The following is a 72,089-nucleotide window of genomic DNA, read 5'->3' on the forward strand; positions in this document are numbered from 1 at the left end:
ATATTAGGTGGTTCCGACTTGTAGGTGACTTACGATACTTCGCATAGCCTTCACGTGATCGTAGCACTTGAGCGTATTTATTTACACCCAGCATGTCTTACAGACCACTATAGGTGGTTCCGACTCGTGTGCAGGGTTATGTGATGAGCTATGGGTTCAGTCGTACAGGTCACTATAGGTGACTCTGACTTATATGCTAGCCATGATTGATGAGATATGTGATGAGAGATGAATAAGTCGTACATGTCACTATAGGTGACTCCGACTAATATGCTAGCCATGATTGATGAGATATGTGATGAGATATGAATAAGTCGTACAGGTCGCTATAGGTGATTCCAGCTTGTGTGCTAATATGGTTTATTAAGCACATGATTATTTATATTGCTAATGAGATGCTGAGTAGTATTATACTTCTGAGTTTCCTATTAGTATACTTTTGATCTCATACTTCTACGTAGTATGATTTGCTGGAAAATATTCGAGTTTTACGGTGAGGGTTACTACTTTTGATAATGGAAATGATTTTGAAAATCTTTGTTTCGACCACTCACACTTTCTATTTTTACACCCCTCTAGGTTCTAGTAGCATGGTTCCGTATCGACGTGGATATGTGGCACTCCTAGTTCTGGTGGCATATATTGATGGTATAATTATTATCTTTGTTCATTGTACTTGTTTTATGCTCTGTATCATGTGTGAAATGGATCCATACCCGTTCACCGCGTAGTTGTGTATATAGGCACTTTTAAGTTTAAATTTATTCACACTTTACACATCATCACATTCTATGGCTTCGTCACCTTCTAGGTGTTGGCCAGCACAGCTCAATTCGAAGTCTTATTGGACTTTCTGGGTCGGGGTGTGTCAGTTTGGTATTAGAGCATAAGTTGGGGCAGTATTGTGTTTATCACACGAGTGATGTGAGCATTCGTGGTTCTTGTGTTTAACGTTCGAATCATGCCACCTCGTCGAATATGGAAAAATATGCTAACTTTTCTTACGTTTTGGATAGTTATGTTGTCTTCATGACATTTTAGATGATCATTTTGGCAATGTCCTTAGAATTATAACGAAGATTTCCCTTGAGGGGGAAAGGTGTAGATTTGAGGCAAGTTGATGGCCTAAGTTAATGTATTGATAATCGTGTATCACTAGAGATTTTACCAAATAATTCCATCATCATTCTTCCGTTGTTAGAATTGATCCTTTTGAGATTGGAAATCTCAGCTAGTTTTGATTTCTTGGTAGTATTGTTAGAATATCACTTAATAGAAATCTTGCGAAGTCCCCTTTTTGTTAGGACTTTGGAAATGTCTCCTGTAGCAATGTGGTGCTAAAGTGGTAACTCTCGACAAAAGAACAGGTTGGGAAATTTCTTTTGGTCACTGGTAGCTCAATATTTTGTGACGTTACTTTTCAATCATCAAGAAATCTTGTTAGATTATTCTTAAATTTTACCTCTCTATTTTTGGCCTGGGACAAAGTTGGAATTGTTCAGTTTTTTTTCATAATTCATCACTTTTGAAATCGTTCGACTTTTTAATATTAATCTGCATCAGCTTTGTTCGTACCTTTAACTTCACCTCCTAGTATTAAAGGCAATTGGGTTGATTTAGAGTCACCGGCCTATTTCCCATATCAATTGGATATGGATAAACTGTTCAGGAGGATCACTTAGACATTGAAATTGTATATTTAATCAGGATATCTTGTACTCTAGATTTCATGAACTTATTTTGACCCTCAAATTCTTGAATTTTCTTTTAACCTTTTTGACATGGTTTCACGCTCGGTTAGTGAGGAATTCATGACAGATCGATTTGGTGCGTGTATGCGCCACTTTCACATTGATGTTAGTAAGAACCATTTGGAATGAGCTATTTTATCCATGCCTTGAAGTTAATATTTATCATTTTTGCTTAGAAATCAAATGATATTTCTCGGTGGAGAACGTGTCCGAAATCTTTATCAACCTTAGAACTTCTTATATACGCTCAATTTTTTTTGAAACAGACTAAGTTTTTTATAGTGGTAGTAGAAGAATTTAATCAGCAATTATGAGTATCGATATGGAGTTACCTTTAACCTATCAAGAAATGGTTCGAATGATTATAATCTTTTTGTTATATGAGTGGAAGTTGGGAAGTATCATTATTCATTATCAATTCGAGATATTTTGTATGTGTAGAGAATGTGAAAGTCAATAATTTTGATGCTGAACCAAGGTTACGCTCATGTGGTATTTCGATTGGTGGTAGTTTTACTTAAGTAGAAAACAATATTCTTCTAGCTTTAAAACTTAAAGTATTGGCAATAGTTATTTCCTTAAAATGGGTGTTGAAATTTCAACAACAAGACACTTGTGAAGACAACTAAGATAGAAGTGGGATGTAGTCAACTTCTTCGAGTAATGTGATCTAGAAGTTCTCTTTGTGACATGATCAAATGTGGAGGTAGGAAAGGAATAAAATCGAGGCTCCCTTTGATGTGTTTTAAATGAACCCTCACTTTAGATGCACCTCGCTTTTGAATAATGTTGGGGGGATATTGAGGATATAGAGTTCAAACTTCGTGGACAACTACAGTTTTCTAATTGCGTCCAGAGGATGAGAACTTTTTGAGAAAACTGCTCCTAGACTTTTATACAAATTCAGGCAAACAGAAACCCGACAAGATTATCATCATGGTGTATTTATATTTTATTGTGTTACATGTTTCACTTCCAAGCCTTTGGAAGTCTGTATGAGGGTTTTGAGTATTAGAAGTTGTTCAGTATTGTATTTCTACCCCTAGACTAACGAATAGTCTGAAATGAGTTACTCAGACCTTAGTGGACGAGTTGCATCTTATTCGTCCCACCATTAGCATGGTTGCAGTATATCCTTATCTCTATTTTAGTCAATTGTAACCATTGTTACACTTTTGGGTTTACTATGGTATCATTGGAGTTGGCGTATAGAGATTTTATGCACAATGCATATTTATTAAACGCTTACTTTTGTTAGAATTATGGGTAACTATGGTTACATTACTGTTTATGAGTATGGTATCATTTTAAACATAATATAAATATTGTATGTGCAGCTTGTGATTTACAGAAGAATATTGCGAACAAATATTTGATTGACTGAGATTGTGATGTAGAAAATTTATGTTATTGACAATGTTACCTAAGAAGGTAGCAAATGAGCATGATCGAAGGGTGTATGTGTATTTCCCAATGAGGGGCAAGATGGTACTATTGCACTCTTGGGAATAGTCACTTACTTATCGGGACAACAGTGAATTGTCAATATTGTGGACTGTAGACCGTAATATTAATAATTTATTCGTTGGGTTCGTTAAGCAGGTAAACAAGTAAGTCATTCTACATTAGTATTTGTATTTACTTATTTAATTAGTGATTTGTTGTTTGGGCTTGACCCAAAGATATTACATACTTATTTTCGAAGTACGTTATACTATGAGTGTGTCTGTGAATAATATTATATTTTGGCATGATACTGATGAAGAGGGAAAGTTTGAGCTTGGAGGCATAAAAGAGGAATCACTGCACTTCGATCGCTACAGAATTACATTCTCTTTTATGCAACCGCTCTAGTTTGATTTCTTCCTTATGTGTACATTTCTTACAAAAATTTTTCGGAGTATTTTATGTATAATTAATGATCCCAAATTTTGAGGACGAAATTTTTTAAGGTGGGTAGATTGTAACAGCCCGTCCCTAAAAATGATGATTTAATAATTTTAATATGTGATTCTACGAAAATACCCTTAGAGGTGAGGGTGTTTGAGTTCTGTTGACCATTCGAAGTCACAATTAATGTTTCTGATTAGATTTTGAAGCTACGGACGCATAGGCGAAATCCGTTTGTGAGTCCGGATTATAATGGTATAACAACGGACATTAGAAATTGTTTCACTAAACTTTAGATTTAAAAGAAAATTAAATCCCACCATGTGGGAAGTGTAGCCAATTAGAAAATTAGGGAGGAAGGAGTGGACAAATCAGACAAAAAGGGGAAATGACCAATTAGGAGAAAGGGGTGGACATCCAATCAGGAGAGGGGATTTCCCTCTTCCCGTTAGCCACACCCATACCCACGACCAAAACCGGTTTCGACCCGGTTCTAATTTTGGGTGATTTCCACCAAGTAATCCGACAAAATTCACCCATTCTCCACCTGGAAATCATCCCTTGACCTCCCTTCTTCCATTTTCACCCAAGATTAGGAGGAATTTTATGGTAAATTGTTCTAAAAACCGGTGGTGGGTGCCATGAGACATTACTCGAGATTCATTAATTGTGAATCAATCTCCTTCAATTATCACTACCACAACATTTCCTTGGAACCCAGGAACAAACCCTAGATAGTGGTGAAGGCGTCAGAGCAAGTTTGGAGGTCGAATCGAACACACCCAAGTATAGGGTTTCCGATGGGTTTTAACAAAATTGAAGCTCTTTTTGGCCTAACTGGCCTTGGCCACATGCGACATTGGTTTGTGATGTCTCAATATGCGTGCAAGGGAGTCATAGCCCAGAGCTCAGGTGAGTGGGTCTTTTCCTTTCTATCGTGTGTGTGTGTGTGTGTGTGTGTGTATATGATTGATTATTCCACAAACGTTTATAAATCGATTGTTGTTTATGATTACTGTGAATGCTTTGAAGTAATTATTGTGAACTACGAATGGCTTGGTCCCTGTTTAGGATACGTAGGCAGTCTAACGAGACGTTAGATGCAACCATACAATAAGTGAGATTAAATAATCGAGACAAAAGTTTTGTTTGGAAAAATGAGCAATGCGAAGGAATTTGGTGAAAAACATGAGATTTAACCTTATGTCTTGGTGGTTAAATGTTGGTTATAAATCAATGTATGAAGAATCAAGAAATTGAAGTAAGGAGACGTAAGTAGTGATAGTTAATTAAACTAGTGTCTAGTTGAGCTTATCACCGATAATTATTCCCAAAACTAAGTTGTTTGGAAGTGGGGCGTTGCAGATTATGCATTTCACACTATGTTTATTATATATATTTGGAAACACTATGAAATGTTTTGGTTTAGATTGTATCATGACATATTCATATGTATATTACCTGAATCTAATTATTGTGAACGCTTTGAAGTGCCAAATGACGCTGCGGACGCTCAGGTGAGATTTAGGTAAGTACACTTTGATGATAATGATGGTAGTGAGTACGATTGTGCTGAGATATATTAGAGCTCATAAACCTGCACCCCGGTGTTACTGCTCCCGCTTGTGGCCAGGGCCTAGCCTTCATGTGATCGTTCACTTCCTGCACCACACGCTCACCTTGAATCCAAGGTAGGTGCCAGCCTGTCGTACATACCACATTAGGTGGTTCCAACTCGTAGGTAAGTTGCGATACTTTGCACAGCCTTCACGTGATCGTAGCACTTGAGCGTATTTATTTACACCCAGCATGTCATACAGACCACTATAGGTGGTTCCGACTCGTGTGCAGGGATATGTGATGAACTATGGGTTCAACCGTACAAGCCACAAAAGGTGGATCCGGCTGACATATTACTGAGATATGAATAAGTCGTACAAGTCACTATAGGTGACTCCGACTTATATGCTAGCCATGATTGATGAGATATGAATAAGTCGTACATGTCACTATAGGTGACTCCGACTTATATGCTAGCCATGATTGATGAGATATGAATAAGTCGTACAGGTCACTATAGGTGACTTCATCTTGGGTGCTAATATGGTTTATTAAGCACATGATTATTTATATTGCTAATGAGATGCTGAGTAGTATTATACTTCTGAGTTTACTATTAGTATACTTTTGATCTCATACTTCTACGTAGTATGATTTGCTGGAAAATTTTCGAGTTTTACGGCGAGAGGTTACTAACTTTGATAATGGAAATGATTTTAAAAATCTTTGTTTTGACCACTCACACTTTCTATTTTTACACCCCTCCAGGTTCTAGTAGCATGGTTCTATATCGACGAGGACATGTGGCATTCCCAGTTCCAGTGGCATATATTGATGGTATAATTATTATCTTTGTTAACTGTACTTGTTTTATGCTCTGTATCATGTGTGAAATGGGTCCATACCCGCTCACCGCGTAGTTGTGTATATAGGCACTTTTATGTTTAAATTTATTCACACTTTACACATCATCACATTCTATGGCTTCGTCACCTTCCAGGTGTCGGCTAGCACAACTCGATTCAGAGTCCTTGTGGACTTTCCGGGTCAGGGTGTGTCAATTCTTCAATAGTTCCCTACATGAACATCATAATAGAAATACAATCAAATGTCATTAAGCTTTGTGAAAATCATAAGCATTGACAAGGCATTTGTAACTATGAACTGCATGATACTTCTGCCATGGATTTACTTAACGCAATTGTGACTAGCAACCTCCACTACTTATAAATATAAGTTCATAACGATTAGGTGAAATTCCCTTATATTTTAGCATCAAATTCATGCATGCAAACTAAGTGGACCTCCTTAATCAATATACAAGAATAAGTTATCAATCAAATAGATATGTAAATCGCATTCATGATTCAAGAAACAATAACTGGAGGAAATCAATTCATATCAGATATATGTTCATGGCTTTGAATTCACCTCTAACTAAATAGAAATTAGTTCCTCATCTTCGCAATTAAACAAAGACAATTAAATTTAAACATTGAAAACTAAGATAGAATACACCTAGAAACACTCCAACAATCCAACGTCTTGAATGGCAAGCACGGCTCCAGGTGGTTCCTCCTTCCTTCCTTGCTGCGACACAATGGGGATTTTCTGAATTTAGGCTCTTGAGGTGCGGTGGATGGTGTGGTGATTTAATGGTAGAGGGTGGTGCTTGATTTATGCGGCAAAATGTAGTATTTATAGGGCTAAAACACATTAAGAATTAAACACTCCAAATCCACAAGAAAAGGGCCATCTAGAAATCAGAAACCAAAGAGAATAGGGATAAGGGACACACGGCTTCTAGAAGAAAAACTAAAGGGACCATGCGACATAGATTTAGGCTTCTAGAAAGGGATAGGTGCGGCACCAATGTAGGAGAAGGATAGGGCTTCTAGAAACTTGATATTTAGGTGTTCTAGTGTCATTTGGATGTCCCCCTTGCAGCAGGAATTAAGGTAGCAAAAGATTAGGATAGGATAAGATAAGATAAGATTGGATAAGGTTTGGATAAGATAAGGCTGTTTGGATAATGTTCCTTCTTTGTAGCTAATTCCTTATCTTCAATGCTTCCAAATTTGTTTCTCCAGATATTAAACACATAACTAGCCTCTCTTGATCTTCAAATTCGTCCATCCACCTTACTCTATGCATGTGCAATCCATTCCAAGCCCAAGATTGCTCTAAAATGCTCCAAATTGCACTTTCTTGCCTACTTTGTCAATTGAACCTACAAACACACGAAAATAGCTTAAATCACTATAATAAATAGAAACTAACTATGTAAATGCAAGAAAACAGGCTAACTAAGTCGCATAAATATGCTCTTATCAGAAGCTCAAATGCATAAAGAGGATCAGTCTCGCTTTACTACATGTAAGGTCATCTCTAATGGAGAAGGCTAAAGACTAAAAGTCAAAAAATGATCTGATTTGTCAAAAAACTCATATCCAACCTATGGCTATGCTATAATTCTATGGAGCCTACCAGACTATTATTTGGCAAAAGGAGCATCAGTTGGCCAAGGGACGATAATGCTAGCCAAATGTAGCCCCCTCTTAGTCTTTTTCGGAACCCAACTCATTAGTTGCAATAATTGATTCAAATTCAATGACTTGATTTGAACAAATTCAACAATAATTTAACTAAATTAACCAATAAATTTAACGTAAACTTAAAACTAATAAATTATTGAGGGGGCTATTATAGCCCATTTGGTTGGAGATAGTATATTAGTATGGCCTAACATTGTTCATTTAAAAATAATTTGTTAGGGGGCTATAATTTTAGATAGGACTCTATTTAGCTCTTTTGGTTGGAGGTGACCTAACATGATACGAATATTGCCTTAAGTCATATCACATGTAAGATAGAGCTTAAAATGAAAAGGTCAACCACACAAGAAAAACTATATATATCGTTAATTTATGTAGAACCTCTTGACTTTATCAAGCCACTTAAGATTACAGGTATACAAAATGTTTGTTATATGAAGGGTTTTGATTGTAAGTTTATATATGTTGTGGTCTAAAATGTTTATTTAATTTTTAATATATTAGCCACGTTACACTTATGTAATTATGTTTTAGGATCATTTATGCTTTGTATTCAAGGGCATGAATTGGCATAAAAGAGTGGCACACATGAATTAAAATTTAATTTAGGATTTGAATTGTTCAATTACTTGTATAGGAAATTCAATTACTTATATAGGAAATTGTATGAATTTACATACAAGCTAAAGGTAAATATTTATGTACAATTCTTTGGTATGATTAATTTTTTATATTAAGAATATTGATTGCTTTATGATGCATGCGTACGAGAACGACAAACGGTGAGCAAAAATTGTGGTATTGCATGTGCAGAACGAAACAGTTAAACTGTTAAAGATGATTAAAGCAGCATAAAAAATAGCCAACAACTTATAACATAACATATTATGTTATACTCTCCAAAGGAACAATGCTTCTCAAAATTTCAAATGGGGAGTTGGAATAGAATTGATTTTTTAGAGATTTTGGATGCGGTTTTTAGCTATTAATATTCTTTGATCGAAATCTTATTATTTTTCAATTTTTGATCAAATTCTTTTAACTTTGTACATTTCAGCCTATTAGTATCAATCCATGTCAATTTTTTTTATTTGTTAAAATAAAAAAAATTCAAGATAATTATTTTTCTCACTCAATTGCCAAAAGTAATTGCCTGAATTCAAAATTCTTATCTTCATCATCTATATTCAAAGAAAACCAAATTGTAAACAAATAAGGTTTTTTCGTTCAACTAATTTGAAATTCTTGATCATTGAGTAGATAAGGAATGGACCCATAAGCAAAACAATATGTACACATTGCGTACAAATGTGCCCATTTGAATACGCTCCTCGATCATGATTGAATGTACCCACTGGCTGCAGGCTATGCTCATAAATTGAGAAAAGTTTGCTGTTGTAAGCATGTTTTATACTAATTTACCAAATAATCTTTTCTTTTGTCAAAATTTTGCTGGAAAATGCATCATTAATCAATTATAACACACAAAAGAAAAATGTACCTGTGACGACCTATCCCAAATTAAAAAAATATTTTATCCTTGAATACGTGGAAATGACGATTTTACCCTCGTGATCGTTGTGATGTGAATGTATTTATATGGTTTAAATTATTGCCCCGTTGACAAAAAAATTATTGATATTAGAGGTTACGAGGGTCTCGATGTGAATTAGTGGCTGAGTTGGATTCATAGTGGAAATATTAGTAAGGAAGAGAGGAAATTGGGTTGGACCCAAATTGCATGAGCTTGGCCATGCAGCCCAATTAAGACTTAGGACAATTTAAAATGCCCAATTCTATTGGACACACATACACACATGTGCAACCTTCTTCCCTTCTCTCTCTTTTTCTTGAAAATTCTTTTTGTCCGTACAACCGAGCCTTCAACCTTCAAACACCATCAAAACACCACAGATCGAACTTCTAAGGACCACCTTTGGATTCCTTGCAAGCCTAAGAACCTAATCATACTAGTTGTTCAAAGAAAAGACGTCGGGAACTCGAGAACTTGCGAGCTCCGGCGGGGTACCCTGTTACTCCAACATGATCGTGGATCTTTCACAGTATTTTAAAGCTCAAAAAGGGTCCTAAACGTTTCTACTAGGATCCTAGGCTAGTTTTGGAGTGGTTAGAACGTCGAAACGCTTGGGTCTGTCGAGTTTCAGGTTTGGTCGGTTGTGTCGAGCTATTTTTGGACCGTTTTCAATTGCTGTTAGGACTTCAAAGTGGTAAGATCATGTTATACTCGTCCAGGGCTTCAATTTGATATAAATTTTATGAAATTTTGTTGAAAAATGGCGAAGATATTAAAGTTTAAAGTTTTTCCAGAAACCGGCGAATGTAGTAGTGGCCGACGCCTGAATCTGGCGAACCATCGGAAAAGACAAGGAATATTCCATCAACTTTGACGGAATATACTAACGGCGTAAGGTAACACCGTTAGTTTTTAGACAGTATATGCTGATATTTAACGAAATATTCCCTAACGTCGTTAGGGAATCCGTCCATGTGCCAGGCACGTGCCCGCGCATGGCCGATGCATTGGCCAACTCGTGGGGGCACGTGGGACGTCGGTAAATTATTCTAAAAATTTAGGGATGCTCGGGGTGTTGAGTAAGTCATGATAGTATATTCAAACACCCCAATGAGCAACGTATGAGAAGTTATTTCATAGTGATGGTTATGTGCTTAAAAATAACATTAAAATAGTTGTTTCACATATAGGTGAGAAGTTTCCAGAGGACGAGCGCAGCCAGGTGAGACTTGGGGGTTACGACCCGACTTCATACCAGTGAGTAGGCCTTTGAGTTATATATATATGCCTTATGTTTCCCATAAACTATTTAATTGGTTTTTAAGCTTTAAATGCCATGTCGTATGCATTACATATTAGAATATACTTTATTATAGTTGTGCATATTATTGCTCGACGCTGTGGATGCTCAGGTAAGCTTTAGGTGAGTATATAGTGATGGTTGTGATGGTAGTGTGTATGATTATGATGAGTTTCTTTCAATGATTTATATCCTGCACCCCGGTGTTAGTGCTCCACCCTACACGTGATCATTCACCTCTCACACCATACACTCACCTTGGATCCAAGGCAGGAGCCAGCCTGTTGTACAGACCACAATAGGTGACTTGCGATACTTCGCACAACCTTCACGTGAGTTGAGCGTACTTATTTACACCTAGCCTATCGTACAGACCACATATGTGGTTCTGACTTGTGTGTAGGATTTGATTTGATTGTTGAGTTATAAATTCAGACGTACAGGTCACATTAGGTGACTTCGGCTGATATGTCACTTTATATTAGTGCAATTCACCTGACTTACTTATTCATGGTTGAGATGATTGTCATGGCATACACATGGTTTGGTTAATTTCAAGTATAGTTTTCATATATGTTTATAGTATTATTTTCTGGAAAACTTATACGGGTTTTACAGTGAGGGGTTATTACATTTGAAAAGATAAATGGTTTTGAAAGTTTTGTTTTTGCCTACTCACACTTTCTGTTTTATGCCCCTCCAGGTTCTAGATAGAAGTTTGTGTCGGTGACTCACGAGGACTTCACGGCGGTTTTGACAGACATCCACCAGTGTAGGGTTTCTTTTATGATCTGTATAATTATTACTTAGTCTTCTGGACTGCACTTCGATATCTATGCTTTGGTTGTGTATGTCTTTACTCTAATCACTTTCACTCGTATTTATAGGCTAGTCTAAGGTAAGATAACTAGTGATTTTTATTTATTCGCATTTTCATATCATTACCACTTCCGCACAGCGCACATGGTTACGTTACCCTCACGTGACAGCCAGCATGCCTCGATTGAGGTCGGGGTGTGTAAGTACCCATGTACTCCAACACACAAACCCAATTGCAAAATGAATGGGAAACAAATTGCAGTACATTTTGCAGTAGAAATATACCCATCTGACCAAAAAATACATTCAACTCATAAAAATATACATAAACAAGACAAAATAATTAAACGAAGAATATAAACATGGGTACACTATTGCACAAAAGAGTGACATTAGATTTTAAATGGACTTTCTGATTTTAACTTAATCATAATTTAATTTGTCTAAAATATAGATTAGATCCCAATTCATGATATGAAAATTCAGAAATTAATATGCATAAATGAGTCAATATAATAGTACGTTTGATGTGTTGTTTAAGTTAACAACTAATTAAAAAAAAAATTAAGCAAAATGGTGACATGTAATGTTTTAAATGCAAAAGTGCTGATGTGGATACAGTTAAGGGACTTAGATAAAAAATTAAAAAGCAACAAGGTTTCAATAAAATAATGTTGTGAACAAAGGATGAGATCCTAATTCTCTACATAAAATTAAACTCATACAATGCTAATATGATGATGAGCAAATCTATTCTTAAAAACATTGAGTGGTTTTGAGGAATTTCCTTTTTTTTTATTACATTAAGAGAATGTTATAAGTACGATTTTTTGTTGTCGTTATAATTGAAAAATTGTTGGGTTTTTATATACGTTTTTTGGGTTCAAAACCCAGATTCTTAAATTATGTAATAATTTCGAATCTTTTTTCCTTCATTTAATAATAATAAAAAAAAAATTATGGCTAAATCGTGATTTAATGGTTTAGATTTGGCTTGAATGATCACAAATCCTTCATGAAAAAATTGAGATTCCACTATAAAATTACTTATAATCACGTTCAAGGTCTATTCTTTCTCTGATGTAAGATTAATATTTCTCTAATGTACGATTGATACTCTCATCATGTCTCCTCTTACGTGGTGATTTAGTCTAGACCCCCTTAGAATATCATTGTATATACCATTCAACTTGATGTCTGATTGATACCCACTTTCTCAATGTCACTAGCATAAAAATTAAAATAAACCACAAACAAAAAATCCACTGCAGGTATATTGCATATTGCCTACACCTGCGCAATCGTTTGTTCAGTTTAACTAATGAAGCTAGAGTAGAACTCATATCATTTGCAAGTTGTTAGAAACTAATTCACATAAAAAGAGGAAATCTCACTGCATCCATATAGCAGTATTTTGGCTGTTGTGGGAGTTTGAATGGACGACGTTGTAAAAGTGGTTAGGTCCCCCTAATCGCTTTGTGCAAAAGGGAGGGTAGGTTGCTTTAGTAGTTCGATGACTTGGTCCCAGTGTGTAGCTCTTGATTCTCGCCTAATGCTCTATTGCCCTTGCCATTGCACTTAAAAAAACAAAAAAAAATATTCTCAGCTTTAGAAAATCCTTGTAAGGTGTTTTGCATTCACAATTAATTTCAATGTAAAATGATGGTTAAGATCATTTTGAAGTTTGAAGACACATCAATGGTTTTATGTAATCGCATTCACTACCATAAAATACTATTTACCCGACCAAATATTGCCCGATGAACTATAGTTTGTCGGGTCAAGAGATTTTACCCAACGACAATATACGTTTGTCAGGCAAAGTTGGTCAACATTTAGGGTTTTGTCAAAAATTTTGTGCACTGTTCTAAAAATGCCCCACCTGGCACCGCCTAGGCGCTAAGTGGTTGACCACTGTCCTAATTAATGCCTACGTGTTTGAAAATCAAGAAACAACGCCTAGACCTTCTTAGGCGTCCGCTTAGCCCGTCTAAACCCGCCTAGGCACCCGCTAGGTCGTGACTCTCACTTAGGCATAGAATTGAGAACTTTCATTTTGCATTTAATATTTGTTCAATAAATTATAAGAGACTTGTTGGATACTGGGATGAACACTCATTATATGCTTGTTTTCCATATTTTCAATTGTTATAATAGTTTAATCTATATGTCATTTTATTTTTCAAGTTATGTTTCCCAATACAATTATATATATTTTAAGTATAAATAGACACCTATTTATAAGATACATAAGAAATTTTACTTAAATCCACATAATCCGCCTAGGCGCTAGGCCTTAACCCACCACTTGACTGGTGCCTAGCCCCTTTTAGAACCTTGATTTTGAGCGATGAAAATATTTCGCACGGCAAGATATAATTTGTTAGGCAAAATTTTGGCACCAAGAAAAAAAATGACACATATTATGTAAAGGTTTGCTTGACGAAAATTATGTTTGTCGATTTAATTAGTTTTTGGCCGACAATATATTTCATCCGGTCATGTCTATATACCATTGGGTAAAGTTCCACAGTGACCTGTCAAAAAATACCACTGGAAAACCTATTATCCTCTTCTTCCCGCTCGCTCGACGTTGTACTCTTCTTCAAAAAAAAAATCTCTCGCTCTCCCTTTCCCTCGCTCCCCCACTCACAACCATATCTTCCCCATCTTTTCCACTCCCAATTGATTTAAGGTTAATTTTTTTTATTTGTTAAATGGTTTTTTTTGTTTAATTGTTTGATTAATGAGTTTTGTTTGTTGTAAGTTTGTAATTGTATTGCAATAAAATTAAAGGAAGGGTATGTATTTGTCTCTTAATTTATGCTTTTTTAGTAAGTTTTAATATATTTAATTGTGATACATATATGTATTTTGCAATTGTAGGTTGTGTGAAATTTTGAGTTTGTGTTAGTGAAACATATATAGCTTAGGTCAGTTTAAACGCGGTGTGAAATTGTTTAAAATTTCATAACCGTTTATATGAAGTAAATTCTGTTGAATAACTTTGTATTATAAATTCGAAAAACCTGTTTGAGAGTGTTGGATGTGCATTTAGAACAGTTTTAGACTAAAACAGTGAGCAAAAGAATTCAAGTGTTTAGATTGCGTTACCAGAGATGAACCCTAGACAGGTGTATTTATACTGTGGGGAGAGAGACTTTTTAGGATAGAATTCTTCTTCTAAGCCGGAAGAATCTTAAAGGATATTTAGAAGTAGACATTGCATGACACATCCCAACCCGGATTGTCCACTAGGACTCCGAATCGAGTCGTGTTGGCCGACACCTGGAAGGTGACGAAGCCATAAAGTGTAATGATGTGGAAAATGTGAATGAATTTAAACCTAAAAGTGCCTAAATACAAGAGTGCGCTGTGAGCGGGAATAAACCCATTTCACACGTGACGGCAGAGTATAAGTAAAGTATAGTAGAGTGGATTGAGAATCATACCATCGAAGGTAATCTCCAATACCAAGATTTGCCATGAATTCTCGTCGATAAGAAAGCTCAGCTATTAAAACCTGGAAGGGCGAAAAAAGGGTGAGTGGACCTAAAAATAAAGTTTAGATAAAAACCTTTTGAAGACGTTGTAACCCATCGCTGTAAAACCTGTATAGTTTCCAGAAAATTATACTGAAATCAAGTGCAAATCAATAGTAAATCCAAAAATATTCCAAATCACTAAATATCAGTAGCAGCATAATAAAATCAGGTGCTCGTCAATCTATGCTAACACATGAGAATGAGTTGCCTAAGGCAACCTGTATGACTCATAGGCAACCTGTACGACAGTGTTGGAGTTGCCTATCACAACCTGTACGACAATGTTAGAGTTGCCTACTATTGCAACCTGTATGACAGTGTTGGAGTTGCCTACTATTGTAACTTGTACGACAGTGTCGGAGTTGCCTGTTATTGCAACCTGTACGACAATGTCGGAGTTGCCTAAAACATAAATATAGTCATGCCATAACTTAATCATTTCAAATAACACCATAAACTCACCTGAACTTACCTGCACGTCCCGCGTTCACCTTAGCACTTCCAAGCATTCACAACAATTATATTCAGGTAATATGCATATGGATATGCCATGATGCAATCTAAAACTCAACCATATCATAGTATTTAAAATATATATATATATATATGACATGGCATAAAATGCATAAATCAATTTAAAAGCATTTGTGGAACTATCAATCATATATATACTATAAAAAGGAAAAGACCCACTTACCTAAGGTCCGCACTACAACTCCCTAGCATGAACATCGAGGCGTCACGAACAATCGGCTCCTGGAACAATTATCAAATCACATCTCAAAATTCTTATTGATAAGACACGTACCTTACATAAAAGAAATCTCCAAGGACGTTCTAAAATGATTTGAAACCTATTGACCAAAAGTCAAAGGTCGACGGCAGGGTCCATAACCTTACGTAACTTGACCTAGAAGATCCGCACTTCAGATATCTGATCTGTAACTTCCAAAGATCCACATTATGCTTCTAAAACATCATACTAAAGTTTTATTACTATCCAAATGTTGGATCTCCGCCAATTGCAATTTCAAGTGGCGGTCAACGTTTTATTTTACGAACTTACAAATCCAATTCGGGAAGATCTGTACGTCGGATCCTGATCCAGAAGTGTCAAAGTTCCTCAAATATTATGAATGATAACCTACTAAAGTTTGGTGACGATCCAACGGTTGGATCGTCGATTCAATAATGACCAAGTGGCGGACCTTAGCGAAATTGCACCCAAACCATGAAATTTTGTTAATCGGATTTCACATATGGAATTAGGGCATCCAAATTAGTCAATGATGGGTAGGTGGGGTCTCGATCCATACGCGTCGCACCACACTGTGGTTGGTCGCCCCCGACTCGCCGGAAAAATCAATTATTTCTAAAAATTCTCAAATTTCATAGAAATGAAGATCTCAATGAGTAGAGCAAGTTTTATACCTGTGGTCAAGTCCAATTTGGCCGGGAAAAGCCCCAGTTTAGCTCGAACCCACCAGAAACCTTAAGGTGGGTGTTCTTCGATTCTCCTTCCTCGGTGTTCCAACGCCTCGACCACTTGTTAGGTCTTGTTCCTGGGTCTAAGGGAAGTTGATTAAGGGTGGTGGTGGGTGGTACAACTCACCAGAATGGAGGAATCGCCGTCGAGCACCTCCGGTTCTCCAGTGAAGTTCCTCGCGGGTTAGGACCTAAAACCGTCAAATTAGGAGGAGATGGTAGAGGGGAGGTGGTGGAGTAGGTTGCAGGTGATGGATGTGTTAATTTCAACTGAAAAATGGTGGAGATTGGCCGGAATTTTGGCCGGATCGAAATTGGGTTCATGGCATGCACGGGTTGAAAGGGAGACAACCATTTCTCTCTCCTCTTCTAATTGGTCCCTTAACCTTTTTATTTGATTGGTCACTAATTTACCTTCTCATTGGTTCCCTTAACTTTCCTTTGTGATTAGGCTGAATTCCCACCTGGTGGGAATTCATTTAAATAAAGGATTAAGATAAAAAAAAATAAGGAAAAACAACTTCGAACGTCCATAACTATACCGTTATGATCCAAACTCGCAAACGGCTTTCGCTTATGCGTTCGTACCAACGAGTGCTACTCAAATACGCTGAAAGAATAAGTCATATGTTTCTTTAGACGATGGTCAACGAAAGTCAAAGTACTTGCCTCTAGGGCATTTTCGTCAATTCCTCAATTAAAATAAATAAAAACATAAATTTAGGGACGGGTTGTCATATTGCACCCTCTTAGGAGTTATGACTACTTGTGCACGCCAATTCTTTGAGTGTAGGAACTCCAAGACTTAAGAGATATGATTGTGTCCACATCTGGATCAGATCACGTATCTTGCGGAACAAGCATGGTCATCTAGCAAAGTCACTAGGACACCGCCTACTGCCCTATAATATAGTGATGGTGCACCATTACTCCGTCTGATCCAGCTTTGCCTGAAGCCGGTGAGTCCATGACCGGACTTTTGAGGTAACTATATTCGGATCAGCGTTACTCTAACCCTAGAAAATCATGGTCCTACACCCTCCATTAGTTAAGTATAAGGCAAACATTGAGCAAAAGCTATGTTGTTGAGTGTACCCTTTATTTTGTCCTGTTACTTTATCTTTGAAGTTTTTTTTTTGGGTATTTTTTGTGTAGGAAATCTTGAATTATATGCAAATATGTTTGACAGTTAGATTGCCCAAACTAGTTTCGTAGAATGCATGTCCCTTTATAGAGCATCGATTCCAAAACACTAAGTGTTTTTTTTTTATTTATAATTCCACTAAGTGTTTGTTTTTTCAATTGAAAACTTAAATAACTTAAAAATGCAAGAATGATAAAGATAAATGATAGGTTGATTCAGGAATAATGAAAATGGAACTAGGGATACCGATTTCACCGTTACAAGCCAATTCCATGAAAATTAAGTCAAAACTTATTCAACTCTCCAATCTGCAACTAGGGTTCGTTTTACTCATTTATGATCATCTATTTGATGTGTGGTTGTGATCAAGTACTCCTAATCTGCAACCTAGTTGTGATGTTCAACTTAGATTACCAAATAAGAATCCATTAAGAACTAGAAAACTTCCAAGAACCAAAGAAATCAAATGGCAGGATGTATGCATAGCAATTTCTTCATTCATTCACATGTCTACCAAGATTAAGCATGATGTGTACTATAACCTTGATCAAATAATCTGTAAGAAACCATAATGGTGATCAAACATTAAGATAAACAAACAAATTGAACTATAAAAATCAGTGAATGAAACAAGAAAACAGATTGATGAATCGAATACTTTAACTTAATAACATGGAATAGTTTTGCAAGGCTACATCGAAATCCCCAACTATGAACTTAATTACACAACATGATTACAAAATATATAAATATCAAGAACAACCTGAGTGAAACTAAAGTTCATAGAAGAAACCCCCTTGAAGCAATTCTGATGTTGAAATCCTTCAAGAACAGTGCACCTGCGTGATTTCTTCGGTGGCAATGGATGGTTAAGGGAAATAGGGTTTTGTTTCTGGTAGAAAGGCTAAAGAAAGAGAAGAGAGAGAGAGCTCTAGGTGACCCCCAAGGGGGGCTTGTGAAAAAGTGATCTGAAACCCTAGTATTTATAGGCTAAATGGGGTTGTAGCTGATTGCAAGGTGATCCCAACCATTAAGCCAAAGTTTTGAACGTTTTTCCTTATTTGGCTCCTCCAAATTAGGCTAGATATTCCAATTCCTTTCCCATTCTGCTCCTGGTCTTCTAACAAGCCAGATTTGTCTTGGATTCTTTATTTGGGCTTCAAAACAGGCCACTAAACTTCTTTCCACATTTGAATAAGGGTCAACCCCAAAAATGGCATGTTTTCACTTCTTTTGCCTTCAAAATTGATCCTAAAGTACATGTAACTGCACACTAACACAAAATAAGGTAAAATGCAACCAGTTTAACTCAAAAACATCACAAAAAGATTAGAAAATGATGGTATAAATGCATGAAATATATGAGTTATCACAGTGATGCAAGATAAATTTACATGATATTAGTCAATGTTGTGATACAAGACAAATCTAATTTTGTAATGCCTAATGCATTTGTTAGGGATTACAAAACACTTAAAGTTTATTCTAACTTAAGTACAATGAAAAAAGGCTAAGCCATAGGATTTAGAGCTTTAAAAAAAGGCTTAGTCATAGCGTTTAGAGTTTTGGCCATTACGGTGGTTTCCACTCCATGTTCTTTTGCATGCCAGACATTCGAGTAACTTTTCGTTACTACCTTCTTCGACATTACAGTGGTATCCTCACCATGTTCTTTCACATTATGGTGATATCCTCTTCATGTACTCCCTAGACCTCCATAATTGAAGGTGCACCTCCTTCCCCTAGCTAGCCGTGTCAGCCTAGGTACCATCATAACTCTAATTATGGACTCTAGCCACCACAGTCATGCCTTTGCTGCTGGTGTTTTTCGTGACATACTTGGGGACCTTTGTGCAAAGTGGTGAAATGGTAGGGTTTGGGTAGTGGGAGAAGGGGGTATTGAAGCAAAGAAGAAGGGGAGAAGGGAGAAAGATGAAGAGGAAGGCATGAAGTAGAAAGAAGGTATTGAGGATAAAAAGGAAGAGGAAGGCACATACTTATAAATTGATGAATAGGGGTTTGCTCAATGAATCATTTTGTCATGTAAGTAATAGGTAAGTGTCGAGCAAATCCTCTACTATTGAGCGCCATTTTTTTCCATATTCTCGCGAAAAGTTTGTCTGACAAATATTACTTGCTCTATGACATCCTCTGTTGCATAAAGGTTTTGAGTAAACCATAAATATTGACCATTGTCGCCCTACCAACTGAAATATCCATTGGGTAAAGATATTTTACCCTATGAAAGTTGTTGTGTCGCGCAAATGTTCGTAGAGCAAGCCCTATTTTTTTAGTAGTGGCAACAAATGGAGCCTTGGAAAATTTGGTTAAATACAATACAACTCTATCTCACAATTCCATTTCACTAAATAATGTTACAAAAAGAATAATTTAGTGTGAACAAAATTGAATTCAATTCAGTGAGGAGGAGCTATATACTCATGCTCGATTGTTGGCGTTGTTCGAGTACCCGATGCGGTAGGAGCCCTTACATGTCCAACCATTGATACCTGTAAGGCTTCCTCTTCATAAGCCCTTCTCTCCATCTCCACCATCCTCGACTGCTTCTTCACCTTCACAAGCATTGCCACCAGAAGCAGCCCCAAAAGAAAAGCACCCAATGCAGATCCAACCGAGCTTCCAACCGCGACTTTCCACTGGCTCACTCTCTTCCTCAACTGCACCGGAATAGGTTTGTTGATGACCAACCCAAAATGTCCATGCCTTTTGGCAGCACAAATGTAAGGTTTAGTTTCCCTTGCCAATGTCAGTTTGCCATCACCTTCAAAACTTGCACATAATGGCCTCGTACCCAATTCGTTGCTCATCCTTGTGATGTTTTTGAAGTCAATGCTGATGGGTTTTCCTCCGGCTTCAATGCCAAGCTCAAAAGGGTTGCTGAAGTTCACATCAGTACCGGCATTATATGCTAAGAGGCCTAAAATTGGAGAAACAAGCTGATATCCAGATAGGTTATAGTTGGCATAATATATTGAAGACCAATTATATCCCAAGTATTGTCTAACTACCATAACCCTCTCAGCACACGGATGCACAGATACACCAGTGCATAGACGAAATTCTTTTATCTGCGCACCGTACCTTCTCAGACTTCCACATCTGAACCTTGCTGTATCAACAAATATGCCAGAGAAGTTTGCCGGTAAATTTACAGTGTGTAGTGTTCCTGTCTTGATGCGTGTGTCATACGCCTTGAAGGTGATGTCTCGAATGAGAAGGTCGAGAAGACGGGCTGATTGGATCTTCTGAGCTTCAGTTTTTGTTAACACTGCACATATGAATGAAAGAACAACCAATGTGAGATAGAAGAGAGAGCCCATATGTGAGAACAAATAAAAAAATCTACAATGGTTTTGGTTGATTTTCTCGGAAACTTGTACCCTAAAAGAATATGGCTTTGGCTTATCAAATTCTATGAAAAACTAGATCTAAACAGGTACAGGGTTGCAAAGAGTTCGGCTTAAACTGTTTGAGGACTTTATAACTCAGAAAAAGCAATGGTGGATTAATTAAGGGTAAGCAAATAAAAAGGAAAAAGAAAGTTCTTACTTTGTTTCTCCCCTTATATAGGTCTTGGAGAGAATATATGTTAGGTGGTTTTGACATTTTCTGATCCTAAACAAAATCAAGTCTCTACAACACCAAAATATATATGCCTGCTTGTTTCATGAGAAAATGGAAAATTGGGTTTCTGAAAAAGAAAGTAAAATATTGGGTTGGCAAAGGAGAGTAGTCATATAGGACCATCATATGATAAGGTTTGAAGAAATGATGTTGGAGCCTTTGTGATGATGGCAAAAGGAAGTGGAAAAGGGAGGCTTAGCGTGCTTAGGGCAATGCAATGAGAGGGCATGGCTCTCTTTTGGGAGGGAATAAGAGATAATACTCCTAATTGTGTTTGATAACATGTTCCCCACTTTAACCACTTGAAGTGTGGGGCTCACGTTTATAGCAAGCATGTCATTTCATTTGATTCCTCTCTATATGGCCCACAATTCACATGGATGAAATAGTATACAAAAATGCAAACAACATGGTGGCAATGACCATTGTCTTCAATGTCTTGTGGGTGTTTTGGACAAAATATTGCGTTTTCGGTTATCTATTGAAGCTGTGTACGTGTCTATTTTAGTTGTCATTTACAATCTAATTTTAATTTATACGAGCGATATTAGAAAAGAAGAGAGTGAAACGTACGACTTTGACTGCATGAGTATATTCTTTTAACCAACCGAAACGCTTAGCATTTTAATATAAGAGGGCGAACATAAAATACTCCTCTTATTTTTTATGATCACTTCCCAATTTGGGATTGACAGTCTAAGAGTGCATTATTATGTGTTTGTGAAGTGGTGTTAGATCACCATTGACTAAAAGCGCTGTTTGATCAATGAAAGGGATCCTTCCGGATCCCTTCTACTAAATCTTTTCCATTAATCAATTGAGACCCTTGAAATTTGATACAATGGCTAAAGTTATTATAATTTTTAAAATGAGCTCTTGTTTTTAGCCATTGGATTAAATTTCAAGGGTCCGAATTAGTTGATGGGAAGGATTTGGTGGAAGGGATCCGGAGGATCCCTTTCCTTTGATCACAAGGTCTTTTTCATGCTTTTGATGCTATTTGCTGACAAGGCTGATGATGATGATCATATTGGTACTTTACAGGTAACATAAGTGTCTTCTAAATTAAATTTGTTATGGCTCTAAATGTTACAAATATTATTGGGACAAAAGCATTTTTCAAATTCATACAAGAGTGGAAATGTATGATATGAAAGATGATAACAACTTTTACTAGTAAGATGATATTTGCATTTTGTTTATGTATTACAAGCTATAAGCTAAGAGTGATTAAACCTAAAATGCAGTAAGTTGAAGAGAAATGATCCATCTACTAAGACAATCTACCAATTGCATTGCAAAACACTTCGTTTCAACCAAATAATACTGGAAACAAGTTGTCCACTCTCATTGTGGTCAGTCAAAATCCCTTTAGCAAAGGATATATCAGATGCAAATTAACAAAGGAAAAATTTGCCAAGCCAAAGCTACTGATAAAGGCCTTGGGGCAAATGAAGAATTTTATTTTTAGTATATCGACATTTTTACATTAGGGGAGGGAGAGTTCAGCTAAGTCACACAATGGGCAACCTAATTTGGTATCAAATTTGCCATCCACGAGATTCGAACCTAAGACCTCTCACTTCTAAGTGAAGAGGAATACTATTAGACCGTAATACTGAGTGGCGGGAAAAAAGAAGAAAATTAAGAAAACAAAAAAGTGTGGTAAATAGGTATATTAATTAATCTCATAATCTCTGCATATTTGCGTGCTTCTTGTGCATCAATGGAAGTTCGCATTTGATTTGTAGGTCAAACCCACATTCCAGTTTGAAGGAGCAACATTCCACGCAAATATAGTCTCTTTGCTTGTGCAGGAAGTTAGCCTGAAAGAGAGAGCTTGACCTTTCAAGGTTGCAAATGCCTGGTACGAGGCTCCCCAGTTATGGCTCATTTTTATCCACCCTGATCTGGTTCCCTTCACCCACATGCTTGCAATGTCACCTCCTCCTGCTGCATTCATCACATATACCAGCAACCAGTACCTGTTTCCTTGGAAAGAGAATCGAAGCCCGCCTGACCTCATGCACGGAACTCTGCAAGAAAATCACATAGAAGGTTTGCAGTCCAATTGTGAAAATGTGATCTTACGCAATCAACTATTTAGTTAAGGCCAAATCATAATTTTGGTTGCTATAGTTTAAGCGAAGTTTCATTTTAGTCTCTGTAGTCTACCAGTTTACTAAGTTTTGCAATTCAGTAAACCAACCATAATGTCTCCTAAAATTTTTATGGCGTACCTGCGGTACATGATGGGAACAATGCCGGCCTTCCACTGAGCAATTTTCATGAAGGCAGGTTTGGCCATGTCGAAGTGTGTGCGAGGAGGGTTGCACCAGCCTCCGGCATTGGAGTCCTTGGACCAGTTTGGCGGACAAAGGTTGGTGGCAGTGACAGTGGTGAATTTCTAAAGCTGCACTTGCCCCGTAACATTTTATCTGGTAACAAGTTCCGCAAGCTTATCCATTGTCGAATAGGGTTGAGCTCAGTGCTACTGTATCTGTACCATACACGTGGAGCCAAAAATAATTAAGAGGCGACACGTGGATTTTTGGGTAAAAAAGATAAAATTACCTTTAAGGAACATCGGAATTCCTACTCGCGAGCAGTGGGCAAACATCCCACAATCAAGTCAAAAGTGCCCAAAATAGGTATTTATTCAAAACCTATTTCATCCATCTTCTCCACAAGGTAACCCCAAAACATTCCTTTTAAATTATGTTAATTGGTTAATTAGTGAATTTATTACCTAATTAATCTATTAATGGCCAATTAAACTACCAATTACACCAAAAAAACAAACAAGAGGCCGGTCACCTTCTCTCCCAAGGGAACCGGCCATGCCTTATATATTCTACCTCATTTTTTCTAAAAGGCTAAGTTTTCACTCTTGCTAAACACTCAAAAATTCTCCAAACACTTTTCCCTCAAAATTCTAATTTTTGCATCAGAGGTTCTTCGGCCAAAGTCCCTCCCCCCCCGGCTGCCGCCCTGCCCCCAAAATTCATCGTGGGCGCATGAGACTTTCGGCGTGTTATTTGTTTTGTAGGTGCAATTTTGTCCAAGAACAAGGAAGAAGAAATTTGCATCCACAAATTTGTGCTTTCATTGAGAGTTGAGTCCCACACTTGTGGAAGACTCTCGCATCCAAGATTTTTCTATTTTCTTGTCCATTTGTAGATTTTTTGTACGTTTTTATTAGTAGAATTTTTTATTTTAAAAAATTCTTTGATAAAATGTAAAAGAGAAGTACAATGGCTAGAAATTTAGAGAATTCAACAAGTGAAAATTCCAATATTCAAGAGATAGGACCGCGGCGATCCACGAGGCTAGATGTGACAATAAATGGAGCGGCACCACCACCATGAGTTTCCACCATGGGATCCACCATGAGTTTCCACCACGGGAACCACCACGATGGCCACCACGGTAGCCACCCATGGCTAGGTCCATGGTGTCACCACCACGGCACGAGCCGTGCCATCCAAGGCTTACGGTACTAAGGGCACAGCCCAAACCATGTCATTCCATGCCCAACGTGAGCCAACACGTTGCCAAGCCGAGCCCAAGCCTCGCACTCGCGTGCATCACATGCCGAGCAGCCTGCTTTCGCGGCCCAGCTTGTTCCCGCCTCCTAGCCTGCTTCCATGGTTTCACAAACAACCCAAGTCGGCCCGAGAATATCTCAACCATCAGGACCAACCATAAAGCTGGGGGCATTTTCACCACATTTCTCCGCGGATTTGACATTTCCCAACTCAAATCTCGCGCCTGGAGTCTACCACCCTTCCACTGCTCAAGGAGGCATATTCCTTCCAAGCTCTTCTAATCCGAATGGCGAACAACACTTGTCCCGACAAATTATAGAGTTGATGATCGCCTTTGCACAACATACGACCTTGGTGAATCAGCTCTTGCAACGCACCAAGATCTAACGTGTCTCAGGCGAGGTGTCCCGGAGTAGAACAAGGGCAAACGAAGAACCTCTCTAGCAGTGTCCCGGCAAGAACCCACTCAATTAGCCACGAACCAAGCATTCGGGTAGCGTACACTCTTGATTAGGTCCTTGAGATAGTGTATACTTTCGTCTTAGCACGCGAAGAAGTGTACACTCTGGACTAAGCCTACAGGCAAGTATACACTCACGGTTAGGACCACACATCGATGATCAACATGAGCAGTTTTCCAAGCAAAACGTTCATTCGCGGCTAGGCCCGCAAGGAGCAACTTCCACATCTCATTGAAGTAGGCAGCATGACGAACGGAGAGAAGTAGTCACTCAATCCGGCTCAAGTTCAACTGGCATCCTGCAAAGAATTCCCTTGCTTGCTAGGAATGGACCACGTGCACCGCTGCCATGACATGGACATGTCGAGAACATAGAAAAACAGCTTAGACCAGCAGGTTAAGACGGGGGGCAGCCGAGAGCTCTGCTACCCCAACAAAGGAAAATCCAAGAAGAGGTAAAGAGACTCCTCAATGAACGATTACGTGATTTCTAATTCAACGAAGTGGTCGATGAAGCACTACGGCGGGATATGACCAACATGAGTAGGTTATCCTTCATGGACGAGATCGAGCAGGTAGAGCCTCCACGCAAGTTTAGCATGCCACACTTCACATCTTTCAAAGGAGATAGAGATCCGGAGAGACATTTGAAGCACTACCGCGCGCAATGGTTCTTTACCGGAACAACGATGCCCTTATGTGCAAAATATTTGCCATCACTCTACAAGGCGAGGTACAAGATTAGTTTCACACCTTGCCCTCATGATCCATCTGGAATTTTGATGATCCTTCCTTGGTTATCACCAAAGAATACTCATCTTACCACTCATCAAGAAAAAGTTCGACCACTTTTTCAACAAGAAGAAAAACCCAATGGAGTCGCTTCGTGACTACGTAAAGAGGTTCAAAGCAGAGAAGCCAAAGATCGTTAGATGCAACAACTTAATAACAAGTGTAGCTTTCCAAAAAGGACTCCTAATAGACCACCCACTGTTCGGAGAAATGATCATGAAAGAAGACTTAACTCTAGCAGATTCCTTTGCCCTGGTAGAGAAACATGCACTTTGGGAAGAGGCTTAACAAGCAGAAAAGACGCTCGAGCAGCCTCGAAAAATGTCAGTAGTGGCTTAAAGGAAAGGGGATGTGAAGCAGTCTAGCAAGGGCAGTCATGAGGCCAAGCATAGGGATTGACCCACGACCAAAGAAGGCCCGATGACTAAGAACTATTCTAAGTTCTTAATTTCGATCCATCAAATCCTTTATGACATCAAGAACGAGCTATGGTTCAAGCTGCCGAAACAATAAAAAAGAGATACTTCCAAGTTGGACCACACCAAGTATTGCACATTCCATCAAGGTTCTGGTCACACAACTGATGACTGTTACACTTGGAAAAACTACCTAGAGAAGCTCATGAAAGAAGGCAAGGTCGATAGATACTTGGACAAGCCAGCTGTACAGTTGAGAAGGAACACAGATGACGACGAAAACCCACCAATTAAGATGATTAGAATCAATGGTATCTTCACTGAGTCAGAGCACTTGGGGGCCACCAATAACTCTAAGAAGAGGAAGATCCAGTATGCTCTATTAGTCTCACAAGTCCAAGCAGTCGACACCCAACTTGGACCCATTATTGGCTTCACTGAGCAAGGTGCAGAATGCGTCGATTTCCCATACAAGGATGCACTAGTAGTATCTGTCTAACTAACCCATGCTATAGTTGACAAAATGATGGTTGACAATGGAAGTGCATTCAACTTACTTCAGTTGTCAATCATTCAGAAGATAGGCATGGAAAACACAATCATACGTCGAGCAGAGGTACTCACCAGATTCAACCAGCACAACTAAACTGCTATTGGCCACATCAAACTTGACGCGACAACACTGCCAGTTGTCTCGAAGTAGACGTTCACGATCGTAAGTGACCCATCTCCCTAGAATGGGATTCTTATGAGACCTTGGTTGATCAAGCTGGATGTCGTCACTTCTGTCAAGTATCAAAAAAATCAAATTTCGCATCTCGAGAGGAGGAGTCAGAGAGATCAAGTCTGACCAGGCCGCATCCCGATGATGCACTGTGCAAGTGGTGAAGGAGTCAAAGAAGAAAACCTTTACCCCCATGGAGGCCACCGAAGTCTAAAGGGACGAAGAGACTACCAAATATCAATTACAGCAGGCGGATCGAGAAGATGACGCCCAAGCAGACAAGATAGGATGAAAACCCGAAGAAGACGCCGAAAACATCATTCTTAATCCCCAGCAGCTGAAATTGACGGCTAGAATCGGCTCACGTCTAAACCCAACCAAAAAGTCGTGGCTTTTCTTAGGGAAAACCGAGACGTTTTTGCATGGTCACCGTCCGACATGCCGAATATCGATCCTGAGGTAGCCTACCACAAGTTGTATATCGACCTCACTACTAAACCGGTGATCCAAAAGAGAAGACATTTCACACCCGAGCGAGTAGCGATCATTGAAGCAGAAACTGACAATCTACTGGAGGTCGGATTTATAGAAGAAGTAGCACATCAGCATGGCTTGCCAACGTTGTGCTAGTGATGAAAAAGGAAAAGGGCAAATGGAGGGTTTGCGTAGACTACACCAACCTTAACAAAGCATGCCCAAAAGATCCTTATCCGGTCCCTCGGATCGATTTATTGGTAGATTCAACTTCTGGGAACCAATTGCTCAGCTTCTTGGACGTATACTCAAGCTACAACTAAATAACCATGTACGAGCCCGACAAAGAGAAAACTGCGTTCGTGATCGAGCGGTACCTACTACTACAAGGTCATGCCCTTTGGCCTCAAGAATACGGGAGCCACTAACCAAAGGTTAGTAAACATGATGTTCAAAAAGAAAATTGGGTTAACCATAGAGGTCTATGTCGATGACATCATGGTAAAGGGTAAGCAAAGGTCAGACTACATCCGCAACTTGGCGGAAACTTTCAACATCCTCAAAAAGAACAAGATAAAGCTCAACCCCACCAAATGCACGTTTGGAGTATCTTCAGGCTAAGTCCTAGGTTACTTAGTAACCCAACGAGGAATTAAAGCACATCCCAAGAAAATCCGAGCTATCCTAGAGATGAAGTCTCCAACTACCTTGAAAGAGATCCAAAGCTTGACCGGACGAGCAGCTGCTTTCAACCTTTTTCTCTTGTGGTCTACCGATCAATGCAAGTCATTTTTCAAGGCTATCAAAAGGGCACAACGAGACAAATGAGATGAAGAGTGTGTAAAAGCTTTCTAAGACCTGAAGAAACAGTGGAGGATTTACACATCTACCTAGTAGTCTCCGAAGTAACAGTGAGCTTTGCTCTCACGAGAAGAGTTGGGGGCCCAACTGCCAGTATTCCACACTTTTAAAACTCTTCTCGATGTGGAAACAAGATATCCGAAGATCGAAAAGTTAATTTTGGCGCTAGTTGTTATGGCTCGGAAGCTCAGACCATACTTTCAAGCTCATCCAGTCATCGTCATGACTCAGTATCCTCTACGATCAATCTTACATGATTCGATGCTACTCAATGAGTGATGAAGTGAGAGTTGGAACTTGGCCAATACGTTGGCCAATACGGTTTAGTTTTCCGACCCTGCATGACAATAAAGGCCCAAGCCTTAGTAGACTTCATAGCAAAATTCACACCTAGCCTAGGCGATACAACAGAGCAGCCTAGTGAAGCACCAAAAGCAGCCAACCACACTTTAGATGTTATTACTCCATCCAACGAAGATTTCTGGCATTTATATATCGACGACGCATCCAACTATAAAGGCTTGAGAGTAGGTGTGGTCCTTGTCACCCCAAACGGCTTATTGCTCGAACATACGATCATTCCAGGCTTCAAAGCATCTAATAACAAAGCAGAGTACGAGGCCCTGGGGAGTAGATGGCAAAACATCCAAGGATGGTACAATATCTAGAGAAGGTATGCAAGCAGCTTGAGCCATTTAAGACTTACACTCTCACTCAAGTTTCACGGGCAGACAATGCCCATGCAGATGCACTGGCCGGCCTAGGCTCCAACCTCGACCACCAACTCAAATGCTCTATCCTGATGGAATATCTAGACAAGCTAAGCATATAGATGGATTCAGCAACCAAAGTGTCACAGGTTAGTATAATTCCCAACTGGAAAAGTTCTGTTATAGACTACCTGGTCAATGACACACTCCTTCCAAAAAGATTGGAGTTTAGGAAGCTCCAAATTAAAACAGCACGCTATTACATATGAAACAACATTCTCATCCGAAGATCTTACACTGGACCACATCTCTGCTGCCTAGTGCCTCCCGATGACTTGAAGGTTCTAAGCTCAATCCACGAAGGCGTTTGTGAAAATCACTTCGGAGGTTGATCCTTAGCACAGAAGGCTCTTAACGCAGGCTACTACTGGCCTACCATGCACCAAGATGCTAATAAATTAGTACAAAAATGCGATCATTGCCAACGTTACAAGCTGGTATTAGCACTGCCTCCTAGCAAGCTACACCCACAAGCAAGTCATTGGCTGTTCATGCAGTGGGCAATCGACCTGGTAGGACCTATGCTGCCTGCTACTGTGGGCAGAGGCATGATGATCGTGGCAACCGACTACTTCACTAAATAGGTAGAAGCAAAGCCCATGACGACCACGACTCAGACAGGCATAAAGCACTTCATATGAAGGAACATCATTTGCCGATTTGGCATCCCTCAGTCCATCATCACTGACAACAACCTGCAATTTATGGGTAAAGATTTGGTGAAGTTCTTCCAAAAGTATGGCATTAAGCAGCACATATCCACGCCGAGATATCCTTAAGGCAATGGGCAGGATGAAACATCTAACAAGATGATCCTTGACTGCCTCAAGAAATCCATCACTGACAAGAAGGGAAAATGGCCAGACAAACTCCCCGGATCTGTATGGGCATATCACACCATTAAAAGATGAGCAATCCGTGAGGTTCTTTTCTCTTTGGCATTTGGTTCGGAAATAATCATTTCTCCCAACATCATCGTACCAAGCATCAACACTCTACTGCCAAACATTAAGCAGAACAGTAAGGAGATGGCCAAAAGCTTAGATCTAGCAGAGGAGAAACGCGAGCAGACTATTACCCGCATCAGCAGCCTGCCAGCAGCAGTTCCTCTCAAGCTACAATAAAAGGGCCAAGATCCGGCAGTTTCAACCTGGAGATCTAGTTCTAAGAAAGGCCTTCATCACCGCCTGGAAAGAAGGCTATAAAAAGATGGATCATATTTGGGAAGATCCATATAAGATTAGCAGAGTAGGGAACAAAGGTAATTACACCCTCCCCACCATGAACATCAAAGAGATTGAGAAGCAATGGAATGCCTACAACTTGAGGATGTACCATGTGTAACCTCTCACTATATCAATACTCGAAGACTCAAGTAGCTTAACGAGCACCACCTCACAAGCCGAAGACTATCCAGTTGTTATGCAGTCTTTTACAGCTAAGTTATTTGTTCGCTTCACTTATTTTTCAATGAGGAATTTAGAAGTAATTTACAGCTTAGCTTGACTGCATGTCTAGAACAACTTACCTCTCCTGCACTTCAAAAGAAGATCGTGATAGGAGCATATTTATGCGACTTAGTTAGCTTGTTCTTGTGCATTTATGTTGTTATTTCTTAGTTAATGTAGTATTTCAAGCTATTTTCGTGTGTTTGTAGGTCCAAAGGGTTAAAGTAGCAAGAAAGTGCATTTTCGTGCATTTTGGAGCAGTTTTGGGCACTAAATGGATAGCATATGTATGGGTCAAGATGGATGGATGAAGTTGGAGTTCAAAAGGCTAGGAATCTAACAAGAAGATGAAGAAATTAAATTCAAGACAAAGAAGATAAGGAATCATCTCAAAAGAGGAAACATTATCCAAAACCTTATCCAACCTTATCTTATCTTATCCTATCCTAATCTTATCATGCCTTAATCTTAGTTGCAAGGGGACCTAAGTATATATTTCTAGAACGTATGTCTAGAAGCATTCTCTTCTAGAAGTCCCAAATCAGCCACAAAACACATTGTTTCTAGAAACCCTACAAAGGTGGCGCCTATTCCCTTTTAGAAAGCCTTGCCTTGCCTTGCAATCCACTCTTTTTTCTCTCCAATATCTGCCGCACCCCTCTATCCCTTTTCCCTTGTGGATTCTGATTTATTAGGCCTTATTCCTTATGGATTTGGGTTATACAAATCCTTTTCTAAAATTAATTGGGCCAAACCTTCTCCTTAGTGGATTTAATTAATTGTGCCGAACCCTAGGGCCATAATCCTTAAAATCTGCTAAGTTGTAACCCTAATTTGATTAACCCTAGGGTTGGCCGAACCTATATATACATATTTTCAGCCATAATTTCGGGAGAAACCCTCATGCCATTTAGAAAGACATTTGCCGCAACCCTAGACACCATTCTACATCATTCATTCAATCCATTCACTTCCATATACAACCTGCCGCAACTTTTCACCCTCATCAGCCATCATTCATCATCGTAAGCAAGAATACACCATTCATCACCCCCAAAACCACCAACCACACCTTGTGCCGCAGCAAGGAAGAAGGAGAAGAGCTCTTAGGCATGCCTACCTTTCGAATTGGAGTTGCTGGAACGTTTTAGGTGTAATCTTTCTTGTGTTTTCAATGTTTAAATTCAATAATGTTTGTTTTGTGAGTATGAGGAACTAATCCCCTCTTAGCTAGGGGGAATTTCGAAACCATGGCTATATTTGCAATATGATTTGATTACTTCCAGTTGTGATTTCATGAATTGTGAATTCAATTTACATATCTGTTTGAATTAAAACTTGTTTGTGTATGTGGATTGAGAGTGCACACTTAATTTGCATGCATAAATCTGATGCTAGGATATAAGGGAGTTTCACCTAATCGTTGTGAACTTATATTCATAAGTAGTAAAGGTTGTTAGTCACAATCATGTTAAGTAAATTCCTGGCATAAGTATCATGCGCTTTCATAGTTACGAACGCCTTGTCAACACTTATGATTTTCATAGAATTTAATGATCTTTGATTGTTTCTCTATTATGCGCTTTCATGTAGGGAACGTTTGAAGAATAATTTGATTGTGATGCGCTAATTCCATTCAATTCAATGACTTAATGAAAATCTGAGGGTTAATTTAAGCGTACCTAATTAACCTGGGGTGTTGAGGTTCATGGTTCATTGAAAAAGCAACTGGAGATTGTTTTGTATGCAAGTATGTCATATGTGGAGAAAGACCTCCTAGCGAGCCCATCATCCATCTATTTCCACCAAATTCGTGCAAATCTGCCTAGTTTTAGTTCTTGTTTTGTTTACTTTATTTTCGTCAAAAACCAAATTCCCTTTTATTTTAGAGTGCCTAACTAGTTAGGATCTGTTTTAGATTGTGTTTTCAAGTGTTTTGAGTCAAGTTAAAACAAAAATTCGTCCAAAATTGTGTTTAGAGTTAGAATCTGCCCAGTTTGTGTTTTTAGGCAGTTTTGAGTGTTTTTAGCTTATTTTGAGTCTTGTGAATTTGTTTTGAGTCTTTTAAGTTTAGTTAAGTGTTTTAAAGCTTAGTTTTATCTATTTGAGTCAGTTTAAAGTGTTTTAGCAAACCCTCATAATCCCCGCTTTAAAAGAGGGTTTAATTTGTGTGTTAAGTTAATTTTTGCATCAAAATTTGGCGCCATTGACGGGGATTAGCAACTTTGCTAATCCCTTGTTATTTCATTTTGTTTATTTTCGTGTGTTTTTGGTTTTAGTTGCTGACCTTGTTTTGTTTTCTTGTTTTTAGGTACTAGTTTATGACTCGGAGTTCTCAACCGGTTCGTGAGTATATCTTAGACTTTGACGACGATTTTGAGCGAACTTTGAGAAGGAAGAGGAATCAACAAAAGCTCAACCTGTACCAGATCTTGAAGAAGACGAAGTACAAGTGGAAGAGGAGACCACGACTCAGATTTTTGAGGAAGAACAAGCTATGGTAGCAGACAATCGAACAATCAAGGAGCTTTCCGCTTCAAGATTGGACAATTCCATGCCTCTATGCGTAGCCCCAGACAAGACTGATGAGTTCAAATTAAAGTCTAGCTTACTGCACCATATTCCTAAGTTCCATGGGTTGTCCATAGAAGATCCTAATAAACACTTGAAGGAGTTTGAGGTTGTTTGCTCAAGCATGACCTAGGTGAATGTTGATGGGAGCATTTTGAAGATGAAGGCTTTTCCCTTTTCTCTCTTGGAAAAGGCTAAAGATTGGTTGTATGAACTAGCCCCTAGAACTGTCACATCATGGGAGAGTATGAACAGGCGTTTTTGGAGAAGTTTTTCCCAACTTCTCGAGTCATTCTTTTACGCAAAAGGATTAGTGGCATTCAGCAAAACCAAGGTGAATCATTTCCAACTATTATGAACGTTTTAAAACTCTTGTTGCTTTAGGTCCACAACACCAAATAAAGGAAGAGTTTCTTCTTCAATATTTCTATGAAGGGCTTTTACCAATTGAATGCCAAATGCTAGACGCCTCAACGGGAGAAGCTTTAGTGGACAAAACGCCCATGGCTGCCAAGAATCTTATTGCTAACCGAGCTTTAAATGCTCAACAATATGAAGGTGTTGGTCAAAGAGACATAGCATGGCAGCAACAAGTTAATGAGGTGGTTGAAATACCAAAGGTACAAAGTGTGGCTGTTTGCGGCGTGTGCTCAATGAATGGACATTTCACGGATAAGTGCCCTCAATTGATCGAGAACGGAGGGTGGGAATCTGCCAATGCTGTGGGTTATGGGAGCCAAAACTAACCAAAGAGTGATCCTTTCTCTAATATGTACAACCCCGGTCGGAAAGATCATCCAAATTTTAAATGGAGGGAGCCCCAACAACCCTAACAACAAAGCGCATTTAGGCAGCAACTTCTGGGATTCTACCAAAGGCTGTATGCACCCACACAACCCCAAGCACAACCTGCCCAATCCAAATCAAGTTCGTCCATAGATAATGATCAAAATTTTCAATCACTAACTTCTATGGTGTAGGGAATGCAAAATAGGGACAAAAAGGTTGTTGAATTAGAGAAGCAAGTAAGGCAGATTGCGAAGTTCATGGGCCAATTCAGAGGACAAGGCAAGTTGCCTAGTTCAACCGTTGTCAACCCAAAAGAAGGATTCGAATCTGCCAAAGCAAGCATGTTGCGAAGTGGAAAACAATTTGGAACAGCCTCACATCCATCTAAATCAGCCTCAACTGAGGACAAAAAGTTGCAATTCGAGGAGAAGAAACAAGAGCAAGCCACGGCAAGGGTAGCACCACCCATGCCGCAGCCACCCAAACACTCCCATTCATCTTCCAAAGGTAAGGAGGTTCCAAATTCGATTATTTCTAATGTTATTCCCCCAAATGTACCCTTTCCTTATAGATTCATGCAATCGAAGAAGGAGGAGGCTGAAAAGGACATTTTGGAGACATTTAGAAAAGTACAAGTCAATATACCACTTCTGGATGCAATTAAGCAAGTTCCAAGGTATGCCAAGTTTTTAAAAGAACTTTGCATCACTAGGAAGAGAATTTCAAACAAGGAGGTTGTCAAGGTAAGTGAAAATGTCTCAACCATTTTACAACGTAAAATGCCCCCTAAATGCAAAGATCTGGGTAGTTTTACAATTCCTTATGTTATTGGCAATAATCGTTTTGAACATGCCATGCTAGACTTAGGTGCATCTATTAATGTCATGCCTTACTCAATTTATGCATCTATGAACCTAGGTGAGTTAAAAAAATGATGGTGTGATTATTCAATTGGCCAATAGATCTAATGTCTATCCAAAGGGAGTTTTGGAAGATGTTTTAGTGCAGGTCAATCATTTAATCTTTCCGGCGGATTTCTACATGCTTGAAATGGATGAATCAGACCATTCCCCTTCGTTGCCAATCCTCCTTGGACGCCCATTCATGAAAACTGCCCGCACTATGATTAATGTGTTTAATGGGACTTTGACAATGGAATTTGATGGGGAAGTTATTAATTTCAATCTTTCTGAATCTATCAAGTATCCTAGTGATGATCATTCATGTTTTTCTGTTGATGTAATTGATTCCTTGGCGCAGGACCATTTTGAACAATTGAATGAAGATGCACTTGAATTGGTCATTACAAGAGGAATGGAATTCAAAAACAATGGATCAGCCACTTTGGCCACCCACGGCATGCATGGAGAACACCATGCCATGCCCCCTAATGTAGATATGATTAAGATAGTAGCTGTCCTTGAGTCATTGCCACTACAATTTGGTAAGGCCCAATTTCAATTTCAATTTCAGCTAATAAGTCATTTCCTTCAGTTGTGCAACCACATTTTCTTGAACTTAAACCATTGCCAAGCCGTATGTTTTCTTGGGAGAACAAGAGACCTTAACCTTCATTATCTCCGCCTCACTCACAGCACAAGAAGAAGGTAAGTTAGTGAGGGTGTTAAAGGAGTACAAAACAGCAATTGGTTGGACCTTGGCCGACATCAAGGGAATAAGCCCTACCACATGCATGCATCGTATACTTTTGGATGAGGGGTCTGAAGCATCTCGAGAGGCTCAACGCCGACTCAACCCTCCAATGATGAAAGTTGTGAAGAAGGAGATAATCAAGCTATTGGATTGTGGAGTGATCTATCCAATTTCGGATAGTCGTTGGGTTTCTCCGGTTCAATGTGTTCCAAAGAAATCTGGAGTAACTGTGGTGACAAATGCCGAACAGGTTGAAGGGTTTGTATTGATTATAGAAAGCTCAATGCCACTACAAGGAAGGATCATTTCCCTTTGCCATTCATTGATCAAATGCTTGAAAGGTTAGCGGGTTATGCTTTTTATTGTTTTCTTGATGGATATTCAGGTTATAATCAAATTGTGATAGCTCCAGAAGATCAAGAAAAAACCACTTTCACATGCCCCTTTGGTACATTTGCTTATCGTCGCATGCCATTTGGTTTATGCAATGCACCTACCACATTTCAAAGATGCATGATGAGCATATTTTCAGATTATGTGGAGAAAAGTATTGAGGTTTTTATGGATGATTTCAGCGTTTTTGGTGATTCATTTGATGGTTGTTTGAATAATCTCAGTTTGATTTTAAAACGATGCATTGAAACTAACCTTGTTCTAAATTGGGAAAAATGTCATTTCATGGTTAAAAAAGGCATAGTTTTAGGTCATATCATTTCTGAAAAAGGTATTGAGGTTGATAAATCAAAGATAGATCTTGTGTGCCACTTGCCCTCTCCTACTTTGGTTAAAGAGGTTCGTTCTTTCCTTGGACATGCAGGTTTTTATCGAAGATTCATTAAGGATTTCTCAAAGGTTTCCCAACCTCTTTGCTGTCTCCTACAAAAAATGTGACTTTTGATTTCAATAAGGAGTGCACGGCAGCCTTCCAACACCTCAAGGACTTGCTAACCACGGCACCCATCATTGTTCTACCTAATTGGAGCCTTCTGTTTGAGCTCATATGTGATGCATCCGATTATGCGTTAGGGGCTGTTTTAGGCCAAAGAAAGGACAGGAAGCCGCATGTTATCTATTACGCATCCCGGACATTGAATGATGCTCAATTAAACTATTCGACCACTGAAAAAGAACTTATTGCCATTGTCTTTGCTTTAGATAAATTTCGATCATATTTACTTGGTACTAAGGTTATTATTTTCACTGATCATGCAACTTTAAAGTATTTGCTCACCAAGAAAGAAGCCAAACCAAGGCTAATTCGATGGATGGTACTTCTTCAAGAGTTTAACATCGAAATTAGAGACAAAAAGGGAGTGAAAACATGGTGGCTGACCACCTAAGCCGTATGGTACATGAGGAGGAGCCCTTACCTATTTCAGAATCATTCCCTGATGAGCAATTGTTGTCCATTAAGGTAAGTGAGCCTTGATATGCTGATTTGGTGAATTATTTGGTGGCTAAACAAGTTCCAAACACTTTAAACAGAACCCAACTTGATAAATTGAAAAAAGATGCTAGATTTTATGTTTAGGATGATACATACTTGTGGAAATATTGCTTGGATCAGATTATACGTAAGTGTGTGCATGACATGGAATTCAATTCTATTTTAACATTCTGTCATAGTTATGAATGTGGGGGACACTTTGGGACACAACGCACAGCCCTTAAGATTTTAGAATGTGGATTTTATTGGCTAACTTTATTTAAGGATGCTAGAACCTTTTGTATGTCTTGTGATCGTTGCCAAAGATTAGGTAATATAAGTGCAAAAGATCAAATGCCGCAAAATGTCATACTTCCTGTTGAAATTTTTGATGTTTGGGGCATTGATTTTATGGGTCCTTTTCCTTCCTCACATGGTTTCCTTTATATCTTACTTGCTGTGGATTATGTGTCGAAATGGGTGGAAGCAAAAGCCACCAGAACTAATGATTCTCAAGTGGTTGCAGATTTCATTAGAACTAACCTATTTGCAAGGTTTGGAATGCCACGAGTAATCATAAGTGATGGAGGTTCTCACTTTTGCAATTGAACCATTGAGGCTTTGCTCAAGAAGTACAACGTTACGCATAAGGTTTCAACACCTTATCATCCTCAAACCAATAGGCAAGCCGAGGTTTCAAATAGGGAGATCAAGCAAATTCTAGAGAAGATCGTTGGGCCAACAAGGAAAGATTTGAGCGTACGTTTGGAGGATGCATTGTGGGCATATCGCACGGCATATAAAACATCCATTGGCATGTCCCCATTTCAGCTCATCTATGGCAATCCATGCCATCTTCCCGTAGAATTGGAGCACAAGGCGCATTGGGCTGTCAAAACATTCAACATGGACCTTGATGCCGCTGGAATTCATAGGAAACTCCAATTGAATGAACTTGAAGAGATCAGGCATGAGGCTTATGAAAACGCTCGAATTTAGAAGGCGAAGACAAAGGCTTTCCATGATAAGATGATTCGAGGCAAATCATTCTCCATTGGGCAGAAAATGCTACTCTTTAATTCCCGCCTTCGCTTTTTTCCTAGTAAGTTGCGTTCTAAGTGGGTTGCCCCGTTTGTTATTACTAATGTCTTTCCTTATGGTGCAGTCCAAGTTCAAAGCTTGAAAACAGGACAAGAATTCAAAGTGAATGGCCATCGGTTAAAGCCCTACTATGAGAATTTCGAGGAGCATGTTGTGGATGATGTACCCTTCCATGCCGTGGGTACTAGTGAAGCTTAACATGGCATATTCGTCCAGCTGGAAGACGTTAAAGCAAGCGTTTCTTGGGAGGCAACCCATGCATTCAACAAGGAGAAGATGGAACTTCCACTCCAAACCCAGATTTGCGTTTCTAAACCCTTCTCTTTGCTGCTTTATTTTATCATGCTTAGTTGTTTGTTGTTTGTTTGCTTTTGTGTGAGTCTTCATGTGAAACATTGAGGACAATGTTTGATTTAAGAGTTGGGGGGGGGGGGGGGTAAACAAGTATTTTTATGCAAATTCGTGGGATTCTATCATCTATCACTTCTAATGTTGTTTCTCACTATTTTTAAGTGTTTTTAATGCATTTTGAGTTGTTTTGGTGTGTTTTGAAGTAAAAATCCGAAAATTTGAAAAAAAAAATTGAAAAAAGTGTTTTGAAAAAGCCAAAAGGAGTTGTTTCTATGTGTTTGTTTGTGTCTTAGGGTACCTTCCAACACAATGATGAGGATTTGGTTTTTAATGCATGACTGTTAAAGAGAGTTACAAACATGGATGGAAGTTTGATATGCTCTTTGGTTTATGCGTGATTGTAGTTATAGTTTATGAATTCACATGTAATCACAAAGGATAAAATCAGTTTTTGTAACATGCTTGAAGGAAGGAACCTAAACAAACGCTACATCCCTGAGAGACTTGAGCCTAAACGTTTATTTGGAGAGTTATTAATCTATGCGTTCTTGTTTTCTAAAGTCATTGCATGATCTCATTATTCTTTGCTTGGTTGCTACTTAGAATGCGTTTCATCATTATAGATCCAAATACTAGAACTCATGCCCGTTCTATTCAAAGCATGACATTGATTTGCATAACACATATTCAAGATGAAGTTCTTTAGTAGTCACCACCATAGCCAAATAGCCGAATCCACCCTTGTCATTTGTTCTATAGGTTTAAACCCCGTTGAACCTTGTTTAGCCTATTTTCTTTGTTAACTACATCACCCTTACCTAGCCTAGAATAGGACTTTTCATACCCTTTCTCTTGAAGTATAGTGGAGCATGACTTAGAAGGAATTCCTTTTGAGTGACATTATTGCAGAAAACAAGTGTAGGGGAAGGGATTTTTGTGTGTGTGTGTGTGTGTGCCAAAGTCTTAAAAGAGGCACAGATAGAAAAAGAAAAAGAAAAAAAAATATGTATAGAAAAGAAAGAAAAAGAGTTGCAAATAAGTGAGAATGAACTCACATGTATTGATTGTTGAAGAAAGGGTCCAAAAGTTTGAATCTGACCCTAGGTGTTGCATGAATCTTCCTTCGTGTTTAAAAGGTAGTTTTTTGCATTCTAAAGTGAATTCTAAGTGCCTAATTCATTACTTTACTCACTATTGCTTTAAGAACGTTTGTTTCCTCTTACCTTTCTTTGTTAGCCAATACCCTTAGCACCGTTACAACCCTTAGACTTCTATCTTGGGTGTTATGTGTTTCAATCTGTGGAGTTTGGGCTTGGTATGAGCATATGGTATCCCTGGTTCTCGCATCTAAGTAGTGGCATTCCATTCATGAGATCATATATATACATGCATTAATAATTCCAGAAAGTGCTTCCTTCGTTTAAAACATATGTGAGTGGCTCGTCTACATATTTACATCAATCTTCTCACATATACCTAGTGTAGGGAGTGTAGTCAGAAAATCTGAGTGAAAATAGAGAGTATATCCGGTGAGGAATTGAGGGAATTCTCTAAGGCATGTTACTACATTCAAAATGTTGTTTTAATTGATTAAGTGAGAGCTAGTGAATGGTGACTATGATTAAGTATGCTCGAGGGTAAGGATTGATTAAATCTATGCGAATGGTGATCTTTGACATGTTATGTTTCATTGGAAATCCCTGAGGCAAACGTTGGAAGGTTTAGATTGTATGTTTTGTTTCTTTTGTTTGTTTGTTTTGCTCGGGACTAGAAAAAGCTAAGTGTGGGGGAATTTGATAGGAGCATATTTATGCGACTTAGTTAGCTTGTTCTTGTGCATTTGTGTTGTTATTTCTTAGTTAATGTATTATTTCAAGCTATTTTCGTGTGTTTGTAGGTCCAAAGGGTTAAAGTAGCAAGAAAGTGCATTTTGGTGCATTTTTGGAGCAGTTTTGGGCACTAAATGGATAGCATATGTATGGGTCTAGATGGATGGACGAATTTGAAGTTCAAAAGGCTAGGAATCTGATAAGAAGATGAAGAAATTAAATTCAAGACAAAGAAGATAAGGAATTAGCTCAAAAGAGGAAACATTATCCAAAACCTTATCCAACCTTATATTATCTTATCCTATGCTAATCTTATCATGCCTTAATCTTAGTTGCAAGGGGACCTAAGTATATATTTCTAGAACCTATGTCTAGAAGCATTATCTTCTAGAAGTCCCAAATCAACCACAATACACATTGTTTATAGAAACCCTACAAAGGTGGCGCTTATTCCCTTCTAGAAAGCCTTGCCTTGCTTTGCAATCCACTCTCGTTTCCCTCCAATATCTGCCGCACCCCTCTATCCCTTTTCCCTTGTGGATTCTGATTTATTAGGCCTTATTCCTTGTGGATTTAGGTTATACAAATCCTTTTCTGAAATTAATTGGGCCAAACCCTCTCCTTAGTGGATTTAATTAATTGTGTCGAACCCTAGGGCCCTAATCCTTAAAATCTGCTAAGTTGTAACCCTAGGGTTGGCCGAACATATATATACATATTTTCAGCCATAATTTCAAGAGTAACCCTCATGCCATTCAGAAAGACCTTTGCCGCAACCCTAGAAACCATTCTACATCATTCATTCAATCCATTCACTTCCATATACAACCTGCCGCAACTTTTCACCCTCATCAACCATCATTCATCATCCTAAGCAAGAATACACCATTCATCTCCCCCAAAACCACCAACCACACCTTGTGCCGCAGCAAGGAAGAAGGAGGAGAACCCTTAGGCGTGCTTGCCATTCGAATTGGAGCTGCTGGAACGTTTTAGGTGTAATCTTTCTTGTGTTTTCAATGTTTAAATTCAATAATCTTTGTTTTGTGAGTATGAGGAACTAATCCCCTCTTAGCTAGGGGAATTTCGAAACCATGGCTATATTTGCAATATGATTTGATTACTTCCAGTTGTGATTTCATGAATTGTGAATTCAATTTACTTATCTGTTTGAATTAAAACTTGTTTGTGTATGTGGATTGAGAGTGCACACTTAATTTGCATGCATAAATCTGATGCTAGGATATAAGGGAGTTTCACCTAATTGTTGTGAACTTATATTCATAAGTAGTAAAGGTTGTTAGTCACAATCATGTTAAGTAAATTCCTGGCATAAGTATCATGCGCTTTCATAGTTACTAACGCCTTGTCAACACTTATGATTTTCATAGAATTTAATGATCTTTGATTGTTTCTCTATTATGCGCTTTCATGTAGGGAACTTTTGAGGAATAATTTGATTACGATGAGCTAATTCCATTCAATTCAATGACTTAAGGAAAATATGAGGGTTAATTTAAGCGTACCTAATTAACATGGGATTGAGGTTCATGGTTCATTGAAAAAGCAACTGGAGATTGTTTTGTATGCAAGTATGTCATGTGTGGAGAAAGACCTCCTAGCTAGCCCATCATCCATCTATTTCCACCAAATTCGTGCAAATCTGCCTAGTTTTAGTTCTTGTTTTGTTTACTTTATTTTCGTCCAAAACCAAAATCCCCTTTATTTTAGAGTGTCTAACTAGTTAGGATCTGTTTTAGACTGTGTTTTCAAGTGTTTTGAGTCAAGTTAAAACTAAAATTCGTCCAAAATTGTGTTTAGAGTCAGAATCTGCCCAGTTTATGTTTTTAGGCAGTTTTGAGTGTTTTTAGCTTATTTTGGGTCTTGTGAACTTCTTTTGAGTCTTTTAAGTTTAGTTAAGTGTTTTAAAGCTTAGTTTTATCTATTTGAGTCAGTTTAAAGTGTTTTAGCAAGCCCTCATAATCCCCGGTTTAAGAACGATCCCTACTTACATATATACTACAATTGTCAAAAGATGGTTTAATTTGTGTGTTAAGTTAATTTTCACATCAAATCGCACCTTTCTTAGGGACTCACCACAGGAATTACACCCTCCGAGGGACCAACCATTCTCTCCATTGTGAGAGGGTAAACTAATTGCCTGACACCCACATGGGGCTGCGCTCCACAGTGGAAGGATAAACTCTACACTCCGAATATCCAGACATGGATGAGCTTGGTTGCTCTAGTATAACTAGATGCACGATGGCTTGCGTCGGGATTCCTAGAAGTATCCACAGTAGTCTTTTTCAAGGCTTAGCTAACTGAAGGATTTTGGGTCTCTTGGCTTAATCTGTGAGGAACTAGGCCCTAAAGACGGAGGGGGCACATTACGCTGTACTCTTTATGGACGGCTGCCTTGGAAACCTAAAGCTGCTACTAAGTGCACTAAGGTAGCCTATGTTTTTCGAAAGACTGCCTACGACTTGCCCTTCAATCAGTAAAGCCGTGCTAGACTTATACAACTGCACATTCTTATGAAAGGTTAAATAAGCTAGCGTGCATATACGAAGCCTTATCCACTGCCGACATGCTACGTAGTTGATAAGATTCATCATTCCCAAGTGCGTAATAACCTACACCAAGTCCTAAAGTGTTATGGAACTTGCTACGCAACCTACAGAATTGGAGAAAGCCAAGGTTAACAGCCTAGTGGTTAAGTGAATTTGTCTGCTTCTGTAAGTAAGACATCCAACTGCCAACCCTATGGCTAATAACTTTGCAAAAGTTCTACACCAACACCTATGGCTGCGTAGGCTACACAGGACTGTCTGTTTATAGAAAAGCAGCACGTCTGCCACTGGTCTATAAAGTCTAAAGGTTAGGGCATGAACAAAAGAAGTGAAGATGGAAGAAAGCGAAGGAAATAAGTTTATTAAATTTTCTAGCAAAATTGATAAACAACTAGCAAAGATCAAAGGAGTTCAAGCAAAAGAAACAAGGAAAAACAAAGAAAATCCTAAGGGCTACCTAGAAGACTACTCTTTAGCAGCTTGGACATTCCACGACTACTTGGCCGCCACACCTTTAGCAGCGATACCATCCGGCGCTTCATCCTCAGCTGCCCCAGCTTGGGCACCAACTTCTCCAACTAATTCACAATAGAAGACTCAAAAGTAAAGGTAAGCTAGTTTTCTAGAGAAATAGAAAAGGTCTCGAAGTCTTTACTAGAAAACTCAAAATCAGACGGCTGCCCAAAGAGATGATCTACATAACCCAGCTTGTAGAAATTGGCTTGACCTTGAGTAAACGAAGCTTCGAACCCAGTCTTCTCACCATTTAACCGTTCATGCTCCTTGAGTAGGCAAGCACGAACCCATTGCATTTCCTTCACTTCCTTCTTCAGATTGTCGTTGATCTTCAAAACACCTTGGAGTTCCAACACTTGAAGTTCAAGCCTATCAACAACCTTCTTGAAGTAGATCACTTGGTTGTATGCAGCTATCAGTTTTTCATCCTTTGCATAAGCAGCGGAGTGGAATTCAGAGATGGCACGCTCAAGATCTTGAATACGAGGTATGTAACAATCGATCTCTTTCTTTGCACTTTCGTACTTTACCTGGATCGCGTCAAGCCTAGTCTTCAAATCCACGATCTCTTGGCGAGCGGTCTCAAGTTACAAAGAAGTGGGGGCAGAGATATTAAACCCCTTCAAAGCAACAACCTCAAATTCCAATTTATTGACTTTCTCGGCCATGGAGTAAAGTTTGGCTGCCACAGTTCTTACCACCTTCTTAGCAGCCTTGGTATCCTCTTGATCAAGAAGCATAGACTCGGCTGCCAGAATCGCCCTTTTTTGCATCATGGCCAGCAAAGCAATCCTCTTATACTCGGTTGTATGGTTCGCAAAGGAACTTGAGCCAACAATTCCTTTGATGCCATCAACAAACTTGGCACATATATCTATGTCCTCGAGCAGGTATGGCTTCAAAAGTGCACAAATCTTTGCAGCTTTCCCAAAAACAAACTTGGTGGATTTCTCATGATTGCCTGCGTGAACTGTCTCGTTCTTCTCAGCAGACGAGTCAATCTTAGTAGCAGACGGAACAGAACAGATTTTGGTGCCATTTTAGCAGGCGGGGGCACCTTGTCACTCTTTATGGTAGCAAGCATATCCAAAGGTGAACCAGACTTAGCCCCAGACGGATGCTTTGGCACAAACTTCGGCACCAAAGATACGGAGGCACTTCTACACTAGGCAATTCTTTTAGCAATCGAGCTAGCAGCCTTCGGAACGGAAGGCGCCACCAGTACAGATCTAGCAACTTATTCTTTCTCGCCTTTAGAAGAAGTCAAGTTAATCACAAGCTTGGGAGCATCCGATGAACCCTCACGAGCAGTGGAAGAAGTTTTGGTTTCTTTTCAGCGGGCGTCTCTTGAGCAGGTGGGAAGGCCTATTTTCCCACCTTCATTTGTAGTAGGCTCCACCACAGTTATAGGATGAGCCAACGCCTCAACCTTGATTCGTTTTATCTCTCCTCTCGGGGGTAGCCCACCTTTTTCCTACGAAGAAGACTAAGTAGCCAGTGCCATTCACGATACTCGGAGGGGATACCAAGAGCAGCATGCACTTTCTTCATGTCTGGAGAAGTCTTAGGAGTAGAGCCGAATTCCAAATCTACAAAAGCAGCAGAAGATAATAAAAAAATTAAAAAGCAGTTTAGCACAAATACAAAGCAGCCGAAAGATTAAGCAGCTTACTTACCGGATATAAAGATCGTAGGAACACGCAGCTCGGGGGAAGAATCAGACTCCCTTTCTCCACTTATTATCTCCAAAGTCTCCTTGGCCCAGTCATGATCTCCTTTGCTCGAATTATCAAAAAACTGATGGTGAGATTGCAGCTGCCCAACTCCCTCGATGTGGCCTATGTCAAAAAAGTACCAAAATTCGTTGACGGTCAAATCTAAGTCAAAGAATTGGCTAAGATTATGGAATCTCACCGTTTCACGGACTGCATTTGGAGAACATTGAGCGGGGGCACATCTCATGGAGCAGAGCACTTCTTGGAAAAATCGCGACATAGGAAAAGTAAACCTCAACACAAAATAGTAGGGGTGAAACTTGATGGCTCTCCGAGCCCTATCACATGCTTCACGGTTGCTACCATCCTTAGCACGCTTCACACGCATTCCTGATGGAATGGCATGCCAATATACCTCAAGGAAGTCTCTAAACAAGTCATCGGAACTAATTTTGAAGTGAGCAGCCTTGAAGTAGCCAACCTTGCTCAAAGACTCACCTTGATGATACAACGGCGGCACGCCATCATCATTCTTGTGGCTTGAGGAGGACATGCTTGAAAAAATTCTACAAAGATATAAGAGGAATTCGTTAGAGGGTTGTTAAAAAAAAAAAAAAAAAAAAAAAAAAAAAGTGTGCTCAAATAGGCCTCTCGGCCTCACTCTTTCTTTTCTTCCTTAGGCACAAGCCTGAGCGCATCCTTCTCAACCAAAAAACAAAAAAACAAAAAACCAAAAAAAAAAAACCCCAAGTCGCAGAAGCCAAGCAAACTTGCTAGGCCCTACAGCCTGGCCTATCCTCCTTCTCACCAGCGCCTAAGTCAGATGAAGCCACACACAGCACTACCTTGCCGTGGCTTCCCAAGCCATTTTTTCACACTTCCTGATAGGAGCATATTCATGCGACTTAAATGGCTTGTTCTCGTGCATTTACGTTATGTTTCTTTAGTTATTTTAGTACTTTAAGCTATTTTCGTGTGTTTGTAGGTCCAAAGGGCTAAAGGAGCAAAAAGATGCATTTTGGAGACTTTTGGAGCACTTTTGCGCTAAGGATGGATAGCTTATGCTTGGAGCCAAAGTGTTGGACGAAATTGAAGACCTAATTAAAGACCAAAGTGTTGGAACCTTGTTCCCTTTAGTTTTAGGACATTTAAACCTTTCCTTAGCCGTGTAAATCCATTCCACTTCATTGCACATGCATCTTCATAAATCAACACATGCATTCACTTCATCATTGCAGCCACATTTCCACCCACATCCATTTAATTCACATGCTTTCACATGCATTTTCACATGCATTCCCATTCACCACAGAAAACTCCTTTTGTGCCGTGCCTAATTCCATGCATTCCATTCATATTTCAGCCATACACATTTCAGTCACAAAACTCTTCCATTGCAGAATGTAGACCATCAAACTCCCTTGTGCCGTGCTCTCCTTTACAATCCAAACACCATCCTTCCATTTTCACCACTCCCCAAACCATTCACACCATCAACTATCCTTAGACCTTGTGCTACAACGAAGAGAAAGATAAGAGGGCCTAAACGTTCATACAATTCAAGTTTGAGTTGTTGGAATGTTTAGGTGTTTCTTTGATTTCAATGTTTAATTTCAATACTCTTTGTTTTGTACGTATGAGGAATGGAAGAGAAGAGTGCCTAAACGTTCATACAATTCAAGTTTGAGTTGTTGGAATGTTTAGGTGTTTCTTTGATTTCAAAGTTATGAGGGAAGTCGAAATATATGTTTATGCTTGCATTTTGATTTGATTACTTCTAATTGCGTTTCATAAGTTGTGGATTCAATTCGTTTAACTGTTTGATTGATAACTTATTTATGTATGTTTATTGAGAGTGCACACTTAATTTGCATGCATGAATATGACGCTAGAATATAAGTGAGTTTCACCTAATAGTTACGAACTTATATTCACAAGTAGTGGAGGTTGCTTATAAACAATCGTGTTAAACGAATTCTTGGCATAAGTTTCATGCGTATTCCATAGTAACGAATGCCTCGTCAACATTTATAATTTTCATAGAGCGTAATGATTCTTGCTTGTATCTCTATTATGCAATCATGTAGGGGACTTGTAGGGAATGTTTTGGGTTGTCGTATGCAATCATCCAATTCAATAACGTTAGGAAGATTTGAAGGTTAATTTAAGCGGATCTAATTAACTTGGAGTATTGAGAATTAATGGTTTATTGAAACGCAATTGGAAATCTTTTTATTATGCAAGTATAACATATGTGGAGATGAACCCCGTAGCTAACTTTCCATCAATTTGTTCTTTCTTTTCTTGTTTCTGTTTTCATGTTTAATTTAACTTGTTGTTCAATTATGTTAAACATGTGGAACTAATTTCTTTTTAGTTAGAGGTGAATTTGAAGCCATGGACATATGTTGGTTATGATTTGATTTACTCCAGTTATGAATTCATGAACTTTAGATGTGGTTTACTTTTCTGTTTTGATTAAGAACTTGTTTATGTATGTGGGTTGAGGGTCGACACTTAATTTGCATGCCTAAACTTGATGCTAGGATATAAGGGAATTTCACCTAATCGTTATGAACTTATATTCATGAGTAGTAAAGATCGCTAGTCACGATTGTGTTTAGTAAACCCTAGGCTGGATTAACATGCGTATTCCATAGTTATGAATGCCTAGTCGATGTTTATGATTTCCGTTGAACTTAATGATCTTTGTTGAATGTCTCTATCATGCGTATTCCATGGTTAGGGACTTTGATTAGGAATAATTTGGTTGTAATGTGTATCCCATTCAATCCAATGAATCTAGGGAAATCTGAAAGTTAGTTTAAGCGAACCTAATTAACTTGGAGCATTGTCATTCATCGTTTGTTGAAGTCATAACTGGGAGTCAAATTATATGCTTATGTTCATGTGTGGAGAAGGAACCCTCTAACTAGTTTTTCATCATTCTATTTTATCAATTTCGTTTTTATAATTTGTTTTAATTAGAATCTGTGCATTTAGTTTAAATTCATCCAAAACCAATCCCCCATTTATTTTAAAGTGTTAGATTAGTTAGAAATACATTTAGTTTGTGTTTATAAGTGTTTTGATTCATTTTGTTTCCCAAATTCGTCCAAAGTACTCAAGGTGCTCAAAACTGCCCAGAAAGTGTTTTTAAGGCAGTTTCGAGTGCTTTGGGTACTGTTTGAGTCTTTTGGTTTGTTTTAGTGTTTTAAAGTTTAGTTTTACATTCTTTGAGTCTAATTTAGTGTTTTATATTACGTTTTTACGTTTTTGAGTCAAATCCAAGTGATTAACAATCCCTCCTAATCCCCGGTCCAGAACGATCCCTACTTATACATATACTACAATTTGACGAAAAGAGGGTTTAATTTGTGCGCGTATAAATCTCGCATCACTTCCTCGATCCCCGTTGAGCCAATTTCAAGCCCCGAGGTTCCCAAAAGTATTATGAAGACAAGAAAATTAATTTTTTCTTACCTAGAAGCAACGAGAAGACGAAGCGAGTAACGAAGGACGATCCTTTGCATGGGCAAGGTGTAGAAGATTGCTAGAGGAGGGGGAACAAATATCCTCTAAGCTCTCTCTCTCTCTCTCTCTCTCTCTCTCTCTCTCTCTCTTGTAGGGTAGAATAAATCGTTCTCCAAAGTTGATTTAATAATCCACTTAAGGTGGACTTAAATAGGCTTTGATAGAAATTTATTTCCCTTTCCTAGAATGATCTAATTTCCTGTTAAAGGAATCAACATCAAAATAGGAAACAATCCAAAGTTTCCTAAAGCAAGAAAATCTCTACACCTGTTGCCCTTTTCTGTGAGCAACCTAACAGGTGTGGGGGCATTTGTGGAGCCAAAAATAATCAAGAGGCGACACGTGGATTTTTGGGCAAAAAGGACAAAATTACCCCTTGAGCAACACCGGAGTTCCTATGCGCGAGCAATGGGCAAACATCCCACAAGCAAGTCAAAAGTGCCCAAATAGGTATATATTCAAAACCTATTTCATCCATCTTCTCCACAAGGTAACCCCCAAAACATTCCTTTTAAATTATGTTAATTGGCTAATTAATGGATTTGTTACCTAATTAATCTATTAATGGTCAATTAAACTACCAATTACACCCAAAAAATACACAAGAGGCCGGTCACCTTCTCTCCCAAGGGAACCAGCCATGCCTTATATATTCTACCTCATTTTCTCTAAAAGACTAAGTTTTCACTCTTGCTAAACACTCAAAAATTCTCCAAACACTTTTCCCTCAAAATTCTAACTTTGGCATTGGAGGTTCTTCGGCCAAAACCCCCCCTCCCCCAAATTCATCGTGGGCGCGTGAGGCTTTCAGCCTGACCTAAGGTGTTATTTGTTTTGTAGGTGCAATTTTGCCCAAGGACAAAAAGGAAGAAATTTACATCCACAATACCCATTAGTGAACAAGTTTCCATAACCGCAAGCTCCTCCTGTACCAAGAAAACAGAATAATTAAGCATAAGGTTTATTAATTAATTGATAAAGTACTTAATCCGAATATCAGTGTTCCTCGTTTTTGCTAGCTACATTTTTCTGGTGTGGGAAGTCACCAATACAGTCAATGGAGAAATACATATGCAATTAATTTCAACAAAACTATATATGGTTAACTTATTTTATGCTATGTTTGAATATGCAGTTTTAGTTTTTAGTTTGATAATATAACATATTAGATATTTGGAAACAAATCATTTGGTCAATATATTTGAATTCTGTAAAAAGCTAATTAAAAGCATAAATTAACAGCGTATACACTCATAGTCTCAGAGGCGGTCTCATCGCCGTAAAAAGTAGCATGGGCAAGGTGCCATGGACTCGGCCGGTAAATGACCTTTGCAGCCACTGTTGTGCTAATGGTTACCAGCATCAATGACATGAGAAGGAAGTTGAAGCTCCTTGAAGGAGAGAAAGAAGCCATGGCTGTGTTGATAGAGAGATTGCTTTAAGACTGTTAGGATGAAGTATAAGTGCAATGCCAATTAGTACGTTTTGCATGCCTTATATAATGTTGAATTACTTTACATTTGATGTAGCTAGAAACGACTTCGTGACCCCAACGAAGGTTATGCCCTACAATTAGTCAAGTCAGAGTTTTGAATTATAGAATTTGCTTATAAAATCAATATTCTGGCTATTTAATACTACAGTCTAGTGATATTCATCTTCAATTGTAAATGAGATGTCTTAGGTTCGATTCTTGCCAAAAACAAATTTGAACCATATTATTGTTATCTCATTGTGAGACTAAGTTTGCCCATTCCCCCATAATATAGATAATAACATTTGTTTAAAAAAAAAATTTGTTTTTTGAGGCCTTCAATATATTAAATATTTTCATGCTATCTAACGTGCTGGCAGGTAATGTCGTTTGCAATTTAGGCAGTTGACAAATAATTAAATATTGTGCCATGAATAAAACAATTTATTTTTTAGTATTTGAATTCTCATTCTCCAAAGGGTTTGAAGTTTGTTGATGGAATTTTAAGTTGGTGACTGGTTGCATGATAAAGGATACATTCTGATTGGCTACAATAGTATTACTTGCTCTTGTTTTAAGTCAAAGTTTAAAAAATATCATTATCATATCACAATGTGTTGAATAATCCAATGCACAGAAGACAAATTTTGATTTGACATTGTATTATAGACTACTATATTTTAATTTCTGGAGGTTATAGAGAACTAAATATAATTAATTATGATCAAGGGATTTAAGTGGTTGTAACCAGAAACGTTGTCGCTGAATTCAATTTCTAATCCATACCTCTAATTTTATTAATCAAGTGTTGTTTGAGGCCAAAATATAAGTTTGGGCCGAGAATGAGTAATCTGAAGTGGTAAGACTAGATACATGTCCCAACATTGGTTCTATAAGCCGAGGGCATTCTAGCCCAAGAAGATGTCAGCCCAACTGAGTCCTTAAGACTAAGGGACTGTGAAGGCATTGCATTACATTTGAGCATGGCACGGTCGAGTCCTTGATGGGTTGAAACTATTAAGGATTGACAATTATTCTCGTAAGATTAGAATTATTCAAAAGATCAGAATTCATGTTTAATTAGATAAGAATGAATTGGGCTCATAAAGATACTAGGTTTAGAATACTAGCTTGAATGAAGCTGAGACTGGATAAGGGTGGACTCAAAGACCCACCAAAGCACGAAAGTCAAGATCTTTCATAAAATAGATTCCTATTCAAAGAGTACATAATTTCATGGATAAGCTCACACTAACCCGTCAATTTGAGATACAATTTGGAATTTTTCTAGTTTCGGCTAAGAGAAGATAATTTGGAATATTCAGGTAAATGCTGAGGGAGCTCAATCCTATCAAGACTCTGCCCATCTTTGTTTATCATGAAAGCCTTGCTTATAAATAGAAAAGCCTCTGCAACGAGAAAGCACCTTCAACTCAATACACAGAACAACGCTCTACGCAAAACCCTCTCGCATACTAAGAAAGCACTCACTCCCCATTGACATATATTTAGTTTGGTTAAACATCATGTGTCAACAATTGACGACACCTTCAATTTGATTAAACAATATTGGTTGTAGAACCTACCTAGCCTAGGAGACATTTAGTTTGGTTAAACAACATTCTTATATCCTTATTGGTTACCTATCCAAGTCTCCGCTGGCGAAGAGTTTCTGATTCTCTCTCTGAAAAAGGTTACTTCATTAGCTTCCCAACAAAGTGAGGTATTTTATAGCCTGATACCTATTCAATGTAGTATAGTTGAAGCCTCTGAACCTGGAGCAAAGGATTATGAACTTCGCAATTCTAAGAACCCTAAGCAGAGATTTTTCCTTCCTTCCTTGTAGTCGCTTGGTCCAGAAGTCAGCAGCACAATAGATTCATCTTACTCGCCCGATTCACCTCGGTAGAGAGTTGGCATGCCCGCATCAATCATAAGAAGAACATAGTTAGCTCTTCGTTGCTCCGCATGTGCACCACATAGGCTTGGTAGTTTTTAAGGTCAACATTTTTGGCACACCTGATGGGACCCAATGCTAAAAGTTACAAAGTTCATGGCCATCGAAACTCACTCTGTCAGAAGAAAGACATTGATAGGGAAATGATCTATAAATAAGGTTGTAGAGCTAGAGCGGAACCTTTCTGTTGTCGTCATGCCAGATCCTGCAGCTCACCAAAAGATAAAAATAAGTTTCAGCAGCCAGACATTATCAGCAACGACTATTGCACAAACAACCAAGCCTGTCGATTTTTTATCCCCATAAGGGTTGGTCGACGAAGAATATGTTGAAGAGGATGATGAGGCTTCTAAAACACCTTCTAAAGCTTTTATACGGAGAAAATTCACTGAACATACTAGGTTGCTTGAAATTGCTTTGGAATGTGAAATTGGTCGGCTTAGTCTTAAACAAGATACAGTTGATCAGCACCATGAGAGGATTAGTCAGAGGACGACAAAACTAAGAATTTGCTAACTGCGCTTTTCATCGAGTACAACCCCCTTAAAGAAAAAGATCAAACTTGTTGGAGAAATACCCTTCCTGCCACATCAGTTTGAAGGCAGTCCAAGTGAGAACAAAGCCAACATGGAATTGCTTTACGGGTCGCCACCGCTGCGGGCATGGTCAAAATTGGTGAGGAAGAGGATCCTATGACAGTTGATATGGATAAGATTGAAAGAATGCTCGACTCGACCATGAAAAAAGGGTCATTGATCCCACATTTCATCCATTCTTATCCGTAATACATTGAGAAGTTCAAATATCCTCGGGGTTTTTAGAATCCTTGATTTTAGTCTCTTTTTTGGCAAATCAAGCCTCTCTTCGTTAGAGCATATTGCTCAGTTCACTACCCAATGTGGAAATGCCAACCATAACTTTCAATAAGTTATGGCTTTTCAACTTTTTTCTCTGACTTTGGTTGTTTTTTCATGGTTTATCAGCCTGCCATTAAACTTGGGAAGATTTGGTAAGGAAATTTAATGAACAATTTTATCGAGCTGGAATGGAAGTTTTGGTCTCATCGTTGGCGAGGATAGCCCAGTTATAAGACGAATCACCCATTCAGTACCCCTATCGGTTTAAGCTACCTAAAAATGGTGTTGAGTTCCTCTTCTTAAGGGATAATATGTTCGAATAGCCCAAAACAACCTCGACATGGAGTTTCAAAAGAAATACCTCGACTTGTACTTTTGCAATATGTATGAATTAGCCAAACATCTTGAGCAGTATGACTCGTTGTCGAGGTCATAGTTGATAAGCTGTTTGTATGCAAGGCATTGTCTTATGCTAGCATAAAGGATATTAAAACATGGACAACTTCAGTTGAGGCTGCAATCCAAATCTCAAAGGCTTATACATTTGAGATCATTAAGGCTGATATTATTTTCGACCAACTCCTTGTTACGAAGACAATCAAACTTCGGCGAGGTCATTTTATACATAAGGCTGAAGACCTGAAGGGCAAGGTTTATTGCAAATTCTACAAGTCTAACAAGCATGCAACCAACAATTGTGTTGTGTTTTGTGATGCTATCCAGAATTGGATTAATAAAGGCAAGCTCAAGTTTCCTAAGAAGGCACATATGTTGGTTGACACTGATCATTTTCCCATCAACCACTGTTAACTTGGTTAATGCCCATATACCTAAGCAGAATAAGGCGCCGAGGTTAGAGATCGACCTTGCTCAGCAGGATCCTTCGATGTATCATCTCATCCCTGCACTTCATGTCGAACATAACTCCGTTAGCCAAGGATCAAGTGGTTCTGACACACCAATAATACTTTGTAATTGATGTTGTGAAGTCTAAACTTTTAGATTTGGCCATTCTTGTCAACATTGTAATTGTACCACATGCTCAATCTAGCTTTTTTCTATTTATTGGATGTGTGTGTTGGGAAGAAATGTTCAAAGATGTGGCACATCTCATTTCAAAAGGTTTATTCATGCATGTGCATTTCACGTCTACATTCCTGTCACTTTCTAACTAGCTTAGTTGTTTAGTCAGCCATGCACACGGATTTCCAGCAAATTGGGCACACAAGACCTGCCTACATGGGCTAATTGACAACTTTTTGCCGTATGTGTATTTTTTCCCCTTAATCTTTTCAGATCACTTTGAAGCTTGACACGTGTCATGAGGGTTGAAAACTGAACCAAAGCTTTTGAAGTTAAGATCCCTAGCTAGTTCCTCAGTTCATTTGGGGGTTTCCAATTTTATTTCCTAGAGAGAGAAATAGAGAAAATAGCATTAAGGCTTCACCTTTCTTTTTGCTCTTCATTTGTGAAACCATAGTTGCAAAATCTTCTTTTATGCATTAAACACCCAATCATTAAGGAATAGGGTTGCATTGTCTTTGTGGGTTTGCATTAAATTTGTGGTGAAGTGTTTCTAGTTTTGAATTTGTAAGCTGACCCATTTTTGGATTCTCGTCAGTTTCTTCCTTTAACCATTTGACTAGAGAAATTGATTGGACAATAGAATCCAAATTTGCATATCATTCCCATATCATCATATGCATAGTTTGTGTGTTGGTCTCGGTGCCACAAGGTGAAGAGTTCAGGAAGAGCTGCCACCTTGTGAAGACTAGAGACAACACTATTTCAACGCCACAAAGTGAAGTGCTCAGGAGTTGCCACTTCGTGAAGACCGATGTAATCCATCTTGTTTAAGGCAAGGTTCCAAAAAGATAAAGCTGCTCCATAGACTAGGCCTAGGAATTGAGCTTTGATTGGTACTTTGTGAGAATCTTAATTATACTAGGGTATTGGACTCAGTGGAGAATGACCCGCCCCAACCACAAGAAGACAAGCAGAGTGGCGGGGCAATGGTGTCCCCGATTTTTTAACCCTGAGGTGGGTTTTTCTGGCCAATAATATCTTGTGTCCAAAGTTATTGGTATTGTGTCACATATCTTACATACATATACATGCTACATGTATCATTTGAATATTTAATTGGTATGTGGTCACAATCATGCTTTCCTGACACATTTATAACTTGTAACGAATTGAGGCCTTGCTGACAAAGATAGCTTTTAAAATTTGAAATTGGTTATTGAATCTTTAATTTATTGACTAACAAATCTATCTTAGTTGACCAGTGGGCTTGACTAGTCAGTTCAACAAATTATAATTTTTATATACAGGTTATTCCGCCTGGTACCAATTTCAGGTGTAAATTTGAAATCATGGTCATTGGTCCAAAATTGGATCTTTGGGTCAAACAATTGAAATCAAAGTCTTCCTAAGACACCAAAAGGGCTGGTTCAAAGTCTTATGCATTTCAACCTACCAGCCAGACTTCAGAGCATAATTAAACAAGGGTATTTGATTGTTACGTCCCATCCCTTAAAACACTATATTTTATTCCCATGTATTTTACTCTTGAGTGGGTGTCTTAATTAATTTATTGAGCTATGACTCGAGAATTCTATCCTTATACTTTCTTAAGTTTCATGAATTTAATTTGGTACGTTATTATAGCGTCGATAATTGAATTTTAAATTGGAAGTTGAGGGCCTAGTTGTAACTTTACCATTAGTGGAGGGACAAGTTGGTGATTTCACTTAAAATAATCTTAAGTGGGATTTAACCCACATCTGGCCCACTCTCCTTCTCTTCTCACATTATTTTCAGGATTCACTCTCTCTCTAAACTTTCATTCTCTCTCAACTTCATTTCTCTCTCTAACACCGAGAGAAGAGAAGCTCTTAATCTCTCTCTTCCTTTCACAAATCGAGACATTGAAACCTACATTTGGAATCCCTGAGATGGGAGGAACTTGGTGGTACCATTGCATGTAGGTGATGTGAAAATTAACTTAACACACAAATTAACCCTCTTTTGACAATTGTAGCATATAAATAAGTAGGGATCGTTCTTACACCGGGGATTAGGAGGGATTGCTAAACACTTTAAACTTACTCAAATAAATAAAACTAACCTTTAAAACACTAAACTCAACTTAAAAATTCTCAAAACAAGTTCACAAGACTCAAAATAAGCTAAAAAATCTCAAAACTGCCTAACAACACAAACTTGGACGAAAATTGGTTCTAACTTGACTCAAAACTCTTAGAAACACAATCTAAAACATATTTGAACCAATTAGACACTCTAAGACAATTGGGGATTTGGTTTTGGACGAAAATCAAACAAACAAAACAATAATGTAAACTGGGCAGATTTGAATGAATTTGATGGAATTAAGTGGATGGTGAGATGGCTAAGAGGTTTTTCTCCACACATGGCATACTTGCATACAACACAATCTCCAGTTGCTTAGTCAATGAATTATGAACCTCAACACCCCAAGTTAATTAGGTACGCTTATATTAACTCTCAGATTTCCCTTAGGTCATTGAATTGAATGGAATTGGCGCATTGCAATCAAATTATTCCTTAAAAGTTCTCTATATGAAAGCGCATAATAGAAAAACAATCAAAGATCATTAGGTTCTATGGAAATCATAGGTGTTGACGAGGCATTCGTAACTATGAAAGTGCATGATACTTATGCCAAGAATTTAATTAACATAATTGTGACCAACAATCTTAACTACTCATGAATATAAGTTCCCAACGATTAGGTGATGTTTCCTTATACCTTAGCATCAGATTTATGCATGCAAATTAAGTGTGCACTCTCAATTCATATACATAAACAAGTTTTAATTAAAACAGATAAGTAAATTGAATTCACCATTCATGAAATCACAACTGAAAGTAATCAAATCATCATGGAAATATAGCCATGGTTTCGAAATTCCCCCTAGACAAAAAGGGGATTAGTTCCTCATACTCGCAAAACAAAGATTATTGAATTTAAACATTGAAATCATAAGAAAGATTACACCTAAACGTTCAGCAATTCCAGGATGAATTTGATGCACGGCTAAGACTTCTCTTCCTCCTCCTTGATGCGGCACAAGGTGTGTGTGGTGGATTTGGGGGTTTTGAATGGTGTGTTTTTCTTTAGAGGGATGAAGGATGGCTGATTATGGTGGTAGGGGTGCGGCAGGTGTGTATGGAGGTGTATGGAGGTGTATGGAGGTTGAAGAATGGAGAATAAGGGTTGCGGCACAAGGTTTATGAATAGCATAAAGGGTGGTACGAATTTTTGGCTGATTTTATGTTTATATAGTCCTAGGGTTAAGTAGATTAGGGTTACACTTAACAGATTTAGTGGATTAGGGCCCTAGGGTTCGGCTATAGGTGATCAAATCCACTTAGGAGGGGGTTTGGCCCACTTAGTTTCATACAAGGCTTGTGTAACCCAAATCCAAAAGGAATTAGGCCCTAGAAATCAGAATCTAAAAGGGATAGGGCCTAGGAAGGTGCGGCACAAGTGGGGGAAAGGGTGGAATGGCTTGCAAGGCAAGGCAAGGCCTTCTAAAAGGGTTTGATGCGCCACCTTTGTAGGGTTTCTAGAAAGAATGAGTTTTGTGGCTGATTTGGGCCTTCTAGAAGAGGATGCTTCTAGAAATAGGTTCTAGAATTATCTATTTAGGTCCCCTTGCAACTAGGATTAAGACATGACAAGGTTTGGATAGGATAAGATGAGATAAGGTTTGGATAATGTTTTGGATAATGTTGGATAAGGTTTTAGATAAGGTTTTGGATAGGGTTTCCTCTTTTGAGCTACTTCCTTATCCACTTTGTCTTTAGCTTAGTTCCTTCCTCTTCTTATCACATTTCTAGCCTCTTGAAGTCCAAATTCGTCCATCCATGTTGGCCCATATGCAAGCTATCCACATAGTGTCCAAAATTGCTCCAAAATGCACTTTCTTGGTACTTTAACCCTGAGGACCTACAAACACACGAAATTGAGTTGTAATACGACATTAACTAGGAAATAATAGCAAAAATGCACAAGAATAAGCTAGCTAAGTCACCTAAATATGCTCCTATCAAATTCCCCCACACTTATCTTTTGCTAGTCCTCGAGCAAAACAAACAACAAAAAGTAACAAAACAAACAATCTAAACCTTCCAACGTTCGCCTCAGGGATTTCCAATGAAGCATAACATGTCAAAGATCACCACTCACATAGATTTAAGCAATCCTTACCCTAGAGCATACTTAATCATAGTCACCATTCACTAGCTCGCATTTAATCAATTAAAACAACATTTTGAATGTAGTAACATGCCTTAGAGAATTCCCTCAATTCCTCACTGGATATACTCTCTATTTTCACTCAGATTTTCTGACTACACTCCCTACACTAGGTATATGTGAGAAGATTGATGTAAACATGTAGACGAACACTCACATATGTTATAACAAGAAAAGCATTTTCTGGAATTATTAACATGTATATATATGATCTCATGAATGGAACCCCACTACTTAGACACGAGAACTAGGGATACCATATGCTCAAACCAATTCTAAACTCCACATATTGAAACACATAACAATCAAGATAGAAGTCTAAGGGTTGTAACAGGGCTAAGGTATTGGCTAACAAGGAAGGAAAGGTAGAGGAAACAAACGTTCTTAAAGCAATAGTGAGCAAAGTAATGAATTAGGCACTTAGAATTCCCTTTAGAATGCAGAAAACTACCTTTTAAACACAAGGGGAGATTCATGCAATACTTAGGGTCAAATTCAACTTTTTGGACCCTTTCTTCAACAGTCAATACACGTGAGTTCATTCTCACTTATTTTCAACTCCTTTTCTTTCTTTTCTTCTTCTTTTTCTTCTTTTTCACATTTTTTTTTCTTCTTTTTCCCGTGCCTCCTTTAAGACCTTGGCACACACATACACACAAAAATCCCTTCCCCCACACTTGTTTTCTGCAAGAATGTCACTCAAAAGGAATTCCATCTAAGTCATGCTCCACTATATTTCAAGAACAAGGGTATGGAAAGTCCTATTCTAGGCTAGGTAAGGGTGATGTGGTTAACAAAGAAAATAGGCTAAACAAGGCTCAAATGGGCTAATCCTACAATACATATGACAAGGGTGGGTTCGGCTATTTGGCTATGGTGGTGACTACTAAACAACTTCATCTTGTTATTTGTTATGCTAATCAATTTCATGCTTTGAATGAAACGGGTATGAGTTCTAGTATTTGGAACTATAATGTTGAAACGCATTCTAAGTAGCAACCAAGCAAAAAATAATGGGATCATGCAACGACTTTAGAAAACAAGAATGCACAGATTAATAACTCTCCAAATAAACGTTTAGGCTCAAGTCTCTCAGGGATGTAGCATTTGTTTGAATTCCTTCCTTCAAGCATGTTACAAAAACTGATTTTATCCTTTGTGATTACATGCGAATTTGTAAACTATAACTACAACCAAGCATAAACCAAGGAGCAAATCAAACTTCCATCATTGTTTGTAACTCTCTTTAACAGTCATGCATTAAAAGCCAAATCCTCATCATTGTGTTGGAAGGTACCCTAAGACACAAGCAAACACAAAAACAAAAACGACTCTAAAAAACAACTCTTTTTGGGTTTTTCAAACACTTTTTCCAATTTTTTTTTCAAATTTTCGGATTTTTACTGCAAAACACACCAAAACAGCTCAAAATGCACAAAAAACACTTAAAAACAGTGAGAGCAACATTAGAAGTGATAGGTGATAGAATCCCACGAATTTTGCATAAAAACACTTGTTTACCACCCCCCCCAACACTTAAATCAAACATTGTCCTCAATGTTTCACATAAAGACTCACACAAAAGCAAACAAATAACAAACAACTAAGCATGATAAAATAAAGTAGCAAAGAGAAGGGTTTAGAAACGCAAATTTGGGTTTGGAGTGGAAGTTCCATCTTCTCCTTGTTGAATGCATGGGTTGCCTCCCAAGAAGCGCTTGCTTTAACGTCTTCCAGCCGGACGAATATGCCATGCTAACCTTCATTAGTACCCACGGCATGGAGGGGTACATCATCCACAACATGCTCCTCGAAATTCTCATCGTATGGCTCTATGAATGGAAGGGGGTAGTGATCCTCCCTAATTGTGGTGTTTTGCTTCCTAAAGTCCATGTAAATGCTCACACCACCTTGAAATCGACTAGGTACCATCTCGCCAATTTTATCACTAGGCACGGCCAAATTGGGTGTTTTTAGGGTAGTGAAGTGCTCCTTGTGCTCCACTCCAATTTCTTCCTCGATGGTGGTTCTAGATACATCCTTCTTGATTGGTGCTGAACGTTCCTGCCCTATATTTTTAATTATACCAATGGCAAAACAAGAACGAACATCATTAGGATTCTCAATGGATTCAGAAACTTTAAAGTTAATCATATCACCACCATATTCCATAGTTAAGGCTCCCTTGGCCACGTCAATCTTGGTGTGGGCTGTTTTCATGAAAGGTCGTCCAAGTAAGAGTGGCGATGGTGGAGAGTGGGTTGAATCCTCCATGTCAAGCACATAGAAATCTGCAGGAAAAATCAAGTGGTCTACCTGCACCAAAACATCTTCCAAAACTCCTCTTGGGTATGCATTAGATCGATCGGCTAATTGAATAATAACACCATCATTTTTAAGCTCTCCTAGATTCATAGATGCATAAACAGAATATGGCATGACATTAATTGATGCACCTAAATCTAGCATAGCATGTTGAAACCTTGTATTACCAATTACACAAGGGATAGTGAAACTACCTGGATCTTTGCATTTAGGTGGCTACTTTCTTTGCAAAATTACAGAGACATTCTCACTTACATGAACCACCTCTTTCTCCCGAATCCGTTTCCTTGTTGTACAAATCTTCTTCAAAAACTTTGCATACTTCGGAATTTGCTTTATTGCATCAAGGAGCGGGATATTGACATGCACCTTCCTAAACGTCTCTAGGATGTCTTTTTCATCCTTCTCTGTCTTAGATTGCATAAACCTGCTAGGAAAAGGCACATTCAGTGGAATAGAACTAGAAAAATTCGAATTTGGACTTACCTTGGTGGTTTGGGATGGTTTTTGTGCACTAGGGGCCTGTGGCAAGGTTTGTTCCACCCTTGCCGTGGCTTTGTCCAATTTCTCCTCTTCGAGTAGCAACTTTTCGTCCTCTTTTTGACTTGATTTGGTTGGTTCGGGGATAGTTCCAACTTCCTTGCCACTTCTCAAGATGATAGCCTTAGCGGTTTCAAAACCTCATTTTGGATTGACGATGGTCGAGCTAGGCAACTTGCCTTGCTCTCTAAATTAGCCCATGAACTCCGCAATCTGCCCTACTTGCTTTTCTAATTCATCAACCTTTTTGTCCCTATTTTGCATTCCCTGCCCATAGAAGTTAGTAATTGAAAAATTTGACCATTATCTATGGACGAACTTGATTTGGGTTGTGTAGGTTGTGCTTGGGGTGGTGTGGGTGCATACGGCCTTTGGTAGAATCCCAAAGGTTGCTGCCTAAATGCGCTTTGTTGTTGGGGCTCCCTCTATTTGAAATTTGGATGATCTCTCCAACCGGGATTGTAGGTATTAGAGAATAGATCATTCCTTGGTTGATTTGGACTTTGGTACCCCACAGCATGGGCAGATTCCCACCCTTCGTTCTCAATCAATTGAGGGCACTTGTCCGTGAGATGTCCATTCATGGAGCACACGCCACAAACAGCCACACTTTGTACCTTTGATATTTCAACCACCTACGAAAGAAGAGAAGTAAGATTAGCCATTTGATTTTGAAGTTCAGAAATAGCACTTACCTCATTAACTTGTTGCTGCCGTGGTATGTCTCTTTGACCAACGTCTTCGTATTGTTGAGCATTCAAAGCTCGGTTGGCAATGAGAGTCTTGGCAGCCATAGGTGTTTTGTCCACTAAAGCTCCACCCGCTGAGGCGTCTAGCATTTGACGTTCAATTGGTAGAAGCCCCTCGTAGAAATATCGAAGAATAAGCTCTTCCTTCATTTGGTGCTGTGGACATGAAGCAACAAGGGTTTTAAAACGTTCATAATAAGTTGGAAATGATTCACCTTGCTTTTGTTGAATGCCACTAATCCTTTTACGTAAAAGAATGACTCGAGAAGTTGGGAAAAACTTCTCCAAAAACGTCCTTTTCATACTCTCCCACGATGTGACAGTTCCGGAGGCTAGTTCATATAACCAATCTTTAGCCTTTTCCAAGAGAGAAAAGGGAAAAGCCTTCATCTTCAAAATGCTCCCATCAACATTCACCGGGGTCATACCTGAGCAAACAACCTCGAACTCCTTCAAATGTTTATTAGGATCTTCCATGGACAACCCATGGAACCTAGGAATATGGTGCAATAAACTGGACTTGAGTTCAAACTCGTCAATCTTATCTGGAGCTGCCCTCGGATATTGAATGCATAGAGGCATGGCATTATCCAATCCTGAAGCGGAAAGCTCCTTGATTGTTCAGTTGTCGGCTGCCATAACTTGTTCTTCCTCAAAAACCCTTGTCGTGGCCTCTTCTCCCACTTGTGTTTCGTCCTCTTCAAGCTCAGGTGCAGGTTGAGGTGGTTGAGGCTCTTGTTGATTCTTTTTTTTTCTCAAGGCTCGCTCAAAATCGTCGTCAAAGTCTAAGATATGCGCATGAACCGGTTGCGAACTCCGAGTCATAAACTAATGCCTAAAAACAAGAAAACAAACAAGTCAAAAACTAAAATAAATAACACACGAAAATAACCAAAAAAAAGAAATAACAAGGCATTAGCAAAGTTACTAATCCCCGGCAACGGCGCCAAAATTTGATGTGAAAATTAACTTAACACACAAATTAACCCTCTTTTGACAATTGTAGCATATAAATAAGTAGGGATCGTTCTTACACCGGGGATTAGGAGGGATTGCTAAACACTTTAAACTGAATCAAATAAATAAAACTAACCTTTAAAACACTTAACTCAACTTAAAAAGACTCAAAACAAGTTTACAAGACTCAAAATAAGCTAAAAACATTCAAAACTGTCTAAAAACACAAACTTGGACGAAAATTTGTTCTAACTTGACTCAAAACTCTTAGAAACACAGTCTAAAACATATTTCAACCAATTGGACACTCTAAGACAATTGGGGATTTGGTTTTGGACGAAAATCAAACAAACAAAACAATAATGTAAACTGGGCAGATTTGAACGAATTTGATGGAATTAAGTGGATGGTGAGATAGCTAGGAGGTTTTTCTCCACACATGGCATACTTGCATACAACACAATCTCCAGTTGCTTATTCAATGAATTATGAACCTCAACACCCCAAGTTAATTAGGTACGCTTAAATTAACTCTCAGATTTCCCTTAGGTCATTGAATTGAATGGAATTGGCGCATTGCAATCAAATTATTCCTTAAAAGTTCTCTATATGAAAGCGCATAATAGAAAAACAATCAAAGATCATTAGGTTCTATGGAAATCATAGGTGTTGACGAGGCATTCGTAACTATGAAAGCGCATGATACTTATGCCAAGAATTTACTTAACATAATTGTGACCAACAATCTTAACTACTCATGAATATAAGTTCCCAACAATTAGGTGAAGTTTCCTTATACCCTAGCATCAGATTTATGCATGCAAATTAAGTGTGCATTCTCAATTCATATACATAAACAAGTTTTAATTAAAACAGATAAGTAAATTGAATTCACCATTCATGAAATCACAACTGAAAGTAATCAAATCATCATGCAAATATAGCCATGGTTTCAAAATTCCCCCTAGCCAAAAAGGGGATTAGTTCCTCATACTCGCAAAACAAAGATTATTGAATTTAAACATTGAAATCATAAGAAAGATTACACCTAAACGTTCAGCAATTCCAGGATGAATTTGATGCACGGCTAAGGCTTCTCTTCCTCCTCCTTGCTATGGCACAAGGTGTGTGTGGTGGATTTGGGGGTTTTGAATGGTGTGTTTTTCTTTAGAGGGATGGAGGATGGTTGATTATGGTGGTAGGGGTGCGGCATGTGTGTATGAAGGTGTATGGAGGTGTATGGAGGTTGAAGAATAGAGAATAGGGGTTGCGGCACAAGGTTTATGAATAGCATAAAGGGTGGTACGAATTTTTGGCTGATTTTATGTTTATATAGCCCTAGGGTTAAGTATATTAGGGTTACACTTAACAGATTTAGTGGATTAGGACCCTAGGGTTCGGCTATAGGTGATCAAATCCACTTAGGAGGGGGTTTAGCCCACTTAGTGTCATACAAGGCTTATGTAACCCAAATCCAAAAGGAATTAGGCCCTAGAAATCAGAATCCAAAAGGGATAGGGCCTAGGAAGGTGCGGCACAAGTGGAGGAAAGGGTGGAATGGCTTGCAAGGCAAGGCAAGGCCTTCTAGAAAGGTTTGATGCGCCACCTTTGTAGGGTTTCTAGAAAGAATGAGTTTTGTGGCTGATTTGGGCCTTCTAGAAGAGGATGCTTCTAGAAATAGGTTCTAGAATTATCTATTTATGTCCCCTTGCAACTAGGATTAAGACATGATAAGGTTTGGATAGGATAAGACGAGATAAGGTTTGGATAATGTTTTGGATAATGTTGGATAAGGTTTTAGATAAGGTTTTGGGCAAGGTTTCCTCTTTTGAGCTACTTTCTTATCCACTTTGTCTTTAGTTTAGTTCATTCCTCTTCTTATCACATTTCTAGCCTCTTGAAGTCCAAATTCGTCCATCCATGTTGGCCCATATGCAAGCTATCCACATAGTGTCCAAAATTGCTCCAAAATGCACTTTCTTGGTACTTTAACCCTGAGGACCTACAAACACACGAAATTGAGTTGTAATACGACATTAACTAGGAAATAATAGCAAAAATGCACAAGAATAAGCTAGCTAAGTCGCCTAAATATGCTCCTATCAGTAGGATCGAAGCACTTGGAAATGCTCTGCCATTAAAGCCAAGGGCTTCAAGCTTCGAAGCTTGAAACCCAGGTGACTTGTGACATGATTCTTACTTATATGTGTTTTAGACTTTCTTGGGATGTGTTTGTGATGAATTTTACTTTGAACCATGGGATTTAACCCCCTGCATTCTCTCTGAAACCTTGCCCAGTTTTCAGTCACCTTCTTCGAGCAAACTCTGACGAGTTTAAGGTTTTTGGAGCTCGTGTTTTGCTCGAATCAATCTTAGGTACTGTTGACCCTAAAAATTACAAAACCTACGTGGCGCGCAGGCCGAGTAACTAATAAGCTAACTACGTCCTTCGGTCGAATGCGGGGCGTGCCAACTCGTCGGCCGAGCCTGGCCGAGGAGTAAAATTTGTTGATGTAGCTTTGAGCGCGTTGCTGACTTCTTTAATTTGCGATTGCGACCGAGGAAGGAACACTCTCGGTCTCTGGGTTCTACAGCCTGAAGACAAGGCTGCTAATTCTGCGGAGTTCACAAATCGTCCGAGCCCGATTCGGTCACTGTGATTATATTCGTGAGAGTATAAGCACGTCGAATCGAGACCAAGGTGTATGGGCACAGGTACTCGAACGTGATGTATGTCTTGATGGTAAACGTAGTTCGGCCGTCGGAATGCCGAACCCTGAAACTCACTTGTGAGTATCCAATCATAAAACCACTCGGCGACCAGTACGCCGAGCAATGTAATTCGTAACACCTAACTATGCCGAGAAGGCTAGCAAGGTGACCTCTGCCAACAAAGGTTTGAAAACCTTTCTCGACCGAGACTTGGATAGATAATCGGTCGACCTCGACGCAGTGCTGTTTATCCAAACTGAAGATGCTTCTTGGGCGGCTGATTCTGCGGCAGCAGTGCTGTTTATCCAAACTGAAGGTGCTCGCCGGTTGCTTCCACAGTGCTGTTTATCCAAACTGAAGGTGTGTCGGCAGGAAAAGGAAAAGGAAAAAATCTCAAGGTGATTGAGAGGTTTTGTGCAGGGCAATTGTATGCTGAGTTGAAGGTCCCCTGAATGTTGCATGATCTCGTGTATTTATAGTACCCCATTCCTTGAAACCTCCTCTGATTTGGATTGGGAGTCCTTGTCCCATTTTGATTCTGGTTCGAACAAACCTACTCCCACTGAGATTCTGAATCTTCCTCCCTTTGAGGCTTTATTTCTTGCTGGTCGAGAATCCTGGTCGCATCAGGATTTCCTCAATCCTTCCTATTTATCTGGACCTCTTGAGATAGGATTCGGCTGACCCTGCCAGCTGGCCCGGGTTTTATTATCCGGCCCATAGCATCCGTTATTACCTTGGGCCGAGCACATATGACTGCTCGGCCTGCCCAAGATATTTTGGGCCCAAACATTGCCCCCTCGCTTCTGAGGTTGCCGACTGTCACCTCTTGGTCGGGCCTCGACCTTGAAGAAGCGAAGATATTTATTGCTTTTTTGAACTTTACTCCTTTAATGACCATTATTCCTGCATATTTATGAGACATGATTGCACTTTCCTCGTCGCCCCCAACGCGTGGCCACGTGTCGATTCTCCGCCGTTCTTAAAAGCTTCACTCATGGGCCTCGAAACCGTGCATTAATTGAACCGTCTCATCCTTATTAAATGCATTGAACCTGTCGCCACACGCCATCGTGCGTCCTGGATTTTCGACTCCTCGATCCCATTTTTGCAGGTTCCCAAAATATCCGAAATGATTGCAGACTTTCCCGGTTACATTTCCCCCCAATCTGAACCAGCGCTTTTGAATTCCAGACGTTTGATATTCATTCTGAAAAGCCTATAAATACCCACATTTCTGCCATTCGCCTCTTACGCCCTCAGAAACTCCAGAATCTCTAATTTCTCATCTTTGTTTGCTCAAATCAAACCTTCCAGACCTTCTGCAATTTTTAGTTCTTCCTTCTGCAAATGGCCTCCTTTATTTCGAAGCTTTCCGATGAGATCAATAAGTGCAAGTCATTCATCGATCGCAGTGCCGTCAAGACGCTGCGATTTAAAGAGGATATGGCCACCACCCACCAGATTCTGGGTCCCCTCTTCAAAGACGCAGTGCCGTCGTCTGTCACCAACTTGCTCAAGGAGCAATGTCTAACCCCCCTTCTTCAAGGGTTTGACTGGTCGAAATGGTGCTTGGCTCGTCCTCAAGGAGCTTGGCCCTCGACCACCACGGCCTGGGCCGCCTGGGTCGACCGAATGAGCTCCTTCTTTTCCAAGGAGTGGAAGGCTCTCGGCATCTACGATGCCATTATTCTGTCAACCATGGAAATTGCCATGGATAAGGAGCTGCTCATGGCGGCCCTGAGTTTATGGTGTTCGGCCACCAACACCATGGTCCTGCCTTTCGGCCCTCTCGGCCCCACCATCCTCGACGTCTCGGCCATCCTTGGGACTTCCTCGATCGGCCTTCCTATTGACGCCGCCCTTTCCGGATACCCTTCTCCTCTCGACCTGAAGGCACTATTCGACGAAAGGGCTGTCGAGACGCTAAGCCGGGGTGATCGGGAGTACTCAAGGGAAGAAGTTCAGAAGCTCCACAAGAACTTCTTCAACTATAACACTCTCATTCTTCATTTCGCCGGCCGAGGCGAGGAAAGCCTTAGGAAGGGAGAGCACGAGGCCTTCCTCTTCTACTGGTACAACAAATTCATTTGTTGTACTCGGTCGAACAAATGCCTGGTGGAGAACATGCCGGTGGCCCAGGCACTGGCTAATGGTCGCTTGCTGGCGCTCAGTCCAGCCATACTCGCCAATCTCTACCGTTGCCTGGCCGAGGCGACCATTGGCAAGATCGACCCGCATCAGAACGGACCCCTCTGGGTGTTCCAACTCTGGTTGCAGGTTTACTTCTCTACTCTTCGACCGGAGGTCCCTGCCTTCCAGCGAACGGCCGCCCTCGGTCTTCAACTGGCATCTCGACCGGCACCACCTCACCGGGCCGATGAGGTTTTCAAACACTTCCTCGGCCTAGATGTCCTCTCGGATGACGAGTTCCTGGTGTGCCGGCGCCAGGAGTACCCTTCCTCGCTCAAGCTTCCTACGGCCGCGTGGGCCGCGTCCGAGGATGCGGACATTCGTCAGCGCTGGGGGTCGTTTGTTTTAGCTCGCGACCTTCCACTGGGTTGCGATGCCCGCCGAGCTGGCTGGGAGGTCTACCACCCCCATTTTGTCGCCCGGCAGCTCGGCTATATTCAAGGCAGCCCCGTCCCCCTGCTCGCTTCTCGGTCACTCCTAAGTCGGGGGCGTCTTACCGGTTCCTCTGAGAGGGAGTGTAAGACGTCCGACCAGGAGTTCCAAGAGAAGTGCAGGAAATTCAGGATTCGGCCGGCGGTCCCTGAATCTCTGGGAACTGATACCTTCGGGGACTGGTGGGAGGAGTACACCGGCGACTTCTTCGGCGCCCCGGCCGAAGATCTGGCGATGAAGATCTTCGGCGACCGTCCTAGGTCAACATCCTCGACACAGCCTAAGGAGTCGACCCAAGGTAGTCTTTTCGTTCTTCTTTCCTCCTTTGTTTTACAACCTGATCCTCGTTGCTAATTACTTCGCTTTTCAGGGGTTCACGTGCCGAGGACGGTGGAGGTGGTCGCCGCGGTGGCAAAGGCGAAGAAAGCGCCTATGAAGAGGACCCTTGTCACCGAGCGGTCGATCCCTGCCAAACGCCCTCACCGAGGGGCCGAGCCGGCGGAAGAGGCCCCTCGTCCTTCTAAGCGCGTCAAGAAATTGGCGAAGAAGGGCGACCGGGAGATTCATGTCGTCCCCAGTGACACTACTGGGACGCCTGCTCCTGCCGGCTCTCCATCTGTGCCGGCTGCCCAGGCACCTCCAACCTCGAATCCTCCAGCCGTCTCTCAGGCCGATCCAATCGTCGTACCCGCATCTGCTCATACTTCAGAGCCGGTCGTGGCGCCCAAAATGGGGAAATCGGCTGCTCCTGCCGAAACACCCCCGACTCCAACGGTCGTTTTGGAGGTATAATTCTGCTTCTACTCTTGTTCCTTCAGGTTTCTTGGTCGTAAAATAATCTCTTTTTGTCCAGGATGTCGAGAGCGAGAGCGAAGAGTTCCCCCTGGAACGCCGTCGCCGACCAGTCAGCTCTCCTCCCGTCTGTCCTTCTCCGGTAGTCGAGGCGGCCACTCGACCGACTCCTCCAGTGGCGGATCGTGGCAAGAGACCCATGGCCGACCCTGAGGCCACGGCCGAGTCGCCGATTCATCCGCAGGATGCAGATCTCCCCATTCCTCCGCAGGAAGTCTCTTCGGCCTTTGTAAGTCTTTCTTCTTTTGTGTTGATTCTCTTTTGATACATGTTTTTAAAACCATTAAATGTCAGGTGCCCGAACATTCATTTCACCGGCAATTTTATGCGCCGAGGGGCGTTGTTTATATTTCCTGGCCGCCATCGTGGCCATCAAATGTAGATGACCTCCATCGGCCGCGTGAATTGCGTAGCGGTCTGAGGCACTGGGCTCGGCCATTAAGTTCCCTGGGTTCGAGCAATGACCCAGAGGGCATGGCCGAAGTCTCTTCTCGGCAGGTCTCAAACATTCTCCTTTTTCCTTTATGCACTACATCACGTCTTTACTGTTCTTCACCAAATTTTCCTCTTATGTGCAGCCGTCGTGGGAAATGGAGCTTGACGCTCTACTCCAGAGCACGACAGGTGAGGCCGGCTCCTCAGCTGCTCCGGCCGAATCGGTGGGAGCCACGCCCGCCGAAGTCTTCGTGAAGCTGCACGAAGTTTTGTCTCTGACTGCTTCTCAAGCTCTCCGGTGCAAAGGCCTCGACTCTGTTGGAGAGTGTCTCAATGACCTCGCCAGCGGTGGTCATCTGAGCCCGGAGGGTATCTCTTTCCTTACCGACCTCTTGGAGCGAACTCGGCAACACTTTCTTGTCTTCGAGCGAGCCTTGCAGGCCGAGGACGACTTGAAGGTGGCCAAGGTCGCGCATGAGGCCGGCCGAGTGGAGATGGAGGCACTCAAGGCGAAGAAAGCCAAGCTGTCCGAGTTCGATCGCCAGATCTCTGACCTCCAACGTCAGATTTCTGACCTTCAACGGCAAAGGTCGGCCGCTGCTTCTGAGCTTGAGAAGGACTTTGAGGCCAACAAGACTCGGCTAACGGCCTTCGCTGCCGGTGCACGGCGTATCCAGCAACTGCAATGCAACAAGAAGACCCGGCAGGCTGAGATAATTTTGAGCGAAGCCAAGTGGCTGGAGCTAAAAGCTGCCCTCGAGACCTTCCTCCCCTCGACCCCTTAGGAATTTAATCATTGTATTTGTTCTCTTGTAATGAATCTTTTGTTATCAATACAATGGTTATTTTGCCATCAATACCATGGTCGTTTTGCTGTCAGTATAATGGACTTACTCTTGCATTTCCCATGTAACTGGGTAGTACTTCTTTAAAAACTTTCCATTAATCGGCAATTTGTGAGCTGAACTTGTCCGATCTCGTAAATGATATGCCCCCTTGCCGAGGACTTTGTGAACGATGAATGGCCCTTCCCAATTTGGCGACCACTTACCAAACCTGGGGTCTTTGATTCCAACGGGCAATACAGTTTGCCAAACCAATTCTCCTTCGCCGAACGTTTTTTGTCTTACACGCTGGTTATATGCTCGTTCGGCAATTTTCTTTTGCGCAATCAACAAGTTACCTGCGTCGATTCGACTTTCTTCTAAGTCTTCCAACTCTTGTCGCATCGCTTGACTGTATTCAATACTGCACAAATCATTCTGCTCGATTACTCGCAACGAGCTTATACTCAACTCGACTGGTAACATAGCATCGTGTCCATAAGTTAACGCGTAAGGAGTGGTTCCAGTGGCCGACCGGGGTGAAGTTCGGTATGCCCATAATGCTTCATTTAACTTTAAATGCCACAAACCAGGTTTCTCTTTTACCATTTTTTCAAGGATGCCGATCAACACTTTGTTGCTTGCCTCGACCTGTCCGTTTGCCTGTGGGTAGTACGGCGTAGATTGCTCGAGTCGGATATTCAAACTTGCCGCGTATTCCCTAAACCTATCGGCCGTGAATATAGTGCCATTATCAGTTATGATTGTTTCTGGCACGCCGAATCTGGTCACAATATTCTCCTCTACGAAGTTGCATACCTCTTTAGCAGTTAATTCGGCGTATGACCTTGCCTCGACCCACTTAGTGAAATAGTCGGTTGCTACAATTATCCATGCGTGCTTCGCTGCCCCTGATGACGGCGTGATTTTTCCAATTACATCCATTGCCCAACCCCTGAACGGCCATGGTTTAGTAACCGAGTGTAGCAATTCGGCCGGGGCTCTTTGCACGGGTCCATGAATTTGGCATGATACGCATCTCCGTGCATATTCGATGCAATCCTTTAATATATTGGGCCAAAAATAACCGTGTCGTCGGAGCAACCAGCGCATCTTTCGTCCAGATTGGTGTGCTCCGCAAATTCCTTCATGTACCTCGGCCATTACTTGGGCAGCTTCGTGTGGGCCGAGGCACAATAGTAGTAAACCATCCTCGCCCTTGCGATATAATTCATTTTGATACGACACATAATTCGTGGCAAGCACCTTCGTTCTTCGGTCGTGCTTCCCATTGGGGTTATCGAGGTGCCGTAACATCGTCTTTCTCCAATCATCTGGTTCTACTTCGACGGCACATACTTCTATGGGATCTCCTCGTTCTAGTAGGGATGGGAGCGACATTACCCTTGTACGTATTACGTGCGCGCGTTGGAGAGTTTGCTGATTGATCAAGGCGGGGTACGATCGTTGACCCGTGTTCGCAATACCCACAATTCGACCAAGTTTGCCCCCCATGAGTTGTGCTCCGGAGGCGATCTGGGCAAGTTCGTTGGCGTCAGTATTGTGAATACGTGAAATGTGTTCAAATGTGATTCGTTCGAATGACTCGGCCAGGTAGGTGGCGACCATGTGGTAGGGAGCTAAAGTACAACTCATGCAGCGGAACACGCCGTTCAGCTGGTTAATCACAAGTTCAGA

General features: G+C 39.8%; 1 protein-coding gene and 1 pseudogene across 1 annotated transcript; both read right to left on the minus strand.

Annotated features, from left to right (window-relative positions):
• Positions 1–19,700: 19,700 nt before the first annotated feature.
• Positions 19,701–21,032, minus strand: LOC137709741 (uncharacterized). The gene has a single exon (XM_068448720.1). The coding sequence runs from the start codon at positions 20,922–20,924 to the stop codon at positions 20,001–20,003; it is 924 nt and encodes a 307-aa protein (XP_068304821.1). The 5' UTR covers positions 20,925–21,032; the 3' UTR covers positions 19,701–20,000.
• Positions 21,033–22,951: 1,919 nt separating this feature from the next.
• LOC137709918 (expansin-A7-like) lies at positions 22,952–50,193 on the minus strand (annotated as a pseudogene).
• Between the last annotated feature and the right edge of the window lie 21,896 nt (positions 50,194–72,089).

Source organism: Pyrus communis, chromosome 12 (genome assembly GCF_963583255.1).
Source record: "Pyrus communis chromosome 12, drPyrComm1.1, whole genome shotgun sequence".
Taxonomy (NCBI): Eukaryota; Viridiplantae; Streptophyta; class Magnoliopsida; order Rosales; family Rosaceae; genus Pyrus; species Pyrus communis.

Excerpts from the sequence above, each read along its gene's own strand:
- LOC137709741 (XM_068448720.1), bottom strand. The coding sequence starts at position 20,924 with ATGGGCTCTCTCTTCTATCTCACATTGGTTGTTCTTTCATTCATATGT.